Source organism: Coffea arabica, chromosome 4c, assembly GCF_036785885.1.
Source record: "Coffea arabica cultivar ET-39 chromosome 4c, Coffea Arabica ET-39 HiFi, whole genome shotgun sequence".
Taxonomy (NCBI): domain Eukaryota; kingdom Viridiplantae; phylum Streptophyta; class Magnoliopsida; order Gentianales; family Rubiaceae; genus Coffea; species Coffea arabica.
The window spans coordinates 10,610,805-10,682,893 of NC_092316.1; the positions used below are offsets into that span (position 1 = coordinate 10,610,805).

The 72,089-nt window shown below is 34.4% G+C and overlaps 3 protein-coding genes and 4 long non-coding RNA genes across 10 annotated transcripts; 5 read left to right on the forward strand and 2 right to left on the reverse strand.

Annotated features, from left to right (window-relative positions):
• The first annotated feature begins 1,143 nt into the window (after positions 1 to 1,143).
• LOC113740456 (uncharacterized) lies at positions 1,144 to 2,368 on the forward strand. Its single transcript, XM_027268085.2, has 2 exons — positions 1,144 to 2,025; positions 2,128 to 2,368. Exons 1-2 carry the CDS (start codon positions 1,466 to 1,468, stop codon positions 2,132 to 2,134), a joined length of 567 nt encoding a protein of 188 aa, XP_027123886.1. The 5' UTR covers positions 1,144 to 1,465; the 3' UTR covers positions 2,135 to 2,368.
• A 15,544-nt stretch (positions 2,369 to 17,912) lies between these two features.
• Positions 17,913 to 21,806, forward strand: LOC140004670 (uncharacterized). Its single transcript, XM_072044802.1, has 2 exons — positions 17,913 to 19,335; positions 20,938 to 21,806. Exons 1-2 carry the CDS (start codon positions 17,913 to 17,915, stop codon positions 21,804 to 21,806), a joined length of 2,292 nt encoding a protein of 763 aa, XP_071900903.1.
• Positions 21,807 to 44,339: 22,533 nt separating this feature from the next.
• Positions 44,340 to 45,131, forward strand: LOC113738936 (uncharacterized). The gene is made up of 2 exons (XM_027266201.1): positions 44,340 to 44,707; positions 45,116 to 45,131. The coding sequence occupies exons 1-2, from the start codon at positions 44,340 to 44,342 to the stop codon at positions 45,129 to 45,131; spliced, it is 384 nt and encodes a 127-aa protein (XP_027122002.1).
• Positions 45,132 to 46,227: 1,096 nt separating this feature from the next.
• Positions 46,228 to 49,535, reverse strand: LOC113739867 (uncharacterized). 2 transcript variants are annotated; one of them, XR_011813066.1, is made up of 2 exons: positions 49,069 to 49,535; positions 46,228 to 47,109 (listed from the first exon to the last, which is right to left on the reverse strand). It is a non-coding gene; the product is annotated as an uncharacterized lncRNA (long non-coding RNA). The 2 variants fall into 2 exon arrangements; XR_011813065.1 differs by having other exon boundaries at positions 46,228 to 47,245.
• Positions 49,536 to 58,366: 8,831 nt separating this feature from the next.
• On the forward strand, positions 58,367 to 59,463 carry LOC140004917 (uncharacterized). The gene is made up of 2 exons (XR_011812732.1): positions 58,367 to 59,025; positions 59,152 to 59,463. It is a non-coding gene; the product is annotated as an uncharacterized lncRNA (long non-coding RNA).
• Positions 59,464 to 60,082: 619 nt separating this feature from the next.
• Positions 60,083 to 65,225, reverse strand: LOC113739866 (uncharacterized). Of its 3 annotated transcripts, none has more exons than XR_011813068.1 (3): positions 64,935 to 65,225; positions 61,145 to 64,823; positions 60,083 to 60,367 (listed from the first exon to the last, which is right to left on the reverse strand). It is a non-coding gene; the product is annotated as an uncharacterized lncRNA (long non-coding RNA). The 3 variants fall into 3 exon arrangements; XR_003460333.2 differs by lacking the exon at positions 64,935 to 65,225 and having other exon boundaries at positions 61,145 to 61,455; positions 64,544 to 64,928; XR_011813067.1 differs by lacking the exon at positions 64,935 to 65,225 and having other exon boundaries at positions 61,145 to 64,928.
• A 5,174-nt stretch (positions 65,226 to 70,399) lies between these two features.
• Positions 70,400 to 71,661, forward strand: LOC140005273 (uncharacterized). Its single transcript, XR_011813070.1, has 2 exons — positions 70,400 to 71,205; positions 71,301 to 71,661. It is a non-coding gene; the product is annotated as an uncharacterized lncRNA (long non-coding RNA).
• Positions 71,662 to 72,089: the final 428 nt, after the last annotated feature.

The following is a 72,089-nucleotide window of genomic DNA, read 5'->3' on the forward strand; positions in this document are numbered from 1 at the left end:
GCCTTTTTGGCTAGTGGGGACTGTGGAGATCGGTGGTAGTGTGTGAGAGTAAGAGAGAGAGAGAGAGAGAGAGTGACGAGAGGAGAGAGAAAGAGTAGGCAATGTGATCGAAGTTAGAATTAAATCGGATAATAACCAATGATGAGCAACAATTAAGCATCATGTGATCGAAGTTAGAATTAAATCGGATAATAACCAATGATTACCAGTGTAAGCAAATGTTGAAGTTGAGAGTAAAATCAATGAAAAGTAAATAAGTATGCACAGAATTAATAGTATCTTAACTACAATCGAATAATATTATTGTAATTGTTCTGTAGTCAGTTAGAAATATTTTCTGTAATTTAATTTCATATGTTAGCATATGGTTAAATTAGTTATTGTCCTCCCTACCAAAGAAAAAAAAAAGAGTAAATCAGGTTTAGTGGAAGGAAATAATTCAATAGCATGATTGTAATATAGATACTTAAGTTTGAATACGAGTACAATTGAATAAGAGTATTTTGGACGTGTGCAAATTTTCACATGAACAATATAATGGAACTAAAAGTTCCTCATCTTTTGCTAAGTTTTGTTGGACCAAGATAACCCTAATTTATTCTATATTTCTAAGAGGCAGAGTAAAGGGCTTGAAGGCAGTTGGCAATTGGCATAGAATGGCAGTCGGCAATTTCGCTCTCATCTCATCCCCACGCAAAAAACCATGGCCCCACAAGGCCACAACTTCACAGAGTAAAAGCAGTTCGGGTACCTAAATTTTGATTTAATTTTGAACACATTTAGTACCCTTGACAATTTTTTCTCAAATACTATCAAAAAAAGTCACATAGTCACATATCGAACCACTATTGTATAAAAAATATCAAAAAAATGTCAAATGCCATTCTAATACTAAGTATTAAATTTGAAGACTAACAATATAATAAAAAAACCTATGGACTAAATAACATCACACTTTGATTTAAATTATTTAAAAAAAATACTAAATCACATGGAATAAAGTAAATTTTGCCTTAGAAATATAAGTCGAAAAAAAGGGCGTGTCCCAAAGTACAACTGTAAATTAGCGATTGGTTGTAGACTTCTGAGCCCCCCAAAACTACCACTACCGTCTACCACTACCACTTCCACAGCCCTGCCAAGTGAATTGTATATATATGCAGAGGACGAAGCACTTTACAAATTACAGGAAGAAGCCTGAAGCCTAGACAATTGGAGTGGCGGTGCAGCTTAAACCCCAATCCCCTCCTCCTCCTTTTGATATAGATCCTCCTCCCCTCCTCCTCCTTATGTTGAAACTCTCTCCTCTCCCCTCCTCCTCCTTTATGATATAGCTCCTCCTCCTCCTCTTGAATTTTCCTGGTAGTATACAAACACTTCCTGTCAGTGTTCTGTTTGCTTTAATAATATTGCTGCCAGATATACTTAATTGCCCGTATAATTTACGTACTCTGAGCACTGAGAAATGAGCGGACAAACCAGTACTGTTGTTTTGGCCTTCCTCTTGATATGGGCCTTGAACCTCAAGCTCGCGGAGCTGCCGATTTTCATACGGGGGAATAGGGCGGACGGCTCAGTAGCCCCACAGCCACAACCCACACCCATCAACGACGACCTCGAGCGAGGTACAAGTGGAAGACTACCTGAATCTGATGATCATGGTCCCAAAATTCCCGACATGCCAACCAAGCTGCAGTGGGGGCAGATGGTCATCGGAGTTTGTTTTCCGGCTGTTAACACAGCCTTGCAAGCTCTCCATACTCCGGCACCTCTCCCCAGGACCTTTTCCTGGTTCTGCCTGACATTCGAGCTGGCCCTTTTTGCTTCCTTGGTGTCTATCTACATTCGACGCCGTAACGAGAAGGCATCTCTGATCATGGAGCATCTTGCTGTTCTCTTCGGCGCTGCGGCTTTCCTCCTAGCCATTTCAATGCCCCTTCACAACCCAATGATTGAGATATCTATCGCCGTCGGCTGCATTTCTTTCTTCATAATCATCATTGCCAATCGCTCTCTGAGTGACCGGTACACCTCTGTCTTTTTTTTTTTTTTTTGGGATCTTGCAGTTATTTGGTATTGTTATGCTTTTTGTTTTTCTTATTGGAGTATTTGATACATTTGAATCAGGGTTTAAGGGGGAGAATGGTGCTTTTGCTGGAGACATTTAAACATCTTCTGCCACGGTTTCATGACTTGATGATGAGACATGTCCTTTTTTAGTTAAAATAATATCTCTCTTTGTATGGTCTTTTCTGGAAGTTGCTTCAGGAGACATGAACGTGTGTTGTTTCAATAATGATTACTACTGTACTTTAAGTTTCTTAATTTTTGGGAATGTTGAAATGATGCTTTGATTGGATTTCTTTTATGTATGACTGTACTTTAAGGTTTCTTGTTAACTGATTACCTTTTTGGGCCTTATCAACAAAAATTAAGGGTAAATCTTGTTATATTGACGGTGGGATGTATGAAATAACCAAACACTTCTACTTGTGTTGAAAATTTAAGGAAGACTCAGGAAAAAAAAAAAAAAAAAAAAAAAAGCCAAAAACCCAGCCCCCTAACCAAACACCCCTTCCGCGGATACTTTACTGGAAAATCAGAATTCTCGCCCGATCAACTCACAGTAACATCTTCAAATACAATAATATAATAGGGAAGGCGATAGGCGCATCATAATTAATAGATTTTCCTGTCCATTATGAGTAGCATCATGAGTTGCTTTAATACGTCTCTCTCACTCTTTTTAATATTAATAAGTCTTTAGTATTAATATGTTGTATAACATCTGGGTTGCTTGTTGTGATATGTTTTATGTATTTTTTGTTATTGTAAATCGTATTAGACTCTAATATATATAAAGTATAAGAAGCTGTTAGTAAAAAAAAAAAAAAGTGTTTGTAGAATGTTCTTAAAAGAAGAAAGAGAGATCAATGTTTTATATATGGAAATAGCTAGTCCACGTGACTATTTCTTTCAATAACTAAGATATAATTCAGCAGGTGATAAATAATGTTCTAATTTTCAGTCTTTTCTTTGTCGGAATATGGTTATCATGTTATGATCGATCTTATATATAAGTTACGAAGTCTATCATTTAATTTATTATCACTGGCATAAAAAAAAAAAGAAGAAAAGTCAGAGATTGAGAAAGTATAGGGACTATGAACGAATAAATAGATCTTTACAGTTTTCAGTTCTAAGCTGATATGGATTTAGTAAATTCCAAAAAAAAAAAAAAAAGGAGGAGGAGGAGGAGTTTTCACTCTAATGATGAGTCCCAACCGCACACTATAACCATGCATCTAATCAATTATTCAAATTATAATGTTACATCATTTTATGAATAATATGACACAATTTGAGCTATTGAATCTTTTAAAAATCGATCTACTCATGTTTTGGCCGTGAAGTAAAGATATCATATGCTACTGCTAAGGACCCAAGGAAGATAGGCATATCACTATTATCCACCTCTAGATTGAGGACAAGTCTTACTCCTTACGTTAATTTTTAGAGTGAGAAGACCTAATAGCACCCAACATTATACGTGCCTATCTTAAAATTGATTTTATTGATGCAAATCCTCTTCGTTAAATGAACTCACCTTATCATTAAGGGAGTGGTAACAGGGCTTGATTTTTTCCACGTAAATTCCACCTTGCTTTTGCTTTAAAGATCACATTTACTGCAGAAAATTTAAGGAACAAAGTACTAATTATTCACGGGGGGGGGGGGGGGGGGGGGGGGGGGGGGGATTATTATAGAATAAAAACTTCGGTGATAATTACATATTGTGTGGTATAGTTTTATTTAGAATGCTATTGAATGCCCCATGTCCACATTATTGTGAAAGTTCGTATTTTGGTGTCAGACCAATTCTTTTTCGATATATCACCATTTTGACTTGGGATAGCTAGGTAGTTTCGGCATTATTGTGAAAAATTATTATAGCATTAATTTTTGAATACCAGCAATACCCTTGGCTATCCAAATCGCTTCTTTTTTTTTTTTTTTTGGTTCTAATGTCATCAGCATTAGCAAATGTGTTTAAATTTTATCCTTGACATCTAAAAAAAAAAAAAAAATCGTTTTACTAAGTACTTGACTTGCAGCATAGAATAGAATAAGAACCAGGAGGCCCATCCTTCTTGACAAATGACAAGTGACAGCCATTGCAGTACAATTCTTTTTTTTTTTTCTTGTTGCTTTTTTAAAATATTAAAATTGAACTATGTGTTGTATGCTAATTTTTTTTTTTTTTTTATTCATCTTGTTGTAAGATCTGATTTCATGAAGTTATAGGAATTATAAATAAAAGAAAAAGCACAAAAATCTATAAATGAAGAACCTCATCTTTTGCTAAGTTTTGTTGGACCAAGATAACCTTAATTTATCCTATATTTCTAAGAGTGGAACTTTTAGTTCCATTATATTGTTCATGTGAAAATTTGCACACGTCCAAAATACTCTTATTCAATTGAACTCGTATTCAAACTTAAGTATCTATATTACAATCATACTATTGAATTATTTCCTTCCACTAAACCTGATTTACTCATTTTTTTTCTTTGGTAGGGAGGACAATAACTAATTTAACTCAGAAATATATATTTGATATAGGCTATAGGGGTGATCCTCACTTTTTCTTTGGATGTAGCTCCAAGGACTGATACGGGCTCTAAAGCTAGTTCTCGCCCTTTCTTGATTGTAGCATACTGCTCTGCATAGTATTCAACTCCAAAGACAGCTCAAACCCCACAATGTATGACAATCTCCAACTTTGAACCTTTGTCATTCATATATCCAAACATCGCGTGGCCACAACAACACAAATGTTCTTGAGATACCCATGGCAAGTTGGCTATAAATCCTTTGGCAAAATCTTATAATTTTAATGGAGGTCAAATTGCCCTAATATTATTAGACATTTTAAATTCAGATTTTCAGATGTGAATTTAGTGTAACTTTTTATCTCGTAATAATTTACAATTTTGAGTTCAAATCTCTAAATATATTATCTCTCAATAAGACTGTAAATGTAATGACGTAACATTCTTGTCCAATGACTATAGATTTCTCATTATCGTTAGAAGAAAAAAAAAAAAAAAGACTATAGATTTCTCATTTGTGGAAGATTCAGCCAGAAGATTCATCTCAGTAGTCGGCCTTCAAGCGGAACCAGAAAAAAGGGCAAATTCATCAGTCCAACTACGGCAGCTTGTTCAGTGACTAGGAGGACTTTGGAGGAGGGCCATTACATTACATAACATAAGCATGTTTATTTATATCGTACATGCTTCCATATCTCAACGGTCTCAGAACATGCAACAATTCAATGCCTAAAACAATTCAGAGTGTAATTGAGAGAGTACAAGTACAAAAAAAAAAAAAAATATTACCACAAAAATGGAAACTGGAATTCAACATTTCTTCTTCGAGTGTGAATATGGAAACCTCGTTGCACCTTACCACAAATAATGGTCCTGCTACAAGTGATTGATGAATTAACAGCCAGAAGTCTAGGAAGTGGAATTAAAAATTAAACCAAATTCTCCCTTCTTGCTACGTCCATCCCTTTCTCGTTTCCAAAAAATTAACAACTGTATTGTTAATATACAAACATCTATCAAAGTTGACTTAATCTGCGTAGAATTCTCACAAATTAATGTATGTCTACGTCCGCACATGTATGCAAGAAATTGCCCTCGTTCACGTTTTACCAGCCACTACGGGTAAGCTATCGTCAAAACAATGGACCCACATTTCTGCAATTGCAAACTCGAAAATGGTACTAGTACAAAACTTAGCCTAATACAAGTAATAAGAAAAAAGAGAAAATTACATGACATCTAACACGAGGTTTCGGCGCAAACCAAAATTGGTTGAACTTCATAGGAAGGATATAAAGTGTTAAAGCTACAAAATGAAAAATGAGAAAGGATGGTCTTTTTTGTAGAACTTTTTTGGAGAGCAATTTATATTTTTTTCAAATATTAATTTAATTGCAAATATATTATCAGGTGACACTTGGCAACATTAGAAGGAGTGTGACAGGATGTAGTACAGAAGATCCGTTGCGCGTTCCCCTCTGCCACCGCCAAAAAAAATTCCCTTGAAGCACACATTAATTGATCCTATGTGCACCATAAGAAAAATTGGAAAGGTTGATGTGTTATCTTACCCGAACAAAACAATCATATGGAAATGCATTCTCAATAATGGAGCAGCAAGACTTGGTGTTCGAGAAATGAATTTTGCTGTTGCGTCTTTGACAATGTACTCCAAGAAGGGAGTGAAGGGACATGTCTTTGTCATTTTTTTGCTACCACACCCCAATGAGCAACGGGGATGCATTAGCAAGCGGGGGGTCAGGTCGCTTTCATTCGCTTGCTAATGCATCTCCGTTGCTACCCATCCCTAAGGATGTTTCACACCATAGTAAAGCGTGCAGAAAAGTCTCACGTGGATCCAATTAAAAAAAAAAGGAGAAATAGAATATAAATTATATCCTACATTGTGTCACTTTTATTTTAATATCAACAAATCTATGTCCTTATCTTACCTTATCAAATGCATCCCCCGTTGCTTTCCATTTATTAAATGGGTATTATTTAGTAACCCATCAAACCCAATTAACCCATTTTAAATTGTCTTTCCTCAAGTCTCCTCTCTTTCCTCACCCATTTTTTTTTTCAAATTTTTCGTTTTGTCATGATGTTAACTACTTTTGTTTTATTATTATTATTATTATTTGTTGGTTTTATCTTATCATTTTATTTTCTCTTAGTTTGTTAACTTGCTCATTTTTCAGCATTACCAATTTATGATAAGTTTTAATCTCTTTTCCTATCTTTCCAAAATGAAATTTTAAATTTATACATGAAAAAATGTTTGGGGTTCAAAATTTTTGGATTAAATTTTTATGTTAACTTTTATAGTACTTAGTTCAAATTTTCATATTCTTATTATTCAATTATTAAATAGCATGTAATTTTGTGACATAAAGTACAGATAGGAAAAAAATTGATAATTAGGTTTATTGAACATTATAAGTAAATATTTAAAACTAATTATGGGTGCAAAGAGCGATATAAATTGATAACTTAGTTTGCAAAAATGAACTTAAATGAGTTTACAAAAGTTAAAATAAATGGGTTATAAATGAGTAATTGGGTTATCCAATTCATTTTTTGACTTACCCATTTATACCCATCTAATTAAATGAATATAAATGGGTTGACTCACTTATACCCATTATCCATTTTATCCAACCCAAATCCGTTCAAGCCACCCACCCATTTTGACACCTCTAGTACGAAGTAACTGCAAGTTCTTTTCTGCGTTCACAGTGAAGCTTGGCTTATCAATATGCCCGGGCCATGTTATATTGGCGACGGATGTGGGATCAGGGGTTGCGACGTGGGATCAGGGGTGGCGCACCCGGAAGATGGCACGACTAAATTAGGGAAGCATCCACGGGATACACTAAATGGTGGAAAAGGAGGTTTTGCGCGTAATCCTCTTAACGCGTATTTTCTTCTTTTTGTTCTCGTTTTAGCTTAACTTTTTACTCTCCTTTTTGGATCAATCCTTCCAATGTTGTTAGTATAGAAATTCTTCTATACTAGCATGTTTGAAGCGTGATGCATAATTTTCGACTCAAATTTTATTTTCTCTTTGTGCAAATAGAATAAGCATCCAAAGTGGCTTACGTTTACTAACGGTTTGAAAAAAAAAATTATTCCTATAATAATATTGATCATTCATATTTTACGTTTAATTTTCCGCTACTTTTTTTTTCTCTCTTTTAACTTTTCAAATTTGTGTTGATAATGTTGCTTCACCTGTGTACTTTTCATAATATTTGTGTAACAAAGCTAACAGAGCTCGAGGTGTTATTTTCCGTATATTTGGTCCATCTATTTATTTCTGTTGACGACTGTGAAACGACCCGGCAGATACTCAGAGGTTTCATGATTTATAATTTGTTAGTCTTTTCTTTGTCTTATGATTAATTATGTAATTATGGATAGTTAAATACTTCTGGTTCTGAAAATACACTAAAGTGCTTCACTTGAACGCTAAGCACTTTTCTAAGGGCTGCGTTTGTCCTTCTGCCTTCGGCCGTCCGTAATCGATGTCCAGTGTATTTGGGTGGTCCTTCCGTTGATAACTCCGTACCGTGTATGCTTTGTTACTACGGATTGGGGTTTTTTTTTTAAAAACAAAAAGTATATAAATTGACCAACATTAGAATGGGAAAAAAAAACCCTACTAACTAAGGAGATTCAACAACTGTTTTGGTTGAAAATACAATAAGATATATCATCTCTGGACACATGATATACATAATTTGCAGATAAACTTTAATTTTATGAGTTGTTTTATATAACCTACTAACTAAGGAGATTGCTTTTTAAAACAAGTAAATTTAATACAGTACCTTCTTCCAATCTTTTGGCATTAAAACCACAAGAAATTATTCCGTAATATGATAGGATGGAAAGAAAATTTAAGGATTTTGAAGAGCTTATGGGTCTTCGAAACTTGACAAAGTATCAAACGTGACGATATCACTCGGGTTTAAATCCAGTTATTAAACAAAAATAAAAACTAATACCACTCGGTTTAAATAATTCTCACCCCAACACTTCACAGTTCACAAGCAGAGAACTCAAAAATCAGACGTGTTGTTTGAAAAGTAGGGGTTACTTACTCACGAAGAAATCGTGTGTCTCAGGAGCAATGCTCTAGCGGCCCTTATGTTAGTCAATGTTGTCTATTACAGCGCTTACTAATTACGCAAGGTGGAACAATTAACCACAGACCCTCTTTACACGTGAATAAGCCATAATTAATCAGGCTAAGGATGATTTTATCAAAATAATCAACAAGGATGATTATGCTTATTGTATTTGAGTTTTGTCCACACGTGTTTTCAATCCGTACATGTTTTCTTTTTTTTCTTTTTTTTTTGTAAAAAAGATACATTTCATTGCAATAAATATGTAATACTGATAAAAAAATATATATCAAATATGCAATACATACAATAATCACATTACAAAATCAAATCTATAAAGGTAAACATAACATTAGACCTCCAAAAATATCTTTCATTTGGCTGAGTTACTGCAACCAGGTAAATGTGTTTGTGTCATTTAAGAGTTAGATCTAATAAAAAGCTAGTCTTAGGAACAAAAGAGGAGGAGCAAGCATTAGCAACCTCCTGAGTTACACGTCGAGAATCCTAACAGTTACACGTGGACGGAAGTATATTTAAAAAAAAAAAAAGGGTATTGTATTAGTATATTATTTGTTTTAGAAAGCAATCTCCTTAGTTAGTAGGTTATATAAAACATGACCTACGCTTCAATTCATAAAATTATGTATATCATGTGTCTATCTAGACATAATTTATTTTTTTATATTTTCAACCAAAACAGTAGTTGATATTGTATTCTTAATTTCTATGACTTCTAGTAATCTTATTTATGAAATAGTCCCTCATTTCTCATTCATGGTCAGGCTATAAGCCAAAAATCCTGAATCATCTCCCTTACGTGCACAAAAGATTATGCCAAACGAAAAATATTCACCTATTATTCAATTTCAACGAATTTCACCAAATTTCCCTTTTTTGCACAGCAGAAAAAAAGAATAATACCGTGTGTGAGGCACGTGGACCAAGCCGTGGGCTGGACGTGTATGACGTGGATTTTGGGGGAACGTCAATAATTTATTACTCGAAGCAAACGAAACGTCGCGATCTGTATACTCTTGGGTCTATTCTCTGTTGTCATTATTCTCTGTTTGGATTCATGTTTTTTTGAAAAATAATTTTTTCATCTACAATGTTACAGTAATATACAAACAAAAATAACTCCAAAAACACCATATTCAAACAATATATCAAAAATAACTCCAAATATACAAAAAAAAAAATTGAAATTTTCGATTTCAAATTATGCGAATTTGGTTCGAATTCGATAATGGAGTTTTTGAAATCGGAAATAGAAATCAGATTTTTCGATTTCAATTTCGTTTTATATTATATATGTATATTAATATTTATTTATTTATACATATAATATTTTTTATTTCAATTTTGTTTTATAATATGTATATTAATATATATTAATATGTATATTTTAATTATGTATATTATATTATATATGTATAAATTATATTAATATTAATATGTATATTTCAATTATGTATATTAATATGTATATTATATATATTATTTAAAAAAAGTATATAAATTGACCAACATTAAAATGGGGGAAAAAAACCCTACTAACTAAGGTCCAGTGGAGGGACATCCAGAAACTGCTATTTTCTTGACATGTCATGTGATGGATAGTGGCTGGTGAACGCTGATATTTTATTTTCTACAAGTCCAACAACGGAAATCAAAAAAAAAAAAAAAAAAAAAAAAAAAAAAAAACGGAAATCAAAATCTTTGTTAATGCTTTCTTGTCTTTGTTGCTGCCACTTTTTCGTTTGGATAATGACTTGCCTTGCCACACCATTATGCCGTCTAGTAAATTATTGTTATTGGTAATTTAAAACTGCATGATTTTAAACGTTTTTCATCCTGCCAAAAGATTTCAGGGACATGCAAAACACAAGATTGAACTTGCAGTGGCGGAGCCAGAAAAAAATTTTAGTGGGAGCAAAAATAATATTAAAATTTTTTATCTACTCTTTTTCTAGTTTTTTAAGTAAAAATAAATTAAAAAAATTCACCAACAAGTATAAATGATACGTATATTTCATGAAAAACATAAAAAGACAAACTCAAAATTATTAATATAATAATACTTTTATTTCAAAAACAAACTAAACTATTTATAATTGCTCACGACGAGTTTTCATATTTTGATAACGGTTTATAATTTTCTGATTTTGAACTTCACAAAGTATATTTTTCTCAATATAAGTAACTAAACTAAATTTTGTGACTCATTCTTTCACATCTTTTCTAAAAAACTCTGGGGGTACACTTAAAATTATGTTAAAATTGTACAAGTATTATAAAAATTTAAGGGGGCCGTGCCCCCAGTACCCCCACCTTAAATCCGCCCCTGGGTGGGATTGGCATTGGATGGAAGGGCCGACGAAATTGATGGACATACCGGCAATGATTCCGCATGGATGGTTCTAGTGTTCACAGTTAGAAATAGACTAGGAGGAGAACACCGCGCGATGTTTTGCACCCCAAAAATAAAAGGAGAGGGAAGAACACCCCAAAAATAAAAACTAAGATTAATTAAATAACAAAAAGTTTATTGAGATTAAGCATTAGAGACTCAGATTATACATAATCTAAGCACAATAATAGTAGTAAGGTCCACAAATGCAATAGTCCAAGTCAATATTATTTAAGATTTTGTTATTAAAACTATCAAATCAAGGGAGGTAAGTATAATTGTTCAAACCTTAGCGGAACTAAGTGAAATTATTAGAAACCTCAGGGAAGGTTTCTGAAATTATCCCTTTTCAGTATTAAGATTTTTTACGGTTTTATACAAGTAATAAGGATCTTGGATGCAATTTTGCACTAGCGCACAATTTTAACTCAACACTAACAAAAAATGCAATCCCAAAATACCGAAAATCATCGGATGATATTGAATCTGGGACAGAATTGGATTCTTTCATTGCTCAATCCGACCCTCCCCAACTCTTTTTCTTTTTTCCCTCATGAAAGACTGACTAGTCATTATTGGTTGTGAATTACCCCGTCTTGGATCGTGCGATTTGATGTATCCACAAAAGTCCGACAAATAGATAACCATTTTCGTAGGGTTGATGTTTGATAATAAGTGAAAAGAATGAATACCGTCAAAAGGGATGAGGTCCTTTTCATTTTATATACTACTTTATATCACCAAAAAATATTATACTATTTTTCAAATAACCCCTTCATCCAAACATAGTAGTCCTTCTATGCCAGAAGATGCAAACAATGAGGACAAGGGAAGAGCGGGTGGTTGGGCGTCTACTTGTCTTCTTCGATTAATGGAGAAATGAAGTGGGATGGGTGGGATGACGCAGCAGACGACCTTATAGGGCTGACGTCATTTTGTAGTAGCAGCAACAAACCGGCTGCAATTCATTCGGCGGCGCCAGAATATGTCTTCCAAGTCGACAAAATAGGCCGATGACGTCACATCATAAACTCCGCATTGACGTAGGCAAGCATTGAATCCCCATGTGTGCTGTCCCTACAAAAGCGACAAAAGCAAACGCAAATTTGTTTGGATCGCGGTTTATTTGATAAAAAATATTTTTGTATATTATTATTATAATTTTTAATATATTTTTTATTTTTTTAATTATTTTTTTATCTCACATACATCACATCATAAAAAGTATTACAATAAAAATATTTCTAATAATTCACAATTCAAACAAATTGCGACAATTTTTTGTCATTTTATGCAGGCTGTACATTTTTTGCAAGTGGAGCAAATAGTAGTAATACTTCTCCACTAAGATTAAAACTTTAAAACCAATCATTTATTATTATTTTTTTGGTAAGAAAAACCAATCATTTATATATATATATATATATATATATATATATATATATATATATATATATATATATATAAATAGTTCTTTCCTTGCCAGGTGCGTGAATTAGGTCTGTTTGGAGTGTTATTTTTATTAAAAAATATATTATAATAATATAATATACGTGAAATAATAAAAAAATAGTGAAAACATGTGTTTGTGAAAATCATAAAAAGTTCTTTTTTAAAAAAATTGCAACCCAAACAACAACTTTAGATTTCGCAGCGCAAAAATAGACTACTTTAATCATAAAGCTTTTTCTTTAAACATTGGAAAACAAAAAAGTTTAGGCACAAAGGCCGTAGTAGGACCCATCCAGGGACTAAAGCCTAGAAGATTTTGTGATTTTCTTTTCTTTTCTTTTTTATAAGGTTGGAAAAAGGTGATGAGAGGCCGCACTTTTAACTTCTTTTTTATTTTTGGTTCCAATAATCACTTCTCTTTGGGAAATTTTTTCGGAAAGAAATAAACAAGAACAGATCCGTGGCCGACCAAATTAGTATAGTAGGAATTATTTCAAATTCTGGATCCGTTCCTGGCTCCTGGGAGAAAAAAAGGCAAATATTTACTTCCTCTTTTCTTTTTTTCTTTTTTTTTGTATGTACTTGATACAGAGAGTCAGACTAAGGCACTGTTTTGGAACAGAGGGAATGAAAAACTAAATGGATTGGTTTATAATCTCATGGTCACACTTGGTATACACTATAGAGAGGGAATATGTAAGTGTGCTTTTCTAGGCCTTTTAGGCACAAAAGAGTTTAAAAGATCATAAATGACCGAAATAAATTATTCTCATATTTTCGTGCATTGAAATGCATAGAATGATGGGGCATAAATTTGGGCTGGGCTTGGCCTTTTCTAGGCCCTGATTGATATGTTTGGGGTAGTTTGCGAAATACGATATAGGGTTTTAGGGTTTAGTAGTTCCAAAAGCCCAAGTGCAATTAGAAGATCCAAACAGACCAGTCTGCGATTGCTTGCATGCTCATACTAAAGCAGCCCCACAGTCCCCACCAAATTTAAAAAAAAAAAAAAACACTTGTTAACTTAATAATTCATCATCATCAGAATTCAGAAAAGACTTTTAGTTTCGAGCACCGGCCATAATTAAACTCCGGAAAATAACACTACCGTACTGGACTTTGGCAATGGTTTCAATAATATTTGTTTCGACAAGTTTAAAGTAATTGGTTTGTTGAATGTCGTCCAAAATAACTTTTCATTTTGCAGGACCGAAACCAAGGAATTCTAGTTTGGGGCCTCATTCTGATTGAGACGCCAGTCCAGGACAGCATTGGCCTCCTGGCCCTGGGGAAGATTTTGACTTTTGAGTGCTCTGCTTGTGAACTGTGAAGTTTTGGGGCGAGAATTATTTAAACCCGAGTGGTATTAGTTTTATTTTTGTTTAATAATTGGATTTAAATGCGAGTGCTTATTTTTTTTCTTTTTTTCTTTAATGATACGATTTAGACACAAGTTTAATCAACAAATTGGCACTTAAAAGTAGATAATTAACAAATTGGCACTTAACTATCAAAGTTCTAAGCTAAGCACTTGAGATCGTCGGTGACATGTTTTCTATGCCAATCCAATGCCATCTATAGTATTGTGCCAAGTATCCTATCATTATTTACACTTGTGTCAAATCAAATCAAGTTGAATTATTTGAAAATTAAAGTGTAAATAATAATAGGACACTTGGCACAATAGCATTGAATTGGCATAGAAAACATGTCACCGAGAATCTCAAGTGCTAAGGAAAGTGCCAAGACAAAGAGAGGGTCAGCGTAAGCCGATTCACCTCAAAAGCAAACTACTGCTTGCTTAAAATTACTAAAGAAGCCCTGACGAACTTTTGTTGCCATGGGAAGTGGTCAAAAAGAATTCGGTTGATCTTATTAGCTAGCTCCAAGTGACAGGGAAAATGTACTTTTATTATTATTATTATTTTTGGGTTAATTTAATAGTACCAGAGTCTAGATGGTGGAATATGGAATTCATCATTGATATATGATTGAGAGGAAAATGATTTATGATAACATTCAGACAAGTTGCAATTACCTTTTTGGATAATGGTAAATATTCGAATTCGGCACCTTGTAACTCACAATTCAAAAAGAATTTTTTTTTTAAAAAGAGATTTTTATTTTTATTATTGTCCGGAAGAAAAAAATTAAATAGTGTAATATCTAATGAAAAGTTATATGCCACATTTTGTTACATATATCCCCTTGGTCCAGTTCTTAATTACTTGGCATCACATATACACCGAGAGATGCATTTTGTAGAGCGATTATTGTTTACGCACGGAAGAACTATTGTTTGTGCAAGTGGAAATATCAAAGTGACATGACATGGATTCTTCCTTAACAACGAAAAAAAAATAATATTCTTTTCAGCTTGAATTTCTTGATTACTACTATATGGGTTTCAAAGTGGAACTGTTTGGCTATCCGCAAAATTTTCTTTCGTATATTCCATCATGACCGCCTTTCTAAGGGTTGCGTTTGTCCTTTTGCCTTCGGCCGTCCCTAATCGATGTCCAGTGTATTTGGGTGGTCCTTCCGTTGATAACTCCGTACCGAGTATGCTTGTTACTAAGGATTGGGGGATTTTTTTTAAATATATATATATATAAATTGACCAACATTAGAATGCGGGAGAAAAAACAAAAAAAACTAAAGTGCAAAATGCAAATGCTTGTGCACGGTATAAATACGCCAAGTCACGCGAGAGTTGTGGTCGACTGGGCACAGCAGAACAGAGTTGTGGCGAACCCGTTGAGAATTTTTCTTCCGGCGAATTACCAGTCTCAGAAATGTTGGGAGAACTCAGGCTTGCAGCCATCAACTTCTTCTTCACCTTCAAGGAGTTCGCTAAGGGCTTCCCGGTATGGAAATGGTGGGAGTCTCGAAACAGGGCCGCCCAACTCCTCCCACCACCGTTGCCAGCCGTCCGGCAACCAAATAATAATGGCGATGATCAGAACCCCAACTACATCGACTATGTGATGAAAATGCAATGGGCATTGCTAGTCATTGGAGTTTGTATTGCAGCCTTTAGCGCCGCCATGCAAGCTCTCCGTACTCCTGCACCTCTCCCTCCAACCTTTCACTGGTCTTGCATGCTTCTGGAGCTGGACTTTCTTGCATTGTTGGTCTCCGTTTACATCCGCCGCCGTTGAGAGACGGCATCTCGAACATGGTCCTGCCAAATTTCGCCAGGACGTACTACTGTGTTATTCTCTGAAATACTCGAACATCTTCGCTGATTTGATGACGCCAAAATTCTCCTAAACGTTAAGCTCATGTTTTTTCGCTTTGTCTTTTCATGTATGCGTGTGCGTGTTGTTGTGTGTTTTTGGAAGGATTGTTATCCATGTATTTTACGAATGCGTGTAAACACAGGAGATGTTGTTGTTTTTGCTGTTGTTGTTGTCGGAAATACGTAGCATAACTCACCTCAAGGATGTTTTATGATTACCATGTTCGCACTGTTCCATTCTTGGAATGTGGACATCGTGCTATATTTGAATTTCTGGTTATACGTAATTCCGTCTTTTCCTGTTCTGAAGAGTGTAAAGCCTATTATTTATTGGATTGATGGCATTGAATTATTTATTTCACAAAAAAAGAAGAAAAAGAAGAGAGCAGAAAATTCGAATGTCAAGCCTATAAAATAGTTGACTTGATAAGTTCCGGAACGAATGCTGCTCGCTGCGTTCTGTCCTCATAATGTTGTTCTTGAACTGCACCTGGGAAAGGATGGTCTGTGGCTGCAAGAAGAAAATTAATCACAAATTCTGTCACCCTATCTTGAAAGAAGATGTCATGCACAATGGAACTCTAGTCTTTCACCAGTTCACCAAATGAGAGAATATGGCAACTATTCTGTTATTCCTTCCTTTTATTACAAAATGCTGTTGATCATTTGGTAATTTTCAGACGAGTAAAATCTTTAAATTGCACATTCATTCTTGATTAACTTCAGACATGACAGATTGGATTGAAGAAAAATTTGCAATGACATGACATACTTGCTAAACAGAAGCTCTGCCACCGGAGAAAACAACAAAAAAGTTACAATATTATCAAATCAACTGGCATGCAGACATAGGAAAAGTAATGAAGCAGCTTCTATCGAGTGTGATCGTCCGCATAGACATTAATTTGTCAAGCATCATGCACTGTTCTGCATTTCCAGTTCACTGACTCTATCCAATTTACATGCTCTGGCAACTTTCTTCTAAACTCACTGCAGTGGATTGCCACTAAAATGCCTTCTATATTCCAAACACCCCGGATATAGATTGCCATTTTCACTTTGATTTTCTTTTTCTTTTTTGGGTTTGAGTGGAAGGATTGGAGAGCAGGGGTGAGCGTGATAAACTGCACAAAGAGATAGGCTATCATATGAGTGGAAGTTAGTCAAGAAACTTGGGCATCATCAACAATGAATCCACTTCAATCTAAAGAGAATCTTACGACATTTATTGTTGGTGTTAAACCATCTGCTCCACCTTATTCCCTCTATTTAGGCAAAGAACAAAAAGAATTATAAGAAAAGGATAGCTTATATAGACAGACAAACCAATAATACGCCATCTGATATTGTGATTAAATATAAGTCCAAGGTGTGAATTATGTAACCATTCTCTTTACAAGTTTTAACCAATGCCCACTGCTAAGAGCAACCTGATATCCAAGTCCATAAAGCAATCATCCTCCCTGAGTTTATCTGTCACAATATATTGAGAGCAGACAAGCCCAGAACACTTTTTGGCATAATCTTGTTCTTGAAAGTGTTGTAAAATATATAGTATTTCAAAAATATTCTTTGTCCCACATCGGAAAAATGAGAAGTATTATTTCTCTGTCCCACATTGTCAAGTGAGAAGGGTTGCAGTCTTTGTCCCACATCGGAAGTGAGAAGGGTTGCACCTCACTCTGAAGTCTATAAATAGGATCCACTTCTCCCTCAGAAAATCACCCCAGCAGCTTCAGTTAATATCTTTTGATAGCTGCTCTATCTCTCTCTCTCTCTCTCTTTTATTTTTTGTTAGTTGATATCTTCCTGATAATTCTGTTCTCATCTTCCTTTTTATATATATATATCTGCTGGTTTTAATTTGCTAGTTCTGGTCCTTCTAGTTTGCAACAAGAAGAAAGGTTGTCTTTCTTGTTCGCAATAAATAGAAGAAGGCTTGTTTAATCCTGGGGAAATATTTCAATACTCTGAAATAGTTTCTTAGGACAGTGCTACGCACGACTCAAGCAGATAGTGTTAACATTGTTGTAGCCATTTATCCAACAATCTAAGAAACTATGGCATCTGACAATGTTAGCACCCCGCAGCCTTCATCAGCAACTATTGCAGTGGCACTACCATTCGCCAAGCCCTTTCCAGATGTATCCAAAATTGAAATTTTCGCCAATGAAAATTTTAAAAGATGGCAAGAACGTGTGCACTCTCTACTTGACATTCATGGAGTAGCTTATGCGCTCACTGAATCTCAACCTTCCGCAACTGCGGATGCCAAGACTCAAGAAGCATGGCAATATGCCAATAAGGTATGTCGACACACTATCCTTCAAACACTCTCTAATGAATTATTTGATGTCTACTGTAGCAGCAAAGAAGCCAAGGCAATTTGGGAAGCCTTGGTAACAAAGTTTACTGCCGAAGATGCAACCAAGCAAAAATTCGTCGTAGGAAAATACAACCAATGGCAAATGATTGATGACAAGGAGATGAAAATCCAAATCACCGAATATCAAATGCTGCTAGAGGACTTGAAAAATGAAGACATCAATCTTCCTGAAAAATTTGCTGCAGGCATGCTGATTGAAAAGCTACCTGAGTCATGGGCCGACTATAAAAATAACTTGAAACACAAGGAGAAAAATTATACCATGGATGAGCTCGTGAAGCACATCCTCATTGAGGATTCAAACAAAAGGGAGTTGAGAGCTACCAAGGCAAAGGAGATGGCTTACAAAGCCAATCTGGTACAAAGCAATAATAAAAGGTACGCCAATAAATCCCAGAATTACAAGCCCAAAAATTTTAATGTCAAGCCTAACAATCCCAACTTTAAGAAGAAGAAAGGCAATTGTTTTTATTGTGGAAAACCAGGACATTATGCAGTCCAATGCAGACATAATAAAGGTGACAGAGCAAATGGTAACCCTCCTAAGGTGCACTTAACCGAAGGAGATGATATAATTGCTGCTGTCATCTCCCAAGTGAACATTGCAGCCAATGTCAAAGAGTGGGTGGTAGACTCTGGGGCTACTCGGCACATATGTGCGAATCGAGAAGCATTTTCCTCCTATACTCCTATAGGGGATGATGAAGAAGTGGTATACCTTGGTGACTCACGAACGGCTAATGTTCTGGGTAAGGGCAAAGTATTCTTGAAACTCACTTCAGGAAAAACTTTGGCTCTCAATGATGTGCTGCATGTGCCCAACATTCGGGCAAATCTGGTTTCCGTAGCATTGCTAGGAAAAGTTGGAGTGAAAGTGTCATTTGAATCTGGAAAGATCATAATGACCAAAAATAATATATTTGTGGGCAAGGGCTATTGTAATCAGGGACTTTTTGTACTTAATATTTCCAATGTGATCAATGAAAATGCATCTTCTTCTGCTTATATTGTTGATTCCATTTCTTTATGGCATGCTAGATTAGGACATGTTAATATTGGTTATATAAAGAAAATGCAATCATGTGGCCTAATTTCTGGTATTAATGATAATATGGACAAATGTGAAATATGTGCAGAAGCTAAAATAACAAAGAAAAGTTGTATAACTGTCCATAGAGAAACTGAATTATTAAATTTAATTCATACTGATTTAGGTGATTTAAAACAAACAATGACTAGAGGTGGGAAAAGGTATTATGTCACATTTATAGATGACTATTCTAGATATACCAAAGTTTATTTACTTAGAAATAAAGATGATACTTATAATGCTTTTTTATCCTATAAGTCTGAAGTAGAAAATCAACTTAATAAAAGGATAAAAAGAATTAGATCAGATAGGGGTGGAGAATATTTAACTTTAGATAACTTTTGTGAACAGGAAGGCATAATACATGAAATAACTCCACCTTATTCACCAGAATCTAATGGAGTAGCTGAAAGGAAAAATAGAACGTTGAAAGAAATGATGAACTCTATGTTAATTAGTTCTCATGCTCCAGATAATTTATGGGGAGAAGCTATATTATCTGCATGTCACTTACAAAATAGAATCCCACATAAAAAGACTGGCAAAACACCTTATGAGTTATGGAAAAATTATAAACCAAATTTGAAATATTTAAAAGTTTGGGGGTGTCTTGCTAAAGTCTTGTTGCCTGAACCTAAAAAAAGGAAAATAGGTTCTAAAACTTCTGATTGTATGTTTATTGGATATGCTGAACATAGTGCTGCATATAGATTTCTTGTGTTAAGAAGTGATATACTTGATTGTAATACAATTATTGAGACAAAGAATGCAGAATTTTTTGAACATATTTTTTCACTGTCTAGTAAAATTTCTCATGCACCTGTTGAAATAAATAAGGAAATTATTCCAATTGAGGAATTAAGAAGGAGCAAAAGGCCAAGAAAAGAATTTTCATTTGGAAAAGATTTCCAAACCTTTCTTGTTGATAATGATCCTTTAACATACTCCGATGCTATTTCTTCTCCTGAGTGTAAATTTTGGAAAGAAGCAATTAAATCTGAAATTGATTCTATCTTGTCAAATAAAACTTGGATTTTGGTAGACTTACCTCCTGGTGCAAAACCTATTGGTTGCAAATAGATTTTTAAAAGAAAATATAACTCTGATGGCTCTATAGAAAAGTACAAAGCTCGTTTAGTAGCAAAAGGATTTTCTCAAAAACAAAATATTGATTATTTTGATACATTTGCACCAGTAACTAGAATTGCGTCTATTCGAGTTTTATTTGCTTTAGCTTTTATCCATAAACTTGTTATTCATCAAATGGATGTCAAAACAGCCTTTTTAAATGGTGACTTAGAAGAAGAAATTTATATGTTTCAACTTGAGGGATGTATTGTATCTGGACAAGAAAATAAGGTTTGTAAACTAATTAAATCTCTTTATGGCCTAAAACAAGCTCCTAAACAGTGGCATGAGAAATTTGATCAAGTATTGATGAAAGATGGATTTTCGTCTGTAGAAGTGAATAAATGTGTATATGTCAAAAATATAAATGATCAATATGTGATAATCAGTTTATATATGGATGACATGCTTATATTTGGTACTAGTCTAGATATTGTAAATAGTACTAAATATTTTTTGTCTTCTAATTTTGATATGAAAGATTTGGGTGAAGCCAAAATAATATTGGGTGTTAAAATCATAAGGAAAGGTGATGGTATAATGTTGTCACAAGAACATTATACAGAAAGACTTCTTAGGAAATTTGAAAATTATGATGTGACACCTGTGAGTACTCCTTATGATGCTAACACTCAATTAAAGAAAAATAATGGTGGCCCAATTGCTCAGTCTAAATATGCTCAGATTATTGGGAGTCTGATGCATCTGATGAATTTTACTAGACCTGATATAGCTTATGCTGTATGTCGACTGAGTAGATATACTCATAATCCCAACCGTGAGCATTGGTTTGCATTAGTCAGACTAATGAAATATTTGAGAGGTACCATGAATTTTGGTATCCTGTATAGTGGATTTCCCACTGTATTAGAAGGTTACAGTGATGCTAATTGGATCTCTGATTCAAATGATACGAAATCCACTAGTGGTTATGTGTACACCCTTGGTGGTGGTGCAATAGCATGGAAATCTGCTAGACAGACAATCATTGCTAGATCAACAATGGAGTCAGAGTTTGTAGCTCTGGAACTGACAGGGACTGAGGCCGAGTGGTTGAGAAATTTCTTAGCTAATATTCCTTCAACTAAGGATTTGTTGCCTCCTGTGTCCATACATTGTGACTGTCAAGCAGCGATTGCCATAGCTAAAAATAAATCGTATAATTGTAAAAGTCGACACATGAGATTGAGACATGATGTCGTAAAGCAGCTGCTTAGAGATGGAATTATTTCCATTGATTATGTAAAGTCAGAGTTGAATTTGGCCGATCCTTTGACTAAACCCGTAGGAAGAAAATTGATTCTTCAAACTACAAAAGAAATGGGACTTCGACCAACAAGTTGTCAATAGAGACGGTAACCCAACCTATGTGATTGGTGATCCCATGAAGTAGGTTCATATGGGTAATAACAAGTCAATATTGATGGTAAAGCACTTCAATTTAAGTCCCTCCAGAGATAAGTGCTTTGAGTAATTGTGAGGATGAGTTAAAACTCTTAATGAATTCATATCCTATTAGGGAGGTGTAGTTAAAGCAATACACACTTGATGAATTCACCTATATGAGAGTGTAGTGGGGTCGCTCCTATAAGATTCATTGGTCAAATCTTTAGAGCTCTCATGAATAACCAGGCAGGCGCACGGCCAAAAAAAGCGCAAAATCGCGTTAACAGCAAATTATGGGTTGTAATGTGATTGATAAAATCTCTGTCATACATCAAGAGTTATTGGTTCATAGAAATTTATATTTCACCAATAATTCTGTAGATCATGTTTTATCAATCTATGTTTGGTTTATAGTCCAAAAGACACCAATCTAATTACATTTCAACCAAATCCAGCAGAGTACTTTTAAAATTCTTCCTTTATCCAAAGAATTTTTTTTGAAATAGGTGGGAGATTGTTGTAAAATATATAGTATTTCAAAAATATTCTTTGTCCCACATCGGAAAAATGAGAAGTATTATTTCTCTGTCCCACATTGTCAAGTGAGAAGGGTTGCAGTCTTTGTCCCACATCGGAAGTGAGAAGGGTTGCACCTCACTCTGAAGTCTATAAATAGGATCCACTTCTCCCTCAGAAAATCACCCCAGCAGCTTCAGTTAATATCTTTTGATAGCTGCTCTATCTCTCTCTCTCTCTCTCTTTTATTTTTTGTTAGTTGATATCTTCCTGATAATTCTGTTCTCATCTTCCTTTTTATATATATATATCTGCTGGTTTTAATTTGCTAGTTCTGGTCCTTCTAGTTTGCAACAAGAAGAAAGGTTGTCTTTCTTGTTCGCAATAAATAGAAGAAGGCTTGTTTAATCCTAGGGAAATATTTCAATACTCTGAAATAGTTTCTTAGGACAGTGCTACGCACGACTCAAGCAGATAGTGTTAACATTGTTGTAGCCATTTATCCAACAGAAAGTTCAATGGTAAACTTTGTCATCCTATCTGGAACATGAAGGTCATAAAGCATGCAACTCTCCTTTCTCTTTGGGTTGTGGTGGAGGTATTCTGTAGTATCCACTGGATGTCAGACAAGAAACTCGAGCATTTTTTTTTTTTTTGACTTCTCCAAGCAGAAAATTTAAATAGAAGCTAGCAGAACTAGAGAGCATCTAAAGTTCTTCACTCCTTTGAGATTAAAGATCCTCATAGCCATGCTTGAAAACTATGAATGGAAGGGCTCAAGTTACTCATCAATCAGAAGACTATACAGCTCCCTTTCATCGAAGGGAGAACAAAATAATATGCATAAATTGCCAACAACAAAAATAGAGAAGATTTGCAGCTTGTAGAAATGGATTCTGAGCAGAATACTGACCTACATGTGTGAAGAGATTGTGTTCCCGTAACTGGAAGTATGTAATTCCTTTGACGACTAGTGCTATAATTCATCTAACATTGATGTTTTATGATTACTGAATTTATCCCTTTCCTTTAATTGTAGAGATAACATGATTTGACATCTCCAATTGAGATTGTCGTTCACGACCAGGAGCCAAAACCAAAGTTCTGGTTTACTTGTTTGATCATCCATCAGCTAAGAATTAAGGGAATTTTGCAGGCATGCATAGTAGTGATAATATTGGGGAAAAAAAATGCCCGTGGAGCAAGGACAGAGGGAGTTATGTTGCATTAGAGAGAGTTATCTCCTGCTTCAAACCTACCCGCTATCATCCTTATTCAAAGAAGAAAGAAATAGAAAGAACAATTAGGGAAAAAAAAAAGCTTATCCCTAAATAGTAGTATTCAGAATAAATGTATTACAAGTTTTATGAAATGCTCCAAGGTGGGGGATGATCATCAAAGGGGTTTCAAAAACGAAAATTAGTTTGCAGGGATAAGGGGTTTAACAATGTTTAATTCGTGTACGGTAGTAGAAAGATGGTCATCATCATCACATTGAAATGTATTACTACAAGTTTCGACTCAAAATGAAAACTGGAAATTTAGGGGAATTGTATGTACAAAAAATCAAGATTAGCTCACTTGAGTGAAAGTTTCTAAAATTTCAAAAGAAAAAAAAATTGAGGGGAATTCAAATCTATTGAGACCGAGATTTTGGGCCAGCCCCATTTCATTTTCCTGAGCATCCTACAGAACTACTAAACACTCCATGGCACAAGATCTTTCTTGCGAAAGAGAATTTGAAATTAAAGCCCATGCTGTCTGAACTGGATCAAAATTTCAGCAGCCTGAAGGCAATTAGAGATGGCCCATTTAGTCTGCTCGAAAAATTTTTTCATTTTCTCCTCGTCACTATTGTTTTCTTTTTGATTCATTCTTTGCAGTCAACGGTTCAGCAAAAAATCAACGTGACGCGAGAGATGTTTCAATGATTTTACTACTACTATATTTTAAGTTTCTTAATTTCTCGGAATGTGGAAATGATGCTTTGATTGGATTTCTTCTATGTGGATCACGTTGGCTCGATTCCAATGACTTGACCTATGGCACGAAGTGTTTATTATATATACTATAAAAGAAACGGTAAAAAAAAAAAGACAGAGACATGGAGAAAGAGACGGAAAAGTAAGGCACGAGAAAAAGGAAGGACATTTTTTTCCCCCGTTTTCTTTTTGTCAAAACCGGGCATTTGTCTTGATATATGACACGAACAAAATATCTTCACACTTACCGACCAACCACACGGCCAAGATTATGCATTACTAGATTTTACTTATTTGTTTTTGTTCTAAAATGGTTTTTTTTTTTTAGTATAAGCAGGAGGACTCGAACCCGATACCTCCTACTTACACTCCCTTCCCATACCACCCAACCCAACCCTCCCCCTCTAAAATGGTTAAATACAAAGTTACCAAAGTAAGAGTCCAAACTACTTGTACCCAAGAAATCTGCCCAATTGTTTTTTTGTATTGAGAAAAAAAATGGCTTCCATAGTGCAATAGAAATACATACATATATAAAGACTGCGATCTCTCATAATGAGCTGGGACTGGGAATAAAGAACGTACAAGCTATTCAATATTGGAACTACGTTTACACGCTGGTTCAAATTTGATTTGCTAATTTAGCAAACTAAACATAAACCTTATTTTGTATTAAGCATAGGACGGCATGGATATAGCTTAATTATTATTATTTTTTTTTTAAGTAAAGAGGACTAATTAGATATTTGGTTGTACAACTAGCTTTGATGGGGGAATTTTGGAATACAGTAAATTGTAAACTTAAAAACACCAAAAGCTGTTTGAACATGTTGATATTCCTAAATGCCATTTTTCCACATAATTTATACTTGCTATGTTGAGTCTCCATTTCATAGAGGTAATGCGTACTTCTCTAATTAGCTCAATTCACGGTAGTTTAAATCTAAGCATTAGATTGGAGAGTAGAGCTTCGAACAAAAGTGATTAAGCATAGGATGGCATGGATATAGCTTAATTTTTCCTTTCTAAGGATTCAAGAATTATACTATTAAAAAAAAAAAAAAAAGAGGGCACAGAAAGATGTGTTTGTACCCGGGCTTGATTGAAACAAAGTGCCCACATACGTGGAAAATTGTTTGTCCAAAATAGAGTTTTCTCATTTTAAGGCTTGTACTTAACTACATTTGATTTGGTTGCAAAATAAGGAATTTCGTGATAATTATCAGTTGGAACCATGGCAATCAATCATCAACTACAGATTGCAGTTTTGGTGGTCAAGTGTTTTTGGATTTTCTTAGTACAAACAATTTTTTAATTACTTTTTTTTTCTACCTCGCGTATATTACGCCTCAATAATTAAGTGTTATAGGTTTTTTTTTTTTTTTTTTTTACAAAAGCTACAAAAAAAAAATCCCCAAAAACGCAATGCAGATAGTCTCTTAATGTGCTCAAATTAGATTTGACATCTACTAATAAACGCTTCCATGCTTAAAAGGCCACTTGAATCGGTTTTGTGATTCCACTTGTCTATTCTTTGTTTCTGTTTGGGGTGACTAAGCTTTACCTAGAGGATTATTAGTATGAAACACTTCCAAAATGGATTGAGATTCCAATATTAACTGAATATATTCTACGTACCATGCCATGCTGGAGATGAATTGTTCTCAATTAACTTTTGCTGACTTTTTAGTGTGTAACTCGTAAGTCCTAACCCTAATGTTGGAGATGTCATGTCACAATTGGGAAAAACAGTTGGGGTTGGTTGACTTTCTTAATTGTCCCATCGGTCGCCTAACATTATGTAACTCGTTAACAAGTCGATTAATTCTGTGGGTCGTTAAGTTAAAAGCTATTTGAGGTTAAAAAAAAATTAAAATTTAGAAAACCGTGGAACGAAGTGAACGGTTCAATTGGCTGCTAGCTCATGACATCATTCCGCTGCTAGCCGACATGGCGACATCCCCCCGGTCACAAAATTTTGGAGCGAAGTTTTCTCTGGGGCCCAAAAATATTTGCGCTGACAAGAGAATTTTAGCACGGGAAAAGTCGTCGGCCGAACCTCGAATTTCTCTTGACAAAACGTCGCTAAATCGATGCTTGAAAGCCGTTTAACACGAAGTGGTTAGTCTAGTCATTCATTGAAATCGATGCAGACAATGAATGACCACTTATTAACAAACCAAACAACGCGGGGCATTGGATCGGGAGTTTTCCTTATCTTTGGTAGGGATGGGCCAAAAATCCGCCGATCCGAAAAATAGGATATTCGATTCGATTTTTTTTAGCGGGGTAGATGAGGGTCGGGCACCCGTAAAAATCGGATACGAATACGAATCAGAAAAATAAAAACTCGCGAGTATCCGACCCGCAGGGTATATTATATAAATATTAAAAAATTAGGGATCATATTAGAACTTAATAATTTTTAATTCTAAGTGCAAGTGAAGTGACTCACAGTCTCATATTCTAATCTCATATGATCCACTTCTTCTCATCTTATTTGAAGAAAGTGAATATTTTTGGTGAAACATGAACCAAATGAAAAAATATTTGTGAAGCTCTGTTACAAAATTGTTCATTTCTTTCATCCTTTTTATTTTTATTCTACCTCCATCAATTTTTCCTACAAATTTTGCATCAATTCAATCGAAAATTTGTGTTTGGAGTTTCAATTTTCTGTTAGCTAGATAATTAAAACATTTGTGTCTTTCATTTATTTATTTATTTTATTGCAATTACGTCTCCTAAATTTGTCTCTTTTATTTAGTGTAAGAAATTTATTTTTCTTTTTCATCACCTTTAATACCGTAAGGTCTATTCCAAAGATGTAAAGAAGTTGGGGAAGATTTTTCAAGGTTATTTTGGTTATAATTTTTCCAAAAATAATTAGTTCGATTCAATTCTTTTCCAAACTTGATTTCACAATCGACTTATTTGGGATGCAGTCTTGTACCATAACAACCTTAAGGAAGTTGAGGAAGTTGCCAAATACTTATTATCCTTGTGTTTGTTGTATTGTAGAAGGATGAAATGTGTGAGAATGGTGATGTACTCAAAATTATTATGAAATTTCATTTTATCTATTAGATATTATAATTCTAATATGTACTTAATTTATGAGATCGATTTGATTGTTGGATGAAATGTGTGAGAATGGTGATATATGGACTTTAATTACTATATCTCTACTAATATTAATTGGAAAGCATGTTTTTTTTTATTGAAAAACATGTTGACATTAAGTGGAAAGCAATTTTTTTTTATTGAAAAATAGTTTTTTTTTAGGGGCGGGTACCCTATGACCCGCCCTTTTTTTTCGAATACCCGAAGACATTTGAAGCGAGTTAGGGTCGCAAAATGGCCGATCCGATATATTAGAGTCAGATCAGCCAAATCATGTTAGGGACGAATACCCGATCCGTGCCCACCCCTAATCTTTGGCAAAGCTGATACTTAAAGTCTAAAACTAGGGCACCAGTTGTGTGGGTGAAAATGTGCCACGAATTTGGATTAAAATAGGAAGTAATTAAGAATTCCTAAGCTGACTTGCACTTTTTAATTATACTAATTGGCATAGTTAATCTTTAAAGAGCTATTAGATTTAATGACGCGTAAACAAAGTCTACATTAATTACGATAAGATTTTGCCGAAGGATTTATATCTAACTTACCATGCACACACTTATATTTAATACGCACTACTATTTAGACATTTTTCAAATTAGTTTTACAATTGTCGAAAAAAAATTTAATAATTGAGGCCCTTTTTAATGAATGTCTCTTGGGTACCTATTAGCCAAATTCTCATAATAATATCCAATAGTGATATCAAATTTTAGCACTACTAGCTTGCTCATATTTGAAAATCCTGAAATAGTATCCTATGTTACGTCCGATTACCAATTGCAACTTTTGTAAGTAATTATTAAGTTCTAAGGGCAACATCCAGTTCAAGGACTAGCATCATTAACAACATTATTTTAAATGAGGAAGTCTAGAGGTGGTCTTCAAAATTGAGATCAATTAGCAATTGCAAATTTTGTTGGTAATTATAAAGTTCTATGGTGGCATCCAATTATATGACTAATTAATATTGATAATATTAGTTAATAATCGTTAAAAGGTCCTAACTGGCACCCAATTTCATATCAATTGCAACTTTTATTAGTAATTATAAAGTCCTAAAGTGACAACCAATTCAAAGACTAATTAGTAAGTTGTTGAGTTAGATAGTTCTGTGTAATGCCAACTTTATATTTCCAGTTGTCGTCACCCAGGCGTAATTAGTGTTTGCATACTTTTGTTTTATTTATTCTTTTTTTATATAATAATCAAATCCATTTCTCTTTACTTACTTTTTTTAAAAATAATTTTAATGAATTTTTTATTTTCCTACCCTTTTTATACATTATAATTAAATATTACTATTTTAAAAAAAAATTTTATCAATCAACCCATAATATTCCTACCTCATGGTTTCCCTAATAACATGTTCTCACCTAATTTCTTTTCATGCCAATGATAAAGAATATTACATATACTCACGTCATTGTGTCTGTGTATTCCTAGCTTAATTATATTTATGATTTTTAAAAATCTTGACAACTTCATAATTCAATAATTCATTTTCTTACTTTTAGCATATTGCTGGTACTAATCCATTTAGTAAGTAATTAATTATAAATGTGTAAGGTGACAATTATATATAGCATTAATTAGTCTTAACAAGTTTAGTAATTGATATAAAGGCAAAAGGTGGCAATTATTTTTAGGCCAAAATAGTGTTGACAAGTTTAATAAGTGCTTATAAAGTCCCAAGTTGATAATCAATTTTAAGAATGACTACTATTGGCGACATTAGCGAAACAATTCCAGAAGTCTAAAGTGACAAAACATGTTAAGGGTACTTAATTTGTATTAACGTATTAGTCAAACTATTAGAAAGGCCTGGGTTAAAATCAAATTTAAGCATAATTTGTATAGGCAATATTAGTCAAACTATTAGAATTGTCTAATGTGGCAATCAATTTTATGCTAATTAGTGTTATCAATATTAGTCAAATAATTAATAAAAGGATAAGGTGACAATCAATTTTAAGCATAACAAGGGTTGATAATTCAATCAAATAAACAAAAACGCATGAGGTGACAATCAATTTTACAACTAATTAGCATTTACAATTTTAATAAAAAAATTAAAAGGTCTATGCTGCCAATTAATTATAAAACATGTTTATTAAGTACTTACAAAGGCCTAACATGCAATCAAGTTTAAGGTTAAGTAAATATCGAAATATTAGTAAGTAATTGCAAAAAACTAATGTGGTAACCAATTATAAGGTTAATTAGAATGGACAATTTTTAGTTAAAAAAAAATTTGAGTATTAGGTTTCACCTTTTTTAGTCCCTTACTTTTACAATGGTGTTCTTTTGGCCATTCACATATCCAAAATGCACCATTTTCATCCCAATTCTCATTTTTAGCTATATTTTCACTTTTAATTCTAATTGTGAACTAATTTGGACCAAAGCTCAAAAAAGGAAAAGAAAAGAAAAAAAGCCATTCTTTAGGTTCCTAAGTTCATTCTTTGAAAGTTTTCAAACTCATATTATTCTTTTTAAGATATTCAAACTAAGTAAAGGTTGAATGCTAGATTTAGTATTTAAACTTTATTTGTGGTATTTTTAGGGTCCAAACGATATATTTTCTTAGTAATAATGTATTCTGAGTGAATTTCTAGAGTTTTGTAAATTATTTTTTTTGGTCTAAATCATGTAGCACTTAAAATAAGGTAGTTTACTACAGCAATTTAGTTTCAAATAATATTTTTATAATTTCTTTTCATGATTCTACTCATATGATCAAATAAAGTGCTACATGATTTTGACAACATTAAAAGATAGAATATAATTTATGAAGATCTAAAAATTCATTCATAAAATGATATTATGAACAAAACAAATCTTGGTTGGACCATGAAAACACCTCAAATAAAATTTTAAACATTGAATCTTACATTCATCTTATAAAGAAAAAAACAACTGATCTTGGAAATTTCCAATTTTACAATAATACTCTAAAATTTGGAGAATGAATTTAGAAGCTTAAGAATGATTTTTTTTTTGTTTTTTTAGCTTTGGTTCAATTTAGTTCAAAACTAGAATTAAACGTGATAATGTGGCCAGAAATGAGAATAGAGATGAAAAATGATGCATCCTAGATATGTGAAGGGCCAAAAATCACCACCCTTAATAAACCGGTTTTGACTTCCTTTCTTTCACGAACATATTTTGTACTACTTCCTCCGTCCCACTTTAATAGTCCTGTTTCTTTTTTCATACAATTTAAGAAAAAGTAATTAAATTTGTTGAAAAAGTAAATTTAGATTACTATTTTCCTAAAATACCCTCACATTAAATATGGTACAACTTTATGAGAACTTGAATTGATGGTAAAAAAAAATCGACTCTCATTAAATAAAGTAGGTTTATAGTAATAACTACTTATATTGAATAAAAGTATTTTAGAAAAATTAAAATACAACTACATTTTTCAATTAAAAAGTGGATTACAATTTGAAACAAATAAAAAAGGAATACAGAATCATCAACATGGGATGGAGGGAGTATTAAATAAATGAGACGTCATGACGTAGAACGTGGCAGTAACCTTGTAAGCGTAAATGTCTTCACCCACGTGGAAAATGTGTTATGCATACAAAATGGGGCTATGACTTATGAGACACACGCACACAGAGCATGTCCTTAGAAAACACAACACATTGAAATCTGTGCAAGTCCTTTCTTTATGGAAAGAGCTCTCAAGTACGGTACCGTACATTAGTCCTAAGAATTGATTCAAACATTCACTTCGTCAACCCAAAAAAAAGTACCGTACCGTACATCACGCGTCATGTGATCAAGATTTCCCAATCCACTACTGTGTGGGTTAGCCATTTTTTTATCTTCTCGGGAAGCGACAATACCCTAAAATTTGATCCCTAAGCGAAGTCTCTTTTTCAATCTTGTTGACTTCTTTCATTTTGTTTGCTCTTAAACTTGTGAAAGATTAGTCCCTCTTAATTGTAGTGCAGTGCTTCCTAAATATATTAATATTATCTCAATAAGACCATGTAATGACTATACATTTCATTTGTGGAACTTGCAACCTGGCAAGGACGTGAATGCAATAGAAAATAATGGTAAACAACGGGTAATTTCATACAAAAACTAGACTACGGTAATGGAGGTAATTACAACGAATAAATGTTACCTCCATTAAAGGGAGAATCAACGTAGGAAAGTATGTTTCATGTTACAAAGTAAAAAGTGGTCATACACTTGCATTCAGGGATGGGCCGGATGCCAACATGATTTTCTGTTTAAGTCTGTTTATCACTGTAAACTATTATCCATCAAAACTTACTCTACAATAAAAGATGTAATTGTTCGTTGTCCTTTGCTTTCCTTTCTTTGCCAAATTTTTTTTTTCAATCCAATCTCTGTTAAGTGTCTCTATCAGAATTGGAATTGCAATTACGTCCAATCAGAATATAGAACAGGACACAATTGTATCAATTTGGTAGCTGGCATAGGATGGAGGAAGATCGTTTTATGAGTCTTACGGCTAAGGCACACAGAAATGCTCCTAAACATGTAAAAATTAGTCTCTTTTATGTATGTATGTAAACACGTCTAATCTTTTTTAATTCAAAAGTATATGATGTTAGTATGTCGCTCATCCTCTAATATCTCTATTTAAGTAAGATAAGGACACATTTGTTGATATTAAAACAGAAGTGACACAAAGTAGGATATAATTTATTTTCTATTTCTCCTTTTTTCATCTCTGTATTTTATTTTATTTTTTAAATTTAGTTTTGATCTATTGAATAAAAACTTCTAGAAAAAAAAAACCAAATTATCAACCACGGGCACCCGCGGGGGAAGTGCAGCGGGGCAAGGGGAATTTTTTGGCAACAGGATGGAGGACAGGAGAGGGATCTCCCGCCCAAAACTCGCCCCGTTGCCATCCCTACACGTCAGAGTTTTCAACATGTTTTACTATTGTGTGAAACATCTTTAGGGAGAGGTATTAGCATTTGGCTTGGCTTTTTAACAAGCCAATTGCAATTAAATCTCTAACTATTTATAAAAGGAATAATTTCACATATTTCTCCTAAAGTTTTTAAGAATTACAAAAAGTTCCCCTTACATTCTAAAAATTACACCTACCTCTCGTATTTTCATTGTTTAAGTAACTTTTTAGGCCCGAAATGCTCGACCTTTTTTTTTCAAAAATCTTGTAATGCCCTTGAGTTATAATTTTCAACAAAAAAAAAAGGAAAAAAAAATGGTTTACAGTCTCTATTCATTCATCCTTACTTGTTATCACTGTTAACTACTCATCAACGTCTAAATCACCATTAAATAAACACTTATCTTTGTTCTAATGTTTCTCTTTTACCTAAAAATTTTCGATGCAAACTATTGTATCACCTATAAATGCCGCATTAAATATCCAAAACCTTACCTACAATCTCATATCAATATCAAATTTTGCTTAATACATAACAATATTCATCAATGTCCATAAATTTCAATTCCATGGTTTCCACCTTTTTAATACAAAATAATTTAAGCCATCACTACTAATATCAATATCCAATATACTCCATTGAAATAGAGTTCAAAATCGACCAAAGTCCCTCTATAGGAATAATATCAATAATTGTAAATCAAAAATAGAAACACAATCAACTATAAATATACCAGGAATATTTTTTTTCATAACAACCATAACAATATAACCTATATTTAACCCTATTCCACTTCCTATCCTTAATTTTTTTTTTATTTTTTTACCACCGCCACTATCCTCATCTCCATCTAATTTGATAATGAAATTATCACTCAATTTGTCATTTGACAATTTCAATTTGCTAATGCCTATCAAAAATTGGAAAAAAAAATGAGCACAAAGAAACTATTTAATAATAATTAAAAAGAAAGAATTGAGAAAGACACCAAGATAGGTAAGTATTGGTGGTTTGGTGTGTATAGTGGTTTTATTAGTGGCGACTATACACATTTGATTAATAAGAATAAATAAAAGAGTTTCAAAGAAAAACAGTTATAGAAGAAAGAAAATAGAGAGTTAAATGGAAAATAGTGTACTTTTAGTTATTAGTTGACAATAGATGAGAGAGATTTAATATTTCATAAAGTTTTTCAATGAGTTGACAATTAATAAAGGCATTGTTGTCTTCTTAACACATTAAAGGAGGTCTCTGTAATTATGTAAACCTCAAAGGCGCCGAATGAAATTGTCAGAAACCTCAAAGGAGATTTTTGAAATTATCCCTTTATAAAAGACTGATCTGTCCATTGTTAGCAATCTCATTCATGAAGACAACAGCATGCGTGGTGAAGATTGATCAGGTATATCAGGAGTGCACATCAAGAGTAGTGGGAATGCACCTGCATATGTAATGGCCAAAACGACATTATATGTAAATTCTTGTGGGATGATTTTCTTCCAAATGTTTTCTTGCTCCTGCACAAGGCATATCTTAATAAATAGTTGCTGATTCAACAAAAAAAAAGACTTTACTCTAAAATATGATTGCATCTAATCTAGAAATCATGATCGATGACTTTATGCTAAACTTTGATCATGGATGGAGCAATTCTTTCAACACAAATTTTTATTAAACACATCCATCATCATGATCAGTGACAATACCCTAAAATTTGATCCCCCGTAAAGTCTCTTTTTCAATTTTGTTGGCTCCTAAACTTGTAAAGATTAGTCTCTTTTAATTGTAGTGTAGTGCTTCCTAAATATGTTACCTCAATATGAGTATGCAATGACGTCACATTCTTGTCCAATGACTATAGATTTCATTTGTGGAACTTGCAACCTGGCAAGGACATGAATGCAATAGAAAATAATTATTGTTCCCATCCCCGTTTTTAACTTTTTTTTTTATCTTTTATTTGATGTAATTAAGAGGGTACAAGTACAAAAAAGAAAAGACAAAAAAAAAAAATGCGTGGTGTATTCGTTGGAGTGAAATTTTAATCTTTTGCTATCTTTTCAGTTTTGATGACTTTTCATTTTTTCTGGTAAACTTGTAAAAATATCTTTTCCCTGTTCATTAGTGTGGTCTTAAACATATTTATAGGCGTCATTTGGGACCATTTCATGTCTAAAGAATCTATCTCTCTCTCTGAAGAAACATTTGGGATCATTTTGATTCTTCAGACATGTTTCTCGAGAGAGAGAGAGAGAGAAGAAATTCAACATTCTTCTTCGAGTGTGAAAATGTAAACTTCGTTGCACATTACCACTAAAATATTACTATCAATGATTGCATGAAAAGCCCAAAACATATTTATAGGATGATATTAATGTGGTGCAAATAATGGTCCTGCTACAGCCTACAAGTGATTGATCAATTAATGGCCAGAAGTCTAAGAAGTGGAATAATGTTTCATATGATATCTTTACTTCATACAGTAGGAATTTGCGGGGATGAGCTCAATGTTATAGAAAAGTATACATACACCGACTGAGCAAGCCATACTATAGAAAAGTTGGTAAAGTCAATAAATTAGACTTCACATGATTAATTTAATATGCCATGAACAAAAACTTTATATGGAACGACTAGTAAGCTAGCTTAAGCTCAAGATTGAATGGGTTGTTTCTGCCTCTATTTTTCTTTTTTTTTTTCCTTTACCAGTTTATGAGCTCGCTCATATATTTTGTGGTATAGTTAAGTGCCATGCGGTCAATTAGTCAGAGTATGTACGCGTAGAATATTTGTGTATGATTTTGTCTAACAGGTGCCTATTGAATACCCATTAATATATATATTTTAGATATCATATTTTTAAAAATATAAAATTAATTATGAAAAATAAATAACTACAAGGGAGGATAAATAAGATTAAGCAGAGAAAATATAGAAATACAAGAGAGGGTAATAATTGTTAGTATGTGTATATATGTGATAGGTTTGGTAAATTTTAAATGTGTTACATACATTGGGTATCCAATAAAAAAATACTTTATGTAAAAGGCTAAAGAGAGATATAAAAGGTGTTATTTCTAGATATAGCTACTCCATCTAATTATTCCTCTAAATAACTACGTAATTATTTAGCAGGTGATTAGATGTTTTATGATTGGTAATATTTTAGTCTTTTCTTTTCTTGGATGTGGATAACATGCTATGGTTAAGTATCTAATTGTCGATAATTAAATCTTTTCAATGCTCAAACCTGTCATTGGTTTTACAGCTCTATAATTAAAAAGAGACAAAAGATAAGTAAAGAAAAGAAAGAAAGGAACAACAAATGAAGCTGTTGGGGAAAAACAGAATAAAAGATTTGGAGAGAAACAGAAAGGACTAGGAATGAAAGTTCCCTTCAGTTCTGAAGCTGTTGTGGAGGGACTTGAAAAGGGAAAAAAACCAAAAAAAGAAAAAACAAGGATGGAGAAAAATAGTTTCCGCTTTATTTTTCCCGTCCCCGTTTTCACAAAGTCGAAACGTCCTTTCTTACCCTTTCTTTTTCTTTTCTTTTCTTTCTTTCTTTTTTTTTTTTCTCAAAACCTCCTATATAAAGCAGCTTCAACCTCCCTCCCTTTCAACCCCTCCCTCCTTCAACATTAGCACTAAAATATTACTACGATGACGAATTTCTTGATCTTTGTCATCAATCTTGTCAAGCGCATCCATCTCTTTGAAGCCTCCCCGTCCTCACCTCAGTTGCCAACTATCCAAGGAACCCAGTCTAATGCAACACATCCCACTGACCAGCAGCCACCCCCAAGCAATACCGATGCTTACATGAGGATGCAATTGGCATTATCAGTCATAGGAGTTTGTTTTACGGCTGCTGGTACTACTCTGCTAGCTCTCCGGACTCCTAGACCACTTCCAACTATTTTTCACTGGCTTTGCATGGCTCTCATGCTGTCTTTTCTCTGTGTGATTGTGTCTATGTATATCCGAAGATGCATTCAGGTAGCATCTCTTGTGATGGACCATGTTGCCCTATTCTTAGCCTTCACGGCGTTCATGCTGGCCGTCTCGATGAACTTTCCGACCCCATTTCTGGGCATCACCGTGGCTCTCTATTTCAGTGCTATCCTTCTCATCATCTTTGCCAATCTTTTGATGCCTCGAGACACATCAAATCCATAATCGTACAGAGTTACTTGTTACGTCTCTCTCTCTCTTTTTAATATTAATAAGTCTTTAGTATTAATAAGTCGATGTTGTATATCATCTGGGTTGCTTGTTATGATGTGTTTACAACATCTAGGTTGCTTGTTATGATATGTTTTATGTATTTTCTGTTATTGTAAATCGTATTAGACTCTAATATATATATATATATAAGAAGTTGTTAGTAAAAAAAAAGAATAAATTTTATATACATTGACGGTGTATACACTATCACGGTTGGATATACGATGCATATGCAAAATTTGAATTTTAAATTTAAATTCAAATTATATGTCATGTATCTAATGGTAAAAATGTATATACTGTCAGTGTATAGAAAATTAATCCAAAAAAAATATGTTTGTAGAATGGTCTTAAAAGAAGAAAGAGAGATCAATGTTTTATATATGGAAATAGCTAGTCCATGTGACTATTTCTTTCAATAACTAAGATATAATTCAGCAGGTGATAAAGATTATAAATGATGTTCTAATATTTTAGTCTTTTCTTTGTCGGAATATGGTTATCATGCTATGATCGATCTTGTATATTAGTTACATGTTAGATTCTTAATCCAACGTTAGATTTATATGTGAATAATTATGTATTATAAATTATCAAATAAGGTTTAGTCTAATCAAAGTGATCAATTATAGTTTAGATTTTAATGTGTCTAATAACATGTGAGCCTTTAATATATAGAAACTTAAAGATTATTCATATTTCTACGATGGATTGAATAGGAATCCAAAAATAACAAAAAAGTTATCTATAAATGAAATTATGTATAATTGTATGTTTCGACTTTCGTGTTTTCGTGTTTCATGTTTCGGCTTTCGGGTTTTGTTTGGAAGTCTCGGTTGCTGATGGCATGAATTGTTGTTCAAATATAATCTTTATGCCTTCGGTCAAGTCGCGCCATTGATTCACTGTTTTGGTTACATTGAATCCAGTGGGTCGCATGATAACCAAACTTTAGTTGGATGATCCACTGTTTTACTATGCTATTTTAGTTGGCCCATTGTTCACTTTCACATCTCAAGCATTCTGCTTTGATTGAACTGTGACTAGTTCACTTTTACGTCTTAGTTGATTGAAACTAAGAATCAAGTTTCCTTGTCATAGTTAACTGTTTAATTTGTTTATATCACTTGAATCCAGCTATGGGTATGCCTTCGGTTATAAAATTAGAACTACTAACTTGAATTCTTTGACTTGTTTTCTTGTTTAAGAGCCAATATTTGTGTTAAGAAAATTAGGATTTTTCTGATTTGAGTGAACCCTAATAAAGTTAAACAAGATATTTAAGGTTTACAAAGTCTATAAGATTGGCCCACTAAATACATAGTATTTTAAGATATTTTGGGTTTGAATGATACATTTGAATCAAATTATGGATATGGACTTTTAGTCCAATAAGTTTTGATCCATTTGACTAATTTGACCATATTTGATTAGTTTAATCACGCGTAACCAGAATTGACTAGTTTAACTCGAATTGACTGGTTTGACCACATTTTGATCAGAGTTGACCCAAGTTGACTTTGGTCATGTATAATTTGTGTAATTCTAAATTTGAATATTGATATAATTATATATGTTTTGGAATAAATTAATTGAAACAATATACCATCAAAGTGACCTCTATTGTGAAAATTAATTTATTTTAGAATATAACTAGTTGGGTACTTGTAATTTTGTGAATATTGATCACCTCAAAGGAAAGTCAATATTTAACAAAATTGCATATACGTTTGTGATAATAAACACGTGATGATTATTCAGATTTTTACATGTGAATTATAACTGGTCCAAAGGAAAATTTATTTTTTGACATGTTATTATTGTTAGTATTTATTACTGCACCAAGATATCACTTAGAAGTTAATATTTTCGTCCAAAGATAAAATATTAATGGAATATCGATATCTTGAAATGAGAATACCATTATTTGAATTTATTATTATTTTGGTCTATATAAGTTTGTTTTAATTATTTCATGTTTTCTGTTCAATTGTGAATGATCTTACAAATATTACTACCAACATCAATAATATTCGTATGCTGAATAGCACAAACTTCAAGTCAAAGAAAATCTCTTGATAATTCTTGGAATAATGGATCTCGACTTTACTTTAAGAGTTGATTTTCCTCCACCTCTTACAGATCAGAGTACTTCTGATGAAAAGAAGGATAAAAAAAGGTGAGAGAGATCAAATCGTTTGTGTTTGATGATCATTAAAGAGGCCATTTCCAAAGCATTCATAAGAACAATGTCAGAAACGACAACTACCAACCACTAAGGAATTCCTTCATTACGGTGTCTATCATTTAATTTATTATCACTGGCATTAAAAAAAAAAAAAGTCAGAGATAGAGAAAGTATAGGGACTATGAATAAATAAATAGATCTTTTCAGTTTTTGGTTCTAAAGCTGATATGGATTTAGTAAATTCCAAAAAAAAAAAAAAAAAGAGGAGTAGGAGGAGGAGGAGGAGGAGAGCTCAAGGGGTTGTTTTCCATATATTTCGTCCATCTAATTTATTCTTTTGACAACTGTGAAACGACCCAGCAGCTAATCAGAGGTTTCATGATTTATAATTTGTTAGCCCTTTCTTTACCTATGATTAAATATGTGATTATAGATAGTTAAATCTTTTCTGTTCTGAAGCAGGGGAATTTATAGAATAACAGAACTGACAATCAGATGGTACATGCTGGACTAGCAAAATGGAGATTTTTTTTTTTTTTTGCTTCGTCCTACCCATGCATCCTTTGTTTATTACAAATAAATTGTTCTGTGCAATTGGGTTGAACATATTTATTTTGTTTTTTTTTAATGAATGAGCAATATTGCATGTTTAAATAGCAATATTCGAGAATGCTGCCCCTTTCATGGTGCACCAATCCAGTAAATTAATCAGCTAGTTATCATTAATTGAGAGAAGTTAAAATTCGTTCGAATGACCATGTTAGGAGGGATGGTCCTGGGGGAGCGAGACCAGAGCGGGTTGCGAAGAAATTGGGTAGGGACAAACTGAATGAAGCAACCCAAGACAGGACGGAAGTGTAGGGTCTAGGATGTGACTCTAGAGATTATTTTATAGTACTTTTGGATAGAGTAAAAAACCTTGGTTTATTTTTTGTTCACTTTTATTATTGTTCACTTTTAATTCTTGATCTATTTTTTTGTCTTGGACTGATCTCTAACGAATTAAATGTGCATAGTTTAAGAACTTTTAGTTATTTTAAACATAAATTCAATCAGAATCCAAGGGCATTCTTGTCCAATCATAATCAAAAGTATTGAGAACTTAATAAAACGCATCGAGAGTAGGAGTAGAAATGCTGAAAAGAGAAAATCCTTCATTTTCCTTGAATTTTTCATCAGATTTCTCTACAAAATTTCTAAATTCATTGATTTCACTCCTGAGTGGCCAAAGTTTCATCAAATTTTTTGTGTCTATCTCAACTATGAAATCAATGAATTTGGAAATTTTATGGAGAAATTTGATGAAGAGATTAAGGAAAATGAAGGGTTTTCTTTTCTCAGAACTTCGATTCCTATCTTCGATACTTTTGACTAAGTTTTTGATGCTTTTGATTAATAATTGACAAAAATGTCCTTCGATTCCATCTGGATTTGAAAGTACTCTCTCTCAATATTCTTTCCTCTGAATATAGGATTTCCATTCCTTCGAATAATCATGGACCTAATCACTGTTACCAATGATGCGTCTAATCACTCTAATGATGTGCTTAATCTAGTCCCAACCGCACACTATAACCATGTTACGGCAATAGGACAAACTAAAGGAAGCAAGAATTTATTGATCTTGTTGCCAAATTGGCAATAAGCTGAAATTGGGGATCAATATCAGGTGGAACCACGACAGTCAATTGTCAAGTAGATCTCGTTCGAGCAAGTCCATGCCAAATCCTAGCATATGAAGTAAGGCTCATATTTGAATAGATTCGATTTTTAAAAATTTAATGGTCCAAATTATATCATATCATTTGGTAAAATAATATGGCACAATCTGAACTATTAAATCTGTAAAATCAATCTACTCAAGTTTTGGCCCTGAAGTAAAGATATCATATGCTACTGCTAAGGACTGAAGGAAGATAGGCACACCACTTGACCCAAGGGTGCACTACTATCCACCTTTAGATTGAGGGAAAATCTCACCCTTAAGTTAATTTTTAGAGTGAGAAGACCTAATCGCACCCGACATTATATTTGCATATCCTAAAATTGATTTTATTGATGCAAATCCTCTTCGTTAAATGAACTCAACTTATCATTAAGAGAGTGGTAACAGGGCTTGATTTTTCCCACTTAAATTCCGACCTTGGTTTTGCTTTAAAGATCATATTTACTGCAGAAAATTTAAGGAACAAAGTACTAAATTATTATAGGATTAATTTTTTGAATACCAGCAATACCCTTTGCCACCCATACTTACCATCCAAATGGCCCTTTTTTTTGTTGGGGGGGGGTGTGTGTGTGTCTAATGTCAGCATTAGCAAATGTGTCTAAATTTTATCCTTGACATCTGAAAATAGTGATCACATCGCCTTACCACAATCTGGTGAAACAGATTAGGAACATGAAGAGCAGAGAATGGTCATGCAAGCTGCAACATATCTGGAGGGAAGGAAATCGATGTGCAGATTGGCTAGCGAAGGAAGCAATCCGTTTACAGTCATCAAGCGGACGATTAGAAGAGCCACCGGAAGGACAAAGGGAGTTACTAGGAGCTGATATAATTGGGGTCACAACCCCACACTTAATACCATGTTAAAAGGCAGTGGCCTCTCCTTTGTATTCAAAAAGTAGCACTAGCAACCGAACAACTTGACTTGCAGCGAAGAATAGGGCAAGAACCGACAGTTCCCATTGTGGGAGGGAACCTAAATCTAATGGACTGACAATTTCAGTTTTTGGTACTAAACTTGTAAACATTAGTCTCTTTTATAATTATAGTGGCGAACTAAATGTATTATCTCCTTAAGACTATTTAATAACGTAACATCCTTGCCCAATGAGTCAATGACAAGATTTCATATGTGGAACTTACATCCTGGCAAGTTCATGAATGCAATATAAGTAATTGTGTACATGTTTACTACATTCTTTTGCGTACAACAAATTTTTTTAAAAAAAAAAATTTTGCCGATACCTTTTTTTTGGCTTTTCTTTATTGTAGTCTACTATCCAGAATTAGTAACTAACCTTATTTTACGCTAAAACCCTAGTTTCTTTTTGGGTTTTCTATCACCTCAAAGATTAGAAACTAGCCTAATTTCCAAAATTTTGAGGTTCTCCTTGTAAAAATATATGTAAACTTCATCCTCCATACTACATACATCTACCGTAAAAATTCACCAAATCCATCTCACTTGCTTCATCAGAACATCGTATTTATCTTTTCATGGACTTCTTTTTTCCTCACATTCCAAATCCAGTGCCTCTGCGTGTGTTTGTCTGTTCCTTTTTAACTCTTTTTCTCCAAAAGAGGCATAAAGTTCATGCTAGAGTTTGCCTTCTTCATATTCAGTGCTTGAGTTTTCTTTATGCTGTCATGAACGAGTACATTTGTCACTGTCAATCGTAGAATGCTAGGGCCAAATTGAATTGCCAAATATTAATGTTTCTGGCCATTAAAATAGTAGCCTTTGTCATTGCCAATTGTAGAATGGTTGGGCCAAATATTCTGTTTGGATAGAGTGTTATTTGAAATATTATTTAAAATAATTACTGTAGCACTTTTTGTGATATGATATATGTGAGATAAAAAGATGATTAGAAATATAAAAAGGTGGGTTGGAAAATGTGTTTATGATACAAGCGAAATATTATTTGGAAAAAAGGAGCTATCCAAACAAACCGGAATTGCCAAATATTAATGTTCAACTGAGTGATCGTGTGTCCTTTTTTTTTTTTTTTTTGGGAAAGCTGGTCGTTGACTATTGTTAATTTTATAACCTGTACTACAAAAAAAAAATTTTTAACTAGCAATTACATTGACTACTTTTCTTGAAGACCATTGCCATTTCCCGTCCACCCTTATTTGGTAAACTCAAATAAGCCCCTCCAAGAGTACAATGTGCAGAATTGGCAATGGTAACTTGGTTCAGGTTGTGGACAGTAGCTAAGGATGGATTTTTTTTTTTTTTTGAAGCAAAATTTTAACCTTTCATTGATATCATGAACATTTGTGGACTTATATACATCAAACAAACGCCGTTGACAGCATAAAGAAAACATCAATCACTGAACATGAAGAAGGTAAACATATTTCCGTAACCAAGTTCCAATTCGCCTTAGTTCTTGGAATTTTTGCCCCGACCAATAACTTATAATTTAGACTTAAATACGTATTTGTGACTTTCAAAATCTTAAACTTTGCAATTTCAATTTAGCGTATGGCTAAAGTGACGCTGTGAAAGACTGAAAGTCATGTTTAAGATGTGGAAAGTTGCAAAAGGGGAAAGAAACAAAAGGCGAGAAAAGTGACAGACTTACCAGCAATGATCCCAAATGACAATTGTGAAGGGAAGAGGGGGAATAGGTTTTAGAGATTTAGAGGCTTTCAACTCAGCCTTGCTGGCTAAGCAAATTTGGAGATTCTTAATAGCTCCAAATTTGCTAGTAAGCAAGGTAATGAAGGCAAAGTACATGAAGGACGCAAACTGGATGGAAAAAAATCCCTCCACCTCAGCTTCATGGTGTTGGAAGAGCATCCATAGTGCAACATCACTGCTGTTAGCTGGACTTTGGAAAAGAATTGGGGACGGCAAGTCTGTGAGTATATGGGGTGACAGATGGATAGTTGGTTCAGAAAATGGCTTTGTATCAGACACAAAACCTGTGGAAAGCAAGTTGGAATGGGTAACCGAGCTGATAGAAGAAGGGAAGTGGAAAACTGAACTTATCCACAAGTGGTTTAGTACAAAAGATGCTGAGCTCATCAAAGCCATCCCGACAAGCATAGGAAGAAGAAAGGGTAAGCTGGTATGGAGCCATTCCAAATCAGGAATATACACTGTAAAGATGGGTTATGCGGTAGCAAGACAACAGGAAGTCAAACCGGGTAGTAAGAGAGGTCATGATGCAGAGACAAGTTGGGAGATAGGAAAACACAGTGTGGAAGAAGTTATGGCACATGAAGGTGAAGGCAAAACTAAAACAGTTCATGTGGAAATGCTTGCAAAACTATCTACCTGTCAACGAATTGCTGTAAAAAAGGCTTGGAAGAGAAGAAGGAAGATGTGGCTGCTGTGGAGAAGACATGGAAACCATTGAGCATTTGTTCTTCTTCTGTGAAAATGCAGTGGAAGTATGGAAGTTGGCACCGGTAAGATGGGATGGGTTACATGAAAAACAACAGAATTTTTGGATTTGGTGGGAGAAAGTTACCCAAACGCTTTCCATGAATCAAGGTCAGGATAGAGTAAGTCTTACCATTAATATCCTCTGGCAAATTTGGAAAACCACGAACAAAAAAATCTTTGAACAGGCAAACCAGGATCCATTCAAAATGGTACGGAAGGCACAAGATGAGTGGCTAGAGTTTTAATAGGAAAGGGAGCCAGAACAGAAGGTGAGCGTAGGGAGGATGAACAAAGACATACCCACTAGTAGGGAGCGGCCAAGGAAGAAAGAGATAAGATTGTATACAAATGCGGCTATATCAGCAAAAAGAGTTAGGACAGGACAAGGGATAATAGCAAGGAATTGAAAAGGACAGATAATGAAAGCTAAAGGAATTGTCACACAGGGGAAGGGGACAGCAAGCAAAGAAGAAGCTCTTGCCGTAAGAAGTGCTCTACTGATGGCCAAACAAGCAGGATGGACAAAAATTATAGTCCATACAGACTGCAAATCAGTGGTTGAGCAGATCAATAGAGGCAGTGAGTATGACTACAGTACTGCAACTATCTTAGAAGACGTACAAGAACTTAGTTTAGGCTTTGAAAGATGTTCTTTTGTGTTTATCGCTAGAACTGAAAATCAAATCAGCCATGCACTAACACTATATGCAGTAAAGCTAGTACATGATATTGACTGGGAGCATGATTTTTCGATATGGCTGACTGACTTAGTTAAGAAGGATATGAGGTTAGTATCCCTTTTTTGTAACTAATCCTGGTAAGGTCAAGTGTTAATATTTATAAATTGTTATCGTCTGTTGAAAAAAAAAAAGTAAGCAAATGAAAATTAAAAAGACGAAAAGAAAATACATATGTAAATAAATGTTCAGCAAAACTTTTATTTAATCATGGACTAGAGGCTTCACAAATAATTCGTATGCCGAGTTGAGTCTAAGTTTATCATAGATACTAACTGTAAATATTAAATTACAAAAGATTAAAAAAAGTTTCCGGGGTATATTAAGAGAATAAATAAATTTTCTTGTACCTTAAGAAATTTAATAAACAATGAACGTAATTAGTACTTTCTATTTCCTTCATTTCCTTGTTTAGAACCACTAATTAACTGTGACTAGAGGACTCTGACTGACTACAGGACTACAGGACCATGACTTAGTAGAAATCTATGCAACTGCAAGTTGAAACCTATGAAAGTTGTTCTATGCAACTCAAAAGCATTTAAACCAGACAAGAAAATTGAAACGGATTCAATTGAAGAAGGGGAAAAAAAGTAGTAGCTAGTGAAATTTTGGAAGATTTGTAAAGAAAAACTAATGGAGTTTGTCTCTTACTTATTTTTTAGTGTATTTTGTTAGCATTTGTCGGCGTATTTCTTTACAAGCTTCAATAATCTGTTTATGCACCGTTCCATTCAAGTACATAATTTGTCGCTTTTTATTTTTTCCTTGTCGCTTCTACATATATATATATATATATATATTTAATAGCGTGGTGTTCTACTTTAACCATTTTTTTTGGGATAATTTCAGAAACCTCCCTTGAGGTTTCTTACTATTCCACTTAGTTCCCTTGACATTTTAAAAATTGCAATTGCCTCCCTTAATTTGACACTTTGGTAACCAAACTTTAAAATAGAGTCAAAATTTAATGAATACCCTAAAATGCCCTTTTCTTACAAAATTCAATTTGTTCTTCTAAACAAAAAGAGCGTCAAGTTTTTCATGTCAATATTTGTTATTTGATAATCAATTATAACAATAAATCTTTTGTTGTAATATGATATTTTTCATATTGCTTTATTGGGAATATAAATTCTTTTTATGATAGAGAAGAAAGTGCTATTTTGTTTCTTTTAAAGTTCATGGAGTATTTTTTTAATAAAAATTTATGGACTAGTTTAGTGGTAGAACTATCATAATTTGATAGTGATTTTGGGTCATTTGGTTTTAACATTGTTGATTTATCCTTGATTTTGATACTAAATAAAAGAGCTACAAAAAAATTGGAGGATATTAAAAGTTGTCAAAAAAAATATATTACTAGTTTAACGTTTAATTTGGATAGATATTTGGAACAACATTGATAATTCTTCTATACTTCTAATAAAATATAAGAAAAAATGAATAAGAAGGGAAAAGGTAAAAAAAAATTATAAAATCCTTTGCATAAACATGGCAATAAAAGAGTTTTATTAAAAATATTAAGATTAATATTGTCATTTTAAATGGATAAGGGAGGTAGGTGTAATGTTTAAAACCTTAGAAGAACCAAGTGGAATTATTAGAAACCTTAGGGGAGGTTTATGAAACTATCCCTTTTTTTTTCCCTCTCCATTATCCTAATAAACCACGGACAAATACCGTATGATTTTGTCACCTGTGGTTTTGCAAATACAAACCTACTGCTTCCCCTCAATTCCTTCCTCGATCTTTCTGTACAACGTACTATCAAGTATCAATACAGCACACCAACCAGTTTACAACTTTCCTATCTCTATCTTCCACCTGCATATAATTCCTTTCATCTAATCAATTTGAGATGAGCAGTAAACTTCCCCTCAATTCTGTGGTGGACGCATTCTGTAATATCCACTGGAAGTCAGACAAGAAACTCGAGCATTATTAACAAAATGGATCCACTACAATCAGAGGAATATCGTATGGCTTTTAGTGTTGGAATTCAGTAGCTGCTCCGCCTTATCCCCATTACGTAAGTTTAATGAAAACAATAAGTTACAGCATACAAGAGGTTATGCAGAAGATTTGCACCCTGTAGAAATGAAATCTGAGCAGCGTACTGACTTATACGCGTGAAGGGATTGTGAACCTGTAACTGGGCAGACCCACAAAAAAATTTTTGAGAGGAATATTTTCTGGAATGGCAAAGCATGCTCAGGATGGTTCCTCATGCGTTCATAAGTTTCAATCTCACTAACACTTCCCTAAATCGGAAACATGTCAACCATACCACTTCCTGTATATTCTCCACCATCATCATCACAACCACCACCATCCGCAGCCCTCACCATCCACCACCACCACCTGTCCTTCTCCTCCGCCCATCAGAATCACCACCACCACTGGCTTCAATTTGATAAGCATCATTAGCTGTCCTTCATTCCAGTTCACTCTGTCATATTTAAATGTTCCAGTGACTTTCTTTCTCATAGTGTTGCTGGTTAGTAAAGTTTCATTGACAACAAGTGCCTTCTACCGTTTCCATATGTTCCAGCTTTAGCTGACCATTTTTACTTGGATTCTTTTTCCTATTTTGGGTTGCCGTGGAGGGATTGGGGTGCAGGGGTGAGACAGGGTGATCAGTAAGAAGAGGTATTCATAAGATTCAGTTAAAATCAGACAAGAAAATCATGCATTAATAGTAAAATGATACGGCTTCAATCTGCAGAATATCTCAGGACTTCTAGAATCGAAATTAAAGCACCGACTCCACCTTATCCCAATTATATAAGGAACAGAAGAAGAACAAATTTAATGAAAAAACGAAGTTGTAGCGTACAAGATGAAGAGCGTTCAACTACTACTACTTAGAACTCTTCTTTGCCATGCAAAAAAAAAAAAACTCTCCAGCCATGTGTGTTGACTCACAATTGATCTTCTTATAGACATTCCTTAAGTGTACTGTGGGCTTCAAATTAATGACAAGTTAATTTGATTAGATTTATCCCAAAGTTAGTAAACTTCTCGCAGTTCAAATAGCCTCTTCAGCTTCATCTGTTAGTAATTAACTGCAATTTGGCTTAAAAATCAAGAAGTCTAGGAATAGATTTATGCCGAGATCTTCTCATACCAAAATAAGATCCTGTTGTATGATATTTACTCTTTTTGCTGTTTTTGCAAGCTGTTAAAATTAAATGCTCATCAACTATCGTCTCCATTTTCTCCTTCTCCAAGCAGAAAATTTATAAACAAGCTAGTAGAACTAGAGAGCATCCCATGTTCTTAGATCCTATTATATTAAACACCCTGAATATCATGCTTGAAAACTATAAATTCAACAGTGTAAATTTATCATCAATCAAAAGATAATACGACCCCATTCTATCAAAATGACTAACCAAATAGATTAATTACCAAAAAATAAAAGGCAGAAGAGTTGCAACTTATAGAATTGCATTCTGAGCAAAATACTGACATGTACATATGATGAGATTATGTTCCATTACTTGAGCACACCAGCAATTTTTTTATGCTGAGGCTGATTGCTTCCATGTTCTTAAGTTTCAACCTGAGGAAAGCTTCCCAAAATTGAAAATATTGACTTCATCAATTCCACTTCCCATACGTGCTCTCATCCCTTATGTTTCCTTAACACTTTTATTAACCATATAATTTCGACTAAATGTGTCAAAGCATTGTTATCCAATCTAAAACTTCATATTTAGAACAACCTTTCGTGTTTCTCAAAACATATACATTTGCTATCGATATAAATGGAATAGAAAATTTAGGCACTAATTTAGGTCAAGCCAAAGCATACATAGCATACATGGAGATCATCGCGTGACCATGCAGTCATGGCCTTTATCTCTTCGGCTAATTGACGATCATATCTACTCGAAATTGACAGTATAGCGTTAAATGTATGTTTCTGCTAGCCATAATCCGCTCGGACAAGCTATTAACTACAAACTGAAATTCTGACTTTTCCACGCCTAGTCCTATACAGGTGCTAACTTCTTCGTTTTGCCCTCCATGTCTTGTTACAGAACATTATTTGTAAACTTAGTAAAGTCTCAGTTTGCTTAGCATTTTAAGCCTCATGATATCCAAAGATTCAGGGATATATGATCTATATTATGCAGAATAAGTCAGCAATATGAAACCACCACCTGGTTATTAGTTTTCTCCAAGCAAGTTGCATTTGTCAACCGATGACTAATATTCTGTAAGAATAGAGCAAACCAGCAAATTCCAAACAGCAGATGCTATGTTGTTTAGATCTCATCTCATGTGGCTCATTCACTTGAAAATTAGCCAACTAAGTAGTATGAGATTTAGATCTCTTCATATGGCATGAAATCCAAAAAAAAAAAGTTCATACATCCATATTGTAGTAGGCCAGACTTACCTATCTCCTTAGCAGTTGAGATAGCATAACTAGAAGATGCATCTTTTGTGTGGTCTTTAGGATCTGAAAAAGGTGTTGAACAAAGAACTGTTGATCAAGTGGCTCTGGAGCAGGTTTCATGAATCTGCACCAAGAAATGGTGGTAATTCCAGCAGTGCTTGCTACTGTTGCTGAGGCAACACTCCAGAATTCCTGATGCGTCTTTGTTAGAATTATCTGCGCAAATATCACATTAAGTTCAATTGCAATTCTAGATATATCTTCATAGATTGAGCATGCTGCATTTATGAAATGCCCAATTGCATCTTTTCTTAGTTGCTGCACATATTGGGCAGACCTGGAATGGAATGGTCAAAAAAACCATCAAATTGCCACTGAGAATTGAAAACCAAGAGAATCAGCATCCAAGAAAAAATCAATACTATTATTAATATAGATGTAATCCATGCCTGGCTCCTGTTTAATAAGGTACTTGTCGGTTTCTTTCGAATTATTGGTTTGTGGTCCCATGCATCAATGAGTTTGTGTGGTTACACTTACACAATACCGTATCACTCGAGCTTTTTCTAAACAAATCCAGTGGGGAAAAGAAACATGCCGCTGTATTTGGGCTTCCGTTGCTATTCATTCTAATAAATCAATACTATTATTAATATAGTTGAGCTTATTCTAGAGTCCATAGGGTTTCTTTTGTTCCCTTTTATTATAGATTAAAATTAACAAGAAAACATTCTGGGTTTGAATGTTCTGTCTATAAGATTATTTAGTGGGAAAAACATTATGGTTACAATATATGATGCAGTCTAGTAGTTGTTTCACTTGCAAACAACTTGGATGGAAATTTTTCTTTTTTTGCATAAGAAATCTAAGTGGTTATGGGGAACTTGTTCTGTGAGCTATTGCATGTTGTGGCTCAATGTTTTCCAATAGTTTGGCTGCATCCTCAATCATTTTGCGTCTATTTAATTCTCTTTTATTCGACCATATGAGATTAAAATCATAAGATTGACATGGGTATTCTGGTTTAGCTCTTTACATGTCAATTTCGTGATTATTTTAGCACAATTTTCATTTATAGTTAAGATTAAGAATTATGGATAAATATGGATGCTTTAATTAGCCCCGTCTCAACGCGATTATTTAATTGGATAATATATGCATTGAGGGTCAACTTTAAGGTTTTGGATCTCTTTTTATGCTAAACATTGACATATTCTATATGAATCCTTCTAAGAATTTTATGAACAAAAGTGCCATTTATCTGTTTTGCTCTTCTATATATGAATGATATGGAGAAGAGTTTATGGACATAAAATTTTTGTCTCAGTTAAATAATTGATGAATTTTAATGAATGGAATCACCAAAGTAACTTTTATTATATTTATTGAATTATTTAATAAGGATTCTGAGATGTTCATGTTTCAAAGTTCTGTGTTAGTTTTCAGCTTGAATTTTTATTAAAAGTTGAAATTGCTTTTTGATATATGAACCTTTGGTAGTATTATAATTACTGATTGTCTTCTTGGTTCATCTACTTGTGAAGAATATGCCATCTACCTGTGAAATTGCGTTTTGATATATGTGCATCACTTTGTCTTCTTGGTATTATAATTAAGAAGATGTTGTTGTTGTCGTCGGAAACACGCAGATCATATGTAATTTGTTTGACGACCAATACTATATATATGGTTCACTTCAAGGGATGTTTTATGATTACTATGTTTACACTGTTCCATATTTGGGATGCATCTTTCCTTTTCAGCGTCTAAAGCCTATTATTGGATTGAAGGAAACTTGAATTTAAGATCGAAATTGAATTTTGTGCCATAAAAAGTCAATAATTTTTTTTTTGGAGTGAATTACTGTACTACATCATTCTTGTTAATCATAAGTTGGTGAGTTTTTCTCCTTCAAGGACTTTACTATTGACAGGTAGCTCATTCAATTGATTTATCAAACAAACTGTTTTAGATCTTTCAGGTGACTCTTGTCAACTCCACAATCCAAATGTAATCACCTACCTTTTACATTTATGAACAATGCTCAAAAGTCCCATATAGGTTATATACACTTGAAAAGACTATACTCCCTCCGTCCCACTTTGATAGTCCTGTATTTCTTTTTCATCTGTCCCAAATTTAGGGGTGGCAATTCGGGTCCAAATCAGGTTGGCGGGTTGGGTCTGACCCGACCAGTCAGAAAATCTGTTAACTCGAACCCGATCCGCCAACCAGTGACGAGTCAGGTATACTGACCCGAATCTGAAAATTTCAGGTTGACGGGTTGGCGGGTCGATCCGAAATGACCCGAAACTTAATTTTAATTTATCACTGTAATTTCTAATAAAATTAATTTCTCACAAAACTAATTACATAATCAAGTAATAAAAATTTAAATAAATAATTCCAAACCAAATCTAAAATAAATTAAACACCATAAAAGTGTTTTATCCCAAACAAAATATAAAATAAATTAAAACAGTATAAAAGTGAAAAATAATATAATATATTATTTGTCTAAATATAATAATTTCAACTTCACACAAATTAAATAAATTCATTTAGGATTAAGTAATTAATACCTTTGAAAAAAAGAATAACTTAGTTTAGTTAGATTAAATTATTTTTATGTTTATTAAATTATTTTTAATTCGTAAACGGGTCATATCGGGCCATATCAAGTCATCACGGGTTGACCCGAAATCGACCTGTTTTCTTTTCGAGTTCATCGGGTTCAACCCGATTCTGACCTGAATTCCCGAAACCTCAACCCAAACCCATTAATTTCGTGTTAGGTTCGTATCGTGTTTTCAGGTCGTGTCGAAAATTGCCACCCCTACCCAAATTGTAGTCCATTTTCCAATTAAAGAATGTAGTTGTATTTTAATTTTCCTAAAATACCCTTATTCAATGTAAGTAGTTGTTACTATAAACCTATCCCATTTAATAAGAGTTGATTCTTTTTTTACCATCAATTGAAGTTCCCATAAAGTTGTACCATATTTAATATGATGGTATTTTAGAAAAATAGCAATCTAAATTTACTTTTCCAACAAAGTTAACTACTTTTTCTTAAACTGTGTGAAAAAAGAAACAGGACTATCAAAGTGGGACAGAGGAAGTAATTTATAATCGTATAGTTGGGCACACCAACTTCCATTTGCATAATTAATGGTAAAGCAATAATGCACTGGATGTACGAATCCGAACCCAGGTATGGTTTAAATCGAGGCCTTCTATCATACAACAAAAATTTATACGTCCCACATATGGCATCGAAAACATTATACATAACATGATTTGAATCTTATATCTTCTTTTTTAGATCAATCTTATCTCTTAACCTTTCAGGGATGGTCACATTAGCAACCTTTCCTATCCAAATTCGACACACAATTTCGTCAAAATTTCAGGAAGAAAACAATAACAAGGAGAAAATGAATAAATGACTCGAGCAAAGCTACATAGGTCTTTAACTAAAGCTGAAATTTTGATGCAGTAAAGAGCGATCGAGCATGGGGTTTTGTTTCCAATTCTCTGTTGAATGAAAGTTCTTGTTACTTGGGGAATTTTGCATGTTCAGTTATTGGGTAGTACCGCTGAATAATAGGATACTCATGAACACGAAATGGGCCGACCCAAAATCTTAGTCTCAAGCTATTTTATGGCGTCATTCTGATTGAGACGCCAGTCTAGGAGAGCATGGGGCCACAAAAAGTTGGGGAAAAAAAAAAAAGGTTTCTAGTGGGGCCCTGGGGAAGATTTTGATTTTTGAGTGCTCTCTGCTTGTGAACTGTGAACTGCTTGGGTGAGAATTATTTAAACGAGTATTAGTTTTATTTTTGTTTAATAATTGGATTTAAATACGGGTACTTTTTTTTTTTTTTTTTTTTTCAATGATAGAATTTAGACACAAGTTTAATTCAGGACAGAAATTTCCGGGACATTGCGCTATAAAGATAGATTGGCAACTTAACTATCAAAGTTCTAAAGGACGTGTCAAAACAAACGGAGGGTCCCGCATGCCGATTCACCCCGTAACAAAGTTCCAAAGAAGTGTCAAAACAAACGGAGGATGCCAAAACAAACGGAGGGTCCCGCATGCCGATTCACCCCGTAACAAAGTTCCAAAGTGTCAAAACAAACGGAGGGTCCCGCACTATCTTATATCTGAACTTTAAATACACATCTTATATTTGCCTTATACTTGACTATTTACTAGGGGTGGGCACGGGTCGGGTACCCGCCCCTAACATGATTTGGCTGACCCGACCCTAATATATCGGATCAGCCATTTTGCGACCCTAACCCGTTCCTAATATTTTCGGGTACTCGAAAAAAAGGGGCGGGTCATAGGGTACCCGCCCCTAAAAAAAAACTATTTTTCAATAAAAAAAATTTATTTTCTACTTAATATCAACATGTTTTTCAATAAAAAACATGCTTTTCCAATTAATATTGGTAGAGATATTGTAATTAAAGTCCATACATCACCATTTTCACACATTTTATCCAATAATCAAATCGATCTCATAAATTTAGTACATATTAGAATATCTAATGGACAAAACGAAGTTTCATAATAATTTTGAGTACATCACCATTTTCACACATTTCATACTTCTACAACACAACAAACATAAGGATAATAAGTATTTGGTAACTTCTCCAAGGATATTATGGTACAAGACCGCATCTCAAATAAGTCAATTGTGAAATCAAGTTCGGAAAAGAATTGAATAGAACTAATTATTTTTGAAAAAAATATAACCAAAATAATGTTAAAAATCTTCCCCAACTTCTTTACATCTTTGGAATAGACCTTATGGTATTAAGGTGATGAAAAAGAAAAATAAATTTCTTACACTAAATAAAAGAGACAAATTTAAGAGATATAATTGCAAATGAATGACACAAATATTTTAATTATCTAGCTAACAGAAAATTGAGACTCCAAACAAAAATCTTTGATTGAATTGATGCAAGATTTGCAGGAAAGATCGATGGAGGTAGAATAAAAATAAAAAAGATGAAAGGGATGAACAATTTTTATAACAAAGTTTCACAAATTTTTTTTTCATTTTGTTCATATTTCACCGAGAATATTCACTTCCTTCAAAAAAAATGAGAAGAGTAGATCATATAGGATTAGAATATGAGGCTGCGAGCCACTTCACTTGCACTTAGGATTAAAAATTACAAAATTATAAAATGATCCCTACTTTTTTAATATTTATAAAATATACCCTGCGGGTCGGGTACCCGCGGGTTTTTATTTTTCTGATCCGTATCCGTACCCGATTTTTCGGGTACCCGACCCTCATCTGCCCCGCTAAGAAAAATCGGATCGGGTATCCTATTTTTCGGATCGGATCGGATCGGGTTCATCGGGTTTTCGGATCGGCGGGTTTTTTTGCCCACCCCTACTATTTACTAGAAATTTAACAACAGCATAAATACTTTAAATGTCAATACATATTATTAGCTTAGTTGATAAATACAAGTTGCTTCCTCGTACAGAAATCGCGTGTCTAAGGGCCTCAAGCGATGCTTTAATGGTATAGTATAAGATAGTTTGAACAACCAAACATGGAATAGCACCAAATAAAGTATAAGATAGTTTATGCTCAGCACGCCATTGATTCCTTAGACTACAAAGACCAGTAACTTCCCAATGTACCCAGCAATTGGGCTAGTTTTTTGTGGATTTTCACTTAAATGAATTATATTTAATCCGCTCAACTTTAGATTGGATTGATTTTAGATTAGGTCATATTGAGTCATCTCAAATCCATAATCAAAACATTGTCCAACATATTAATTAATACATTGTGATGTTTTATAAACTTTCTCTTGTACATTTACACATACAAAAAGATTTTATTCACACATATAAATATATTTTCACATACATAAATATATTTTCACACACTCACTACCTAAGTTCTTTGGAAACACATCATAAATAGAATAATATTTTATATTGCCTGTATTGCAAAATTTGAATAATAAATTGTATATTGAAATAAATTAGCTAAAAAATTTTGTTTACCATATGCCTTGTAACACTACTAATTGCTAGAAACTTATTTTTTGTTTACCTTATACTCGTCTTCGATCTCCAGGTCATTGTCAGGTGAAAGTGGCGTTCGCATGGGTCCCGCGTATTGTCAGAAGATTAGCTTAAGTAGTAATGGGTGGACTTAGAATGGAGGGGTTCCAAAATTGTGTCAATTCACTTGATAATTCCTTAAAAAAAAAAAAAAAATCACTTGATAATGCCCCGGTGAAAAAAAGTGATAACAAAGAAGGGACTAAATTCCTTTGAAAAAAAGGTCACTTGATAATGACCGATGACGAGACTACATCCGAGATTTCCATCCGAGATTTCTCGCTTATTTTAAAACAAAAAATTAAAAAAGGTGCCAGACCATCGCACCTGTTCGTATACCTATGTTGTAAAGAAAGAATGCTTTGTATACCTGAGTAACAAAAAAGATAATGACCCGGTGAAAGGATGGTCAGGCAGAGCACATACCTAGCTAGGACTTTAACTACGTATGACGTATCTTGTACTTGACCTAATACTAGAACTTTAACAACAGCATAAATACTTTAAAATGCCAAATGCCAACACACATTAGTTTGGTTGATCATAAGTATAGGTGACTTCCTCGTAGCTAGAGAAATCGTGTGTCTAATGGTCTCAGGGGTAAATGTTCTAGTGACAGTCATTAGAGGCGAAAATACCCTAAAACAAAAAACTTTAAATAGTCAAACATGAAATAGCACCAAATACTACTGTATGAGATATTTTATGCTGAGCATGATGCAATTGGTTCCATAGATAACAAGGACCAGTAACTTCCCGACATGATTAATTTAAATGAATTGTAAAGCCAAACTAAAAATTCATTTTTTTGATGCTTTCTTCATTTTTTTTTAATTGTAGTCAAACCTCACGACTAAACCAAAGCAGTGCATTATGATATTTATGTGTACATAGAGCAAGGTACAACTAGGGGTGGAGCTGATTCAAGTTACTCGACTCGAGCTCGATATGTACTCGATCAGAAGCTCGAACTGCTCGTTAGAGCTATCGAGTCGAGCTCGAGCTCAGAAATTTGATATTCGAGAGCTCGACGAGCTCTATCGAGTATCACATAAAAAATTTTTAAAAAAAAATTATATATAAAATTACTAATATAGGTAAATAAATTCTGAGAAATTACCGGTGAGTACCCTTATCGAGTCGAGCTCGAGCTTTTTAAGGATTTGATCGAGCTCGAGCTCGAGCTGTGATTCTCCGACTCGATCGAGCTCGAGCTCGAGTATAATTATATTATAGCCGAGTAGAGCTCGAGTATAGCGGTACTCGAGCTCGACTCGGCTCGAATACACCCCTAGGTACAACCTGACTTGGGTTCAAACTTTTTTTCTCTTACCTATATTTTTGGGAGTTCACTTATATATAGAAAATGACTTTGAAAATGACGGTAACCATGAGCTAATTTGTATTTGTTATACAAGTCGTATGCCGTTTAGAATAAAATTTTCTTATTTTTATATCCAATGGATTATATTTGAACACTATTATATACTATCAAAATAGAGATCTGAGATTGTCTGCCTAAAACAGAAAGTAGTCTAATAAAGTCTTTCTTTAATTTACAAACTAAACAAATCACGATTACTTTGAGTTAAATTTTTCAAGTCTAACAAAGATTATCTAACTTTTTGCGTTACTTGAGAAAAACAATGTAATGGAGTTTGCTTCTGTTGATTCTTGAACAAGTCCTTCTCCAAAAACTAAAGATAAGGCTCTGCTAAAAAGAATAAAAATAAAGAAGGTAAGGTCCTCATGTTGAAATGAGTGAAGATGTGGACAAAGTACCGATTTAAAGGCGGTTCTTCACTTGACAATAATATATACGCACACTATCACAATGACCTGGTGAAGAAAGTGGAGCTCCAGCTCATTGTGAAGTGAAGCTGGTGCTTGCATGGGTCCTGCGTATTTTGGGAACAGGGGCGGATTTAAAGTGGGGGCACTGGCCCTTAAATTCCTATAATACATCTACAATTTTGACATAATTTTAAAGGTGCCTCCATAATTTTTTTTAGAAAAAATATGAAAGAATGGGTCACAAAATTTATATCATTCACTTTCCTCCTCTAGTTCCCATTTTTCCACCAATAGGGCCAAGTACCAATTATATCAGTCATTCCTTTTTGTCTCCCCTCCCCAAGTTCCCTTTACTCCTGTGGTCCCCCATTTCCCTTCATAATCGGCTCCTTTTCTTCCACACTCAAGCCAACTACCTTTTCTTTTTATCACTTCATCCAATTATCATTTACTTCCTTTGTCCCCACTCCCCAATTTCCCTTCTCTCATCAATTGATCTTCTAGGACTTGGGTCCGCCACATTTTGCAGCTCTTTTCACCAACTTTAGGAGACCATCAAAATCAGGTTCTAAACAATTACTTATTATTATTATTATTTTAAATTTGATTGCAAATATATTTCTAGAGTATGAGACTATTACTGTTTTAAAGAAATTTAAAAATTGATTAGTTAATGTAATAACTAATCAATGGGTTATTTGATAAATATTTTAACTTGTGAAATGGTGATTTTATGCATGAAACTTTTTTTTTTTTGCTTAAAAAATTAGAAAAAGAGTAGATAAAAAATTTTAATATTATTTTTGTCTCCACTAAAATTTTTTTCTGGCTCCGCCCCTGTTTGGGAAGATTAGCTAAGTAGTGCTGTGGTAGAATATTAGAAGGTTGGGTTTCCAAAATTGGCATTCACTTGATAATGACCTGGTGCAGAAAGTCAAGACGATCCGCACTCATACGAACACCGTCGTCCGCTTTCTTCACCAGTCATTGTCAAGTAAAGGTGGTGTTCGCATGGGTCCTGCGTATTGTCAGAAGATTAGCTAAATAGTAATGTGGTAGAATTAGAAGAGCGGGGCTCCAAAATTGGCATTCACATTCACAGGAGTGTTTTGTCATTGGATATTCTATAATTTACATGCATGGCTGCCTGGCTACATGTTTTGTTTTATAGATTGACACTTACAGTTACAGGTGCCTGAAGGCAATTGGCATGGCATGGCAGTGGCGTGTAATTTTTTCCAGTCCTAGTGTCTGTGGCGCCCACCGGGCCACCACCTTATCCGGTTTTTTTTTTTTTGGGGTAATAATTACCCTTTCCCTGGCCCCTGGGGACGCACCTACAAGGTGAGATTCTTAGTATGTAAATGCTTGTGCGACGATATAAATAAAGGCCCAGCCCAACACAACCGAGGTGTCTAACCCATTGAGAATTTTTCTTACCGGAGAATTACCCGTCCCAGAAATGTTGGGAGAACTCAGGCTTGCAGCTATCAACTTCTTCTTGACCTTGAAGAATTTCGCTCAGGGTCAGGGCTTCCCCGCATGGAAATGGTGGGAGTCTCGAAACGGGGCCGCCCAACAGTCGCCAACCGTGCAACTCCAACTCCAACCTGGTGCAGCATCTCAACTTGCGGAGCAGCCGTCCCTGCCTACCTTCCGGCAACCTAATAATGGCGCTGATCAGAACCCCAACTTCGTTGACTATGTGATGAAGATGCAATGGGCGTTGCTGGTCATCGGAGTTTGTATTGCAGCCTTTAGCGCCGCCTTGCAAGCTCTCCAAACTCCTGCACCTCTCCCTCCAACCTTTCACTGGTTTTGCATGCTTCTGCAGCTGGCCGTTCTTGCTTTGTTGGTCTCCGTTTACATCCGCCGCCGTTACGAGACGGCATCTCTTGTCATGGCACATGTTGCAATTTTCTTGGGCGCCACTGCATTCATGCTGGCCATTGGAGTGACTTTTGCGGCTCCGCTCACTGGGATATCCATCGCACTCTACTTCGTTGCAATCCTCGCAATCATCTTTGCTAATCGTTGAATCTCCTGCTCAGGTATTTGTTTATTAACTTTTTCTTTTTCTTTTTGGCATTTTTCAGCATATTTGAACTTGTTTTTTTATATACATATCTACCTGGCTGATATGATGACGTACTACTTTTTATATACATATTTTTCAGGACGTACTACTTTGTTATTCTCTGAAATGCTCGAACTTCTTCGCTGATATGATGACGCCAAAAGTTAAGCTCATGTTTTTTCGCTTTGTCTTTTCATTTGTGTGTGTGTTTTACGAAAGCGTGTAAGTCAAGACAAGATGTTGTCGGAAATATGCAAGTCACGTAGTTCATTTGCCGACTAGTCCAGTAGCATAATTCACCTGATCAAGGATGTTTTATGATTTCCATGTTCGTGATGTTCCATTCTTGGAATGTGAACATCATGCTATAATTGGAATTTCTGGTTATATATAAGTGCATCTTTTCCTGTTCTGAAGAGTGTGAAGCCTATTATTTATTGGATTGATGGCACTGAATTATTTATTTCACAAAAAAGGAGAAAAAGAAGAGAGCAGAAAATTCGAGTGTCAATAACTAGATTTTCTGCAACTGATGATTGGTTTTATTGCAGTGCATGCAACGACAGAAGAAAGGATGTGGACAATAAATTAGGAAAAACTAGAATTGTTAACGATGATTCAACTTTTTTTTATAAAAAAAAAATAAGAAAAGAAAAGCCATGATTGACTTTATTCTCTTGAAAAAATAAAGAGATCTCTTCAAGAAAACTCGAATTCAACATTGAAGTTGAAATTCCACAAATCTTGTGTAGGGCAAGAATGCACTGGATGTACAAATCTGAACCCAGGTATAATTTAAATCTAGGCCTTCTATCATAGAGCTTCTGATGAAGTAATTAAGCACAGGAAAGCACTGATATGCTAGCTTTTATCCTTCTAATATCTCCTGTACATTAGAGCTTCAAGATAATACATAATAGTTCAATAGCATGAAAGTGCCATTAATACCCTGTGATAACCGATGATGCAGTGCTGCCATAATGCTTGCTCAAGAGTACAAGTAAGAAAGCAAAATGGCTCCTCCTCGCAGATAAAAGAATACTGATGCATTATCTGGTATCATGATTGCTTATAAGTCGATTCATTACAAACATACAATGCCAATATGTAACCAAGCCTAATTGACTGACATCAAGGCAAACTGTAGTATCTTCCACCATTAAGAGTAACCTGATATCCAAATTGTGTTGTATTACATAGAGAACAGACCAGCCTAGAAAATAGTTGACATGATGACTTCCTGAAAGAAAGCAGCTCGCTGCGTTCTCTCCTCATAATTTTGCTCCTGAACTGCATCTGAAAAAGATGGTCTGTCGCTGCAAGAAGAAAATTGATCAGAATTTTGTCACCCTATCTTGAAAGTCAAGGTCGCACACAATGGAACTCTAATCTTTCAGACGAGTAAAATCTTTAAATTGCACATTCATTCTTGATTAACTTCAGACATGACAGATTGGATTGAAGAAAAATTTGCACTGACATGACATGCTCTGCCACCAGAGCAAACAACAAAAAAGTTACGATATTATTAAATCAACTGGCACGCAGACATACAATGCAATGCCACCCCAAAATGCAACACGCTGATTACAATGAAGTAGTAGTAACTACCGGGCTGCAATTAATTCGGCGGAGGTTGCCAGAATGTATCATCTATTCTGACGGTACCCACATCCCCCGGCCGCCCCCTCTCTCTTCCAAGCCTACAAAATGGGCGGATGATGTCGCAGGCAAGCATCGAATCCCCATGTATGTGTTTTTGAATTGTCCTACCTTTTTTGAGTAACGAATGAGTAAAAAATTATTTATCATTCATTCAGACATCCGAATAGTGTAAAAGGATTTCCATACTAATAGTTGTGTTGGAAAGATATATCCGAAAAGTAAGCTATCGAGTTAACACACTAATTAAGAGGATTACACCAAAACCCCTTGCAAGCTCCAATTTAGCCCAGGATGTTTTAGTCACCAAAACAACGTTGGTCGAAACCTATAAAAGTTGTTCTATGCAACTTTTCATCTAAATCAAGTAGGCTCAAAGGCATTTAAACCAGACAAGAAAATTGAAACTTAATTAAAGCATGCTGAATTACCTTGTAAAACACTCGACCCAGCACGATCTGAGGATCCTTCATCGTCTATCTTTTCTTGTAGAAGTTTTGATGTAACTAGAATTTGGTGTTGATCTTGGTTTGGAAAACATGGAAGGGAGGCTCATTTTAATATATTCTTCCCCTCAATTCCTTCCTCGACTTTCCCATCAAGCATCAAAACAGAACACCAACCAGTTTACAACTTTCCCTTCTCTATCTTGCACCTGCATATAATTCCTTTTCATCTAATCAATTGAGATAAGCAGTAACCTTCCCCTCAATTCTGTGGTGAACGTACTCTGTAATATCCACTGGAAGTCAGACAAGAAACTCGAGCATTATTAACAATCTGAGGAATATCGTATGGCTTTTAGTGTTGGAATTCGGAAGTTGCTCCACCTTATCCCCATTACGTCAAGAATAAAAAGAACAGCGAATTTAATGAAAACAAGAAGTTACAGAGGACCAAAGATTCAGGAAATACTATCTAGAATTCTTCTTCTCAGAAGCAATCACTTTGCTCTTGTTTTTATTCGACTTTCCATGCAAAACTACCCTCCAGCAACATGTGATAACTCACATTTGATCTACTGACAGGTGTTCATTTATGCAAGTATATTGTGGGCTTCAACTTACTAACAAGCTAATTAATGTTATTACTTGTTAATCAAAAATTGGTCCCAGCAGTTCAAATTTTTTCCAGCTTCATCTGAGTTTTAGTAACAGCACTTTGGTTTCAAATCAAGAAGTCTAGGAAGAGATTTATGTGGAGATTTTATGATCAAAATAAGACACTTCTATATGACATTTACTCTTTGCTGTTTTCTCGAGCTGTTCCATTTAGATGCTCATCAACTATCATATCCTTTTTTTTTTTTTTTCAAACTTCTCCAAGCAAAAAATTTAAAACAGAAGCTAGTAGAACTAGAGAGCATCTAAATTTCTAAACTACTATGAGATTAAAGATCCTCATAGCCATTCTTGAAAACTATGAATGCAAGGGCTTAAGTTACTTATCGATCAAAAGATTATGCATCTCCCTTTTGTCAAAAGAACTAAATACTAAGTATAAAATACCAACAACAAAAACAGAGAAGATTATGCAGAAGACTTGCACCCTGTAGAAATGAATTCTGAGCAGCGTACTGACTTATACGCGTTAAGGGATTGTGAACCTGTAACTGGGCAGACCAACAAAATTTTTTTTGAGAGGAATATTTTCTGGAATAGCAAAGCATGCTCAGGATGGTTCCTCATGCGTTCATAAGTTTCAATCTCACTAACACTTCCCTAAATCGGAAACATTTCAACCATACCACTTCCTGTATATTCTCCACCATCATCATCACCACCCCCACCATCTGCAGCCCTCACCATCCACGATCCACCACCACCACCAGTCCTTCTCCTCAACCCATCAGAATCACCACCAACACCAGCTTCAATTTGATAAGCATCATTAGCTGTCCTTCATTCCAGTTCACTCTGTCATATTTAAATGTTCCAGTGACTTTCTTTCTCATAGTGTTGCTGGTTACTAAAGTTTCATTGACAACAAGCGCCTTCTACCATTTCCATATGTTCCAGCTTTAGCTGACCAGTTTTACTTGGATTTTTTTTTCCTATTTTGGGTTGCCGTGGAGGGATTGGAGTGTAGGGGTGAGACAGGGTGATCAGTAAGAAGAGGTATTCATAAGATTCCACGAAAATCAGACAAGAAAATCGAGCATTAATAGTAAAATGATTCGGCTTCAATCTGTAGAATATCTCAAGACTTCTTGAATCGAAATTAAAGCACCTGCTCCACCTTATCCCAATTATATAAGGAACAGAAGAAGAACAAATTTTAATGAAAAAACGAAGTTGTAGTGTACAAGATGAACAGGATTCAACTAGTACTACTTAGAACTCTTCTTTGCCATGTGTTTTAACTCACAATTGATCTTCTTATAGACATTCCTTAAGTGTACTGTGGGCTTCAAATTAATGAAGTTAATTTGATTAGATTTATCCCAAAGTTAGTAAACTTCTCGCAGTTCAAATAGCCTCTTCAGCTTCATCTGTTTTTAATTAACTGCAATTTGGCTTAAAAATCAAGAAGTCTAGGAATAGATTTATGCGGAGATCTTCTCTTATCAAAATAAGATCCTGCTGTATGATATTTACTCTTTTTGCTGTTTTAGCAAGCTGTTAAAATTAAATGCTCATCAACTATCATCTCCATTTTCTCCATCTCCAAACAGAAAATTTATAAACAAACTAGGAGAACTAGAGAGCATCCCATGTTCTTAGATCCTATTATATTAAACATCCTGAATATGATGCTTGAAAACTATAAATTCAACTGTTTGAATTTATCATCAATCAAAAAATAATACGACCCCATTCTATCAAAATGACTAACCAAATAGATTAATTACCAAAAAATAAAAGGCAGAAGAGTTGCAACTTATAGAATTGCATTCTGAGCAAAATACTGACATGTACATATGATTCTTGGGAATATTTTCTGGAATAGCAAAGCATGCTGAGGCTGATTGCTCCCATGTTCTTAAGTTTCAACCTGAGGAAAACTTCCCTAAATTGAAAATATTGACTTCATCAATTCCACTTCCCATACATGCTCTCATCCCTTATGTTTCCTTAACATTTTTATTAACCATATAATTTCGACTAAATGTGTCAAAGCATTGTTATCCAATCTAAAACTTCATATTTAGATCAACCTTTCGTGTTTCTCAAAACATATACATTTGCTATTGATATAAATGGAATAGAAAATTTAGGCACTAATTTAGGTCAAGCCAAAGCATACATGGAGATCATCGTGTGACCATGCAGTCATGACCTTTATCTCTTCGGTTAATTGACCATCATATCTACTGGAAATTGACAGTATAGCGTCAAATGTATGTTTCTGCTAGCCATAATCTGCTCAGACAAGCTATTAACTGCAAACTGAAATTCCGCCTTTTCCACGCCTAGTCCTATATAGGTGCTAACTTCTTGGTTTTGCCCTCCATGTCTTGTTACAGAACACTATAAGTAAACTTAGTAAAGTCTCAGTTTGCTTAGCATTTTAGGCCTCATAATATCCAAAGATTCAGGGATATATGATATATATTATGCAGACTAAGTCAGCAATATGAAACCACCACCTGGTTATTAGTTTTTTCCAAGCAAGTTGCATTTGTCAGCCTATTACTAATATTCTGTAAGAATAGAGCAAACCAGCAAATTCCAAACAGCGGATGCTATGGTAATAAGATCTCATCTCATGTGGCTCATACAGTTCAAAATTAGCCAACTAACATTAGTAGTATGAGATTTAGACCTCTTCACATGAGATGAAATCCAAAATAAAGTTCATACATCCATATTGTAGTAGGTCAGACTTACCTATCTCCTTAGCAGTTGAGATAGCATAACTAGAAGATGCATCTTTTGTGTGGTCTTTAGGATCTGAAAAAGGTGTTGAACAAAGAAATGTTGATCAAGTGGATCTGGAGCAGGTTTCATGAATATCTGCACCAAGAAATGGTGGTAATTCCTGCAGTCCTTGCTATTGTTGCTGAGGCAACACTCCAGAATTCTAGATATACCTTCAAAGATTGAGCATGCTGCATTTATGAAATGCCCAATTGCATCTTTTCTTAGTTGCTGCACATATTGGGCAGACCTGGAATGGAATGGTCAACAAAACCATCAAATTGCCACTAAGAATTGAAAACCAAGAGAATAGCATCCAAGAAAAAATCAATACTATTATTAATACAGTAGTAATCCAGGCCTGGTTCTTGGTTAATAGGATAAGGTGTTTGTCGGTTTCTTTCGAATTATTGGTTTGTGGTCCCATGCATCAATTTAGAGTTTGTGTGGTCACGTATCATTCCGGATTTTTCTAAACAAATCCAGTGGGAAAAAGAAAGGATGTGGTTACGTATCATTCCGGTTCACTTCAAGGGATGTTTTATGATTACTATGTTTACACTGTTCCATTCTTGGAAAGTGGGCATCATGGTGCGATTGAATTTATAATTATATAGAAGATGATGCATCTTTCCTGTTCAGAGTCTAAAGCCTATTATTGGATTGATGGCACTGAAACATTTTTTTAAAAAATAGAGAACATAGAATTGGAGTGTCAATACATAGAGCTTTACAATTCTGCACCTGATGTTTGGATTTATTGCAGTGCATGCAACAAAATAAGAAAGGATGTGGATAGGAATAACTAGAATTGCTAACCATGATAGACTTTGTACTGACGAACTGTTTTAGATTTTTCAGGTGACTCTTGTCAACTCCACAAACCAAATATAGTCACCTAACTTTTACATTTATGAACAATGCTCAAAAGTTCCATACAGGTTATATACACGTGAAAAAGATTATAATTTATAATCCTAAACATGGGCACACCAACTTCTATTTGCATAATTAATGGAAAAGCAATAATGCACTGCATGTACAAATCTGGACACTGGTGTGATTTAAATCAAGGCCTTCTATCATAAAACAAAATATTAGATGTCCCATACATGACGTCGAAAACATTATATATAACGTGATTTGAATCTTATATTTTTCTTTTTTAGATCGATCTTATTTCTTAACCTTTTAGGAATGGTCACTGCAGCAACCTTTCCTACCCAAATTCTCCAAATTCAATACACAATTTCGTCAAAATTTCAGGAAGAAAACAATAACAAGGAGAAAATGAATAAATGATTCGAGCAAGCTACATGGGTCCTTATCTGAAGCTGAAATTTTGATGCAGTAAAAGAGCGAGCTTGGGGTTTTGTTTCGAATTCTCTGTTGCATGAAAGTGCCAGTCACTCGGGGGATATTGCATGTTTAGTTACTGTTGATTAATAGGATACTCATGAAAATGAAATGGGCCGGCCCAAAATCTTAGGCTCAATAGCATCTAACCCCACTCTATTTTGTGGCCCCTTACTGATTGAGACGCCAGTCCAGGGGAGCATCGGCCGAAAAAAGTTGTAAAAGAAAAAAAATAGGGTCTCATGGGGCCCCGGGGAAGATTTTGATTTTTGAGTGCTCTGCCTGTGAACTGTGAAGTGCTTGGGTGAGAATTATTTAAACGAGTATTAGTTTTATTTTTTTTTTTGTTTAATAATTGGGATTTAAACGCGAGTGCTTTATTTCTTTTCTTTTCTTTTTTGAATGATAGAATTTAGACACAAGCATAATTTAGGGCAGAAACTTCCAGGGCCCTGCACTATAAAAGTAGAGAATGACAAATTGGCACTTGACTATCAAAGTTCTAAAGAAAGTAGCAAAACAAACAGATAGTAACTGGTCTAACCACTCGGCCAATGGCTCAGTGGCCATCTTAAATCCCTCTTTGGACTGTAAGTGAGGTTTGAAATCTCACATGCAACGAAAAAAATTTAAGAATTGTGTTATAACACTTTCTTAATTTAGTTAGGTCAGTATATCCATTAGTTCCTGCCACAAAAAAAACAGATGGTCACCGGTCAACGTATGGCGATTCACCTCAAATGTAAACTATTTACCTTGTACATTAAATGCGGAGTCAAGACAAATCCACGACAGCCATCCACCGCCGGAGTCCCCAGCACTTATATTTGTCGAAGGTGCCAAAACAAGCAGATGGTCACCGATCAACGTACGGCGATTCACCTCAAAAGCAAACTACTTAGTACTTACCTAATACTTTAAATGCTGAGTAAAGTCAAATCCACGACAGCCGAAGTCCCCAGCACTTGTATTTGTCGAAAAAAAAGTTTTGAATTTACAGATACCAAATTTCAAAGGATAGGAATATAAAAATAAATAGTGAATTAAACAAATCCAGCAGACCAACCGAAGGACCCTGGGGTATGCCTAGACCGCCTCCACTGCATGCAGCCGCCACACCACCGCCGTGCTTTTTCGATCTTGACTTGCGGAATGGATTTAGAAAAAAGAAGATTCCTTGAAAAAGACGTACGTGCGGTTGGCTCCTCGAGTCCAGGAAGCCTCTCCGTCACTCGCCCCGCTAAACTCGTAAAGCCACTACGTTAAAAGAGGCAAATACTCCTAATATATTCTGCTACTGTTTTGTGCTCGGTGTTGGGCCTGAATTTGCAGTATTAGTAAGTTCAAATGATGAAAACAGGGTAGTGCTTTTTCGATTCTAGTATTCCGTTGCAACATATGTTCAGATGGTCTAGTCTAATAGCACTGGAGTGAACGTGCGGGAGGAATAGCTTGATGAGTGACTTTTTTTTATTTTTTTATCCAATGGATTATATTTTAACGCTATTACATAGTATCAAAATAGAGATCTGATATTGTCTGCCTAAAACAGAAAGTAGTCTAATAAAGTCTTTCTATAATTTACAAACTAAACAAATCATGATTACTTTGAGTTATTTTACAAGTCTAACAAAGATTATCTAACTTTGTTTTGCATTACTTGAGAAAAACAATGGAATGGAGTTTACTTCTGTTGATTCTTGAACAAGTTTTTCTCCAAAGGTGTTGGTGTTGGAAGCCTGAACAAAAACTAAAGATAAGGCTCTGCTTAAAAAAAAAAAAAAAAAAAAAAGTCCTAATGTTTCGATCGATTAAGTATAGCGTATTAGATGAAATGCGTGAAGATGCGGACAAAGGACGACTTAAGGCGATTCTTCACTTGACAATAATATATATAGTTCTATACGAACTCTAGTTTTGAATGATTACTTGACAATATATATATGTCAGTCAAATAGATTCTTTTTAGCACATCAAAATCTTGCTAAATGATTACAGACTCTGAATGATTACACTTATTCTTCTTGAATGATTTTGAATGCTTTTGACTGAATAAATAGTGTGTGTACAGACTAGGAATTCATTGGTTATTTATGCTTATGCATTTTATTTTATGATTATGTTTCTGATTTTTTGCTGCAGAATGCTGAACTGAGTGCTCATGTGACTAAACAGTAAAGAGGAAGGAATCTGTTGTCCTGTGTTAGGCATTCATGTCGTTTGATTATGAGTGCAGTTTCATTGGATGTTTTTTAGTTAATGTGTATTATGTAGTTATAGTTTTAGTGGACTCAAGCACAGAAATTCTGTAATAGCTAGGTTGTTGCCATTTCAGTTTGTATATACCTTACTCTTTTTATATGTATTTATGGATCATGATGTTATGTACGTACATTTTTTGTATTCCATGCAGTTAGTGACTTTCTCTGAACATATTTTGTTCTATTTGCTTAGATAGATGTTTCTGCTTGAACATTGGTTGAATGATGGTAATGGTACAATGTGAAAATGGTATATTAGAAGCTCGGGAAGATGTTCTTTCCTAGCTCATGAAGTTGAAACCCACTCAATCGCTGATGAATAGCAGTCACAATATGCAAGTGAACATTGATCATATAATTTCTGAAGCATTCTTGATGGGAGAAAAAGACTTTGGGGTTAAGAATCAAGAAATCATATAGAGAAAAAGTTGAAAGTAATGTAAGGCGAGATTATAGAGCTTTCCTAAAATTGATTCTTTATTTGGTTCATTATTTTTGAAATAAGTTCAATTCTTGGACTTCCTTTTTTTTGCACATTGCTTTTTCATTTTTTTGTGTGTTCGTCCTAGATTAGATTAATAGTTTAAGTATACTTTCAACAGTAATTAATTTATAATCAGTTCCACAATTTAGATCTTAATTTTCTTTTTATGACGTTTGTATAACCTATAAAAGTGTTGGGTATATCATAATTGTTAACGTGTCTAAAAGAAAATGCCTTCTTATATACAAAACAATTAATGTCATTTTTATATACAAAAACAAGTAATGTCATTTTAAATGTGAAGTGCCTTATTGAATTTCACTTTGTGTATTTCAAGCTTCTCCAAGACGAAAATTCGCTGAGAAGATTTTGAGTGCCCTGCCCAGTTTCTTTTTTTTTTTTTTAATTTTGAAGTTTAAGGAAGGGATATTTGAAGTTTAACGACCGTTATACAACTTTCAAAATAAACAAATTCATTATAATTTTTTTTAATAATTTTATAAACCAAATCGCGGTCACTTTCACAAAAGTCATATTTTTCCATAAAAGACCAACTCTTGATGACTTTCCTCCATTATAAGAACAGAGTACCCATTTTTCCATAAACAAATTTATTTATTGGATAAAATAAAAAAAATTCATTTTTCAATAAAAACACCAGTTTTTTATGAGTTTCCTCCATTATAAGAACAGAGTACCCATTTTTTCATAAACAAATTTATTTATCGGATAAAATAAAAATAAATTCATTCTCCAATAAAATACCAGCTTTTTATGACTTAGAATAAAGGGTTACAATCTCGCTGTCTCTATCACCATCAACTTTTGACTCCCTACTTCTTCCATCCCACCCCAACACCAGAACGAAAAAGATTTCATAAAAGATCTAATCTTGCATGAAATGATCAACTATAAAGCTTTATTAATATGCCAACCTTTTTTTAAAATTAAGAAACAAAATGTATCAATAAGAGACAAACAAATACAAAATATCATTTTGTTATTTTAATTGAGATACATATTTAATATACGTCGACAGAGCAAAACTATAATGAAACAAACAAATTTATCTCTCATTTGTATATAATTATTTAGAACTTGGCATAAACAAGTGATTGCAACCCAATAATCTAGGAAAATTTATTGAATTTCACTTTGTGTGTTTCAAACTTCTCTGGCCTCCAAAGACGAAAATTCACTGACAAAAAAAGACCTGTAGAATACCTATACTAAAAAATATACTTTTCTACATAAATTATTATTTTGATTAGTTCAAAACTGGGCAGGGCATTTTATATTTCTATCGCGCGAAGCGCGTTCATGCCTCCTAGTATAAATAAAGCTTTCAAGTTGAAAGCTTTCGTCGATTGGTAGATCAAGCAAGTTGATCACCTTGGGGCCCTCTCCTAAAAGCGATCAAACTTGAAAGCTTAAGTTGATCATCTTGGGGCCCCCTCCTAAAAGGGGCCAAAGCTTTCAAGTTGAAAGCGGTTCTTCGTTTCTTCGATTCTTTGAAAGCTTTCTTTCACGATAATAGGTGGGACTCGACCCGGTGATCTCTAATAAAGACCCAATGAGACCACCACTGACCTGTCCACCGGAGGGCGTGTGTTTTGTCATTGGCTACATGTTTTGTTTTGTAGATTGACACTTACAAGTGCCTGAAGGCATTTGGCACTCTTAAATTTGAGAACAAATCGTCAGTTGCGATGCAGTCAGTTCCGTCGATTAGTCAGCACAGCAGTGGTGTGTAATTTTTTCCAGTCCTAGTGTCTGTGGCGCCCACCGGGCCACCGCCCTTTCCGTGGGAACGCACCCGCAAGGTAAAGAATCTATGTATGTATATGCTTGTCCGACGATATAAATAGAGGCGCAACACAACAGAGGTGGCAAACCCATTGAGAATATTTCTTCCGGAGAATTACCCGTCTCAGAAATGTTGGGAGAACTCAGGCTTGCAGGTATCAACTTCTTCTTGACCTTGAAAAATTTCGCTCAGGGTCCGGGCGGCTTCCCGGTATGGAAGTGGTGGGAGCCTAGAAACGGGGCCGCCCAACAGTCGCCAACCCCCCAAGTCCAACTCCAACCCAGTGCAGCATCTCAACTTGAGGAGCAGCCGTCCCTGCCTGCCGTCCGGCAACCAAATAATAATGGCGACGATCAGAACCCCAACTTCGTCGACTATGTGATGAAGATGCAGTGGGCGTTGCTGGTCGTTGGAGTTTGTATTGCAGCCTTCAGCGCCGCCTTGCAAGCTCTCCAAACTCCTGCACCTCTCCCTCCAACCTTTCACTGGTTTTGCATGCTTCTGCAGCTGGCCGTTCTTGCTTTGTTGGTCTCCGTTTACATCCGCCGCCGTTACGAGACGGCATCTCTTATCATGGCACATGTTGCAATTTTCTTGGGCGCCACTGCATTCGTGCTGGCCATTGGAGTGACTTTTCCGGCTCCGCTCACTGGGATATCCATCACACTCTACATCGTTGCAATCCTCGCAATCATCTTTGCTAATCGTTGAATCTCCTGCTCAGGTATTTGTTTATTAAATTTTTTCTTTTTCTTTTTGGCATTTTTCAGAATATTTTGAATTTGTTTTGTTATTTACATATCTACCTGGCTGAAACAGGGCTTGCCAGGACGTACTACTCTGTTATTCTCTGAAATGCTCGAACATCTTCGCTGATTTGATGACGCCAAAATTCTACTAAAAGTTTCGCTTTGTCTTTTCATTTGTGTGTGTGTTTTTGGAAGGATTGTTATCCATGTATTTTACGAATGCGTGTAAACAGGGCAAACAGACAAGATGTTGTTGTTGTCGGAAATATGCAAGTCACGTACTCCATTTGCCGACTAGTCCAGTAGCATAATTCCCCTCAAGGATGTTTTATGATTACCATAATGTTCGTACTGTTCCATTTTTGGAATGTGAACATCATGCTATAATTGAATTTCCGGTTATATATAAGTGGATCTTTTCCTGTTCTGAAGACTGTGAAGCCTATTATTTATTGGATTGATGGCACTGAATTATTTATTTCACAAAAAAGAAGAAAAAGAAGAGAGCAGAAAATTCGAATGTCAATATACAGAGGTATTAATTTCTGATGATTGGTTTTATTGCAGTGCATGCAACGAAAGAAGAAAGGATGTGGATAAGAAATTAGGAATAACTAGAATTGTTAACCATGATCGACGTTTTTCTTTAAGCCACCATTGACTTTACTTTCTTGGAGAAATAAAGAGATATCTTAAAGGAAACTTGAATTCTTCAAGATCGAAGCTGATCCTCGGAATGTTCCTCAAGTCTTCTGTCATAAAAACTCAATTTTTTCTTTTAGTGAATTACCAAACTACATCATTCTTGTTAATCATAAGTTGGTGAGTTTTTCTCATTTAAGGAATTACTTTTGGCAGG

Bases quoted from the DNA above. Each gene is read 5' to 3' on its own strand.
- LOC113740456 (XM_027268085.2), top strand. From the start codon at position 1,466: ATGAGCGGACAAACCAGTACTGTTGTTTTGGCCTTCCTCTTGATATGG.
- LOC140004670 (XM_072044802.1), top strand. From the start codon at position 17,913: ATGGCATCTGACAATGTTAGCACCCCGCAGCCTTCATCAGCAACTATT. The intron at 19,336-20,937 runs GTATTAATGATA...TTGATATGAAAG, and splicing joins ATCATGTGGCCTAATTTCTG to ATTTGGGTGAAGCCAAAATA.
- LOC113738936 (XM_027266201.1), top strand. From the start codon at position 44,340: ATGAAAGCTAAAGGAATTGTCACACAGGGGAAGGGGACAGCAAGCAAA.